The sequence below is a fragment of the Pistacia vera genome, unplaced genomic scaffold (assembly GCF_008641045.1).
Source record: "Pistacia vera cultivar Batoury unplaced genomic scaffold, PisVer_v2 Contig1083, whole genome shotgun sequence".
Lineage (NCBI taxonomy): Eukaryota > Viridiplantae > Streptophyta > Magnoliopsida > Sapindales > Anacardiaceae > Pistacia > Pistacia vera.
The window spans coordinates 131,455-203,543 of record NW_022195119.1 but is presented as its reverse complement, the minus strand read 5'-3'; the positions used below and the strand labels follow the sequence as shown (position 1 = coordinate 203,543).

The 72,089-nt window shown below is 34.0% G+C and overlaps 3 protein-coding genes, 3 long non-coding RNA genes and 1 pseudogene across 16 annotated transcripts; all 7 read right to left on the bottom strand.

The window, feature by feature from the left end:
* Nucleotides 1-25,675: 25,675 nt before the first annotated feature.
* Nucleotides 25,676-31,837, bottom strand: LOC116134716 (annotated as a pseudogene).
* A 6,055-nt stretch (nucleotides 31,838-37,892) lies between these two features.
* Nucleotides 37,893-44,618, bottom strand: LOC116134754 (protein ROOT HAIR DEFECTIVE 3-like). Its single transcript, XM_031420411.1, has 22 exons — nucleotides 44,454-44,618; nucleotides 43,992-44,058; nucleotides 43,794-43,896; nucleotides 43,529-43,599; nucleotides 43,336-43,399; nucleotides 43,181-43,246; nucleotides 42,987-43,034; nucleotides 42,829-42,891; nucleotides 42,676-42,732; nucleotides 42,065-42,223; nucleotides 41,905-41,973; nucleotides 41,708-41,799; nucleotides 41,412-41,490; nucleotides 41,085-41,250; nucleotides 40,676-40,800; nucleotides 40,075-40,337; nucleotides 39,892-39,988; nucleotides 39,637-39,801; nucleotides 39,203-39,307; nucleotides 38,935-39,029; nucleotides 38,760-38,856; nucleotides 37,893-38,537 (listed from the first exon to the last, which is right to left on the bottom strand). The coding sequence occupies exons 1-22, from the start codon at nucleotides 44,470-44,472 to the stop codon at nucleotides 38,298-38,300; spliced, it is 2,310 nt and encodes a 769-aa protein (XP_031276271.1). The 5' UTR covers nucleotides 44,473-44,618; the 3' UTR covers nucleotides 37,893-38,297.
* Nucleotides 44,619-48,946: 4,328 nt separating this feature from the next.
* On the bottom strand, nucleotides 48,947-49,337 carry LOC116134671. Its single transcript, XR_004128788.1, has 3 exons — nucleotides 49,285-49,337; nucleotides 49,092-49,139; nucleotides 48,947-49,006 (listed from the first exon to the last, which is right to left on the bottom strand). It is a non-coding gene; the product is annotated as an uncharacterized LOC116134671 (long non-coding RNA).
* A 777-nt stretch (nucleotides 49,338-50,114) lies between these two features.
* Nucleotides 50,115-53,118, bottom strand: LOC116134797. Of its 9 annotated transcripts, none has more exons than XR_004128802.1 (9): nucleotides 53,080-53,118; nucleotides 52,315-52,985; nucleotides 51,988-52,127; nucleotides 51,705-51,901; nucleotides 51,502-51,577; nucleotides 51,252-51,360; nucleotides 50,942-51,035; nucleotides 50,699-50,850; nucleotides 50,115-50,401 (listed from the first exon to the last, which is right to left on the bottom strand). It is a non-coding gene; the product is annotated as an uncharacterized LOC116134797 (long non-coding RNA). The 9 variants fall into 9 exon arrangements; XR_004128801.1 differs by having other exon boundaries at nucleotides 51,988-52,506; nucleotides 52,650-52,985; XR_004128804.1 differs by having other exon boundaries at nucleotides 52,650-52,985.
* On the bottom strand, nucleotides 53,119-55,453 carry LOC116134827. Of its 3 annotated transcripts, none has more exons than XR_004128811.1 (4): nucleotides 54,652-55,453; nucleotides 54,305-54,447; nucleotides 53,912-54,180; nucleotides 53,119-53,333 (listed from the first exon to the last, which is right to left on the bottom strand). It is a non-coding gene; the product is annotated as an uncharacterized LOC116134827 (long non-coding RNA). The 3 variants fall into 3 exon arrangements; XR_004128813.1 differs by having other exon boundaries at nucleotides 53,119-53,284; XR_004128814.1 differs by having other exon boundaries at nucleotides 53,119-53,276.
* Nucleotides 55,454-55,671: 218 nt separating this feature from the next.
* On the bottom strand, nucleotides 55,672-57,539 carry LOC116134704 (putative disease resistance protein RGA3). The gene is made up of 2 exons (XM_031420371.1): nucleotides 55,776-57,539; nucleotides 55,672-55,692 (listed from the first exon to the last, which is right to left on the bottom strand). Exons 1-2 carry the CDS (start codon nucleotides 57,537-57,539, stop codon nucleotides 55,672-55,674), a joined length of 1,785 nt encoding a protein of 594 aa, XP_031276231.1.
* Nucleotides 57,540-61,059: 3,520 nt separating this feature from the next.
* Nucleotides 61,060-63,708, bottom strand: LOC116134695 (putative disease resistance protein RGA3). Its single transcript, XM_031420367.1, has one exon. It carries the CDS (start codon nucleotides 63,706-63,708, stop codon nucleotides 61,060-61,062), a length of 2,649 nt encoding a protein of 882 aa, XP_031276227.1.
* Between the last annotated feature and the right edge of the window lie 8,381 nt (nucleotides 63,709-72,089).

The following is a 72,089-nucleotide window of genomic DNA, read 5'->3' as shown; positions in this document are numbered from 1 at the left end:
AAATTTTTGTGGTTGGAGGGTTTTAGCTAATTTCTCAAATGTATGAGGGTTGGGTAATTGTTATTTGGTGACATTGAGGGCAATCGATCCAAAATGGTTTTTAATTAAGGGCAAAGGGTAGAAAAATCAGATTACCAGTAATGTTTTAATAACACCCCTTAACAAGGAAATAGATTACCCCCACATTACCAATCCTATTCTCCAAATAATGTTTGATACATTATTCCAATATACCCTATTTTTATATTTAACACCCTAAGGTTATAATTTCATTAAATCCCCCTGAAAAAAAATTAAAATTACAAAAAACACCCCGTGACCCATACTTGCAGATTCGGCAACCACCGTTGATGGTAGTCGGAATCTGCCACAACATTGAATTACCGCCGGAACTGGTCGTAATTCACCATCTACTTTCGCCTCTAATTGCCACAACAACACGATGGCGAAAAGGCCAGATCTGGCCGGAAAGGCCAATCGCGGTAGTGTGGTTATGCAATTTTCTGGCCAGATTCGATTGGTGGTGGCAGAAATCTGGCACTGCAGGTGGGTGGAGTCTCTTTGTCATTTTACATATTTTTATATATGGGGTATTATTAAATTAGCAAACTTAGGAGGTTTTTTATAATTTTTAAATTTTACCTTGTATACTCCCATATTCAATTATCCAATACCATCTCCAAATCCTATCCAAAATAATCAACAAACGCACCCTAATTAGTTACCAGTATCGATGGTTTTTTTATCATATAACAGTTTTTTTTTTTTTTTTTTTTTTTTTTTACAGGTAACGATGTTTTGATATCATATAATAAACTTTTGGTATACAAAATAGCATCTATAGAGATACTGTATACTGGTTTCAATGGAAGCCTCGTCAATATTGAACAATTTTCCCAAGGTACCATTATCACCTTAACTATATAGCCGAATCGTACCTTTTAGTTTAATAATAACATTTTATATATATAAAAAAGAAAAACAGAAAAATTTAGAATTGAAGTATCTGGGCAAACTTAGGCGCACAACAACCCCCGTCATGACCCTTCAGGTCAATCATGAGCAAATGTAATATATTTACGTCCATTGTGGAATCGTTCTTGGAATTGCAGGTTCTACCCATTTGCAACCCCCTTGTTTTGCTCTTACCATTAGACTACCTATGAATAGGTACTAGTGATATTTTAGGGTGCTTTTGACTCCTTATTTCTACCCATATTCTCAATCTTATTCTCCAAATTTTGTTTGGCATATTATTCCAGAGATATTACTATATTTTTTTAATTACTTTTAAACCCCTTAAGTTTATTAATTTTATAATACCCCTAAAAAAGTTTAAAAATTAACAAAAACACCCCCATCAACCCATACTTGCCAGATTCCGGCAACCACCATTAGTGATAGCCCGAATCTGTACAACGGTCTATACCACGACCAAAACTGGCTGGTAGTTCACCAAAGAAATGACTGTCATTGACGGTCAACGACGACCAAATCTTGGCCATCATTGACCGAAAATGACGACCATATCTTTGGCCTTTTCCGACCTTCGACGGCCACATCTGACCATAGATCTGGCCTTTTCCAGCTAGATCCGTGGTGGACCTAGCCGAAAAAGGCCATATCGATGTGTTACGACGCAGATCCGACCGGTTTATGTCATAACACAATTTTCCAACTAGATTCCGGTGGTGGTGGCCGGAATCTGGCACTGCGGGTGGTGGGAGTATTTTTGTCATTTTATATATTGGGGTGTTTAATTAAATTAGCAAACCTAGGGGTTTTTTTATAAATTTTTAAATTTTACCTCGTAATACTCCACTATTCAACTACCTAATATTATTCCCAAAATCCTATCCAAAATAATAAACCAAACGCACCCCATAATATTCTAATTCTTGCAGCATTTTTCACGGCCAAATCACATCACGGATTAGGATACCATTTAATTATCCAGCGATGCTACAGACACGGGAAATGGAACCGAAAAATTGCACCGAAATACGTGACCTCTGACTCGGACGTCGTCATATAGGACATGATAAAAGACTTTCGTAACTGGATGGCCGTCCAACATTTCCGAACGGTCATCCATACTTTGTGGACGGCCGTTCATAGTGGAATAGACGAGGGTCCATAAAAAATATTTAAAAATAAAAAACAATGGACTCCCGTCCAAATTCTATGGACGGACGTCCTGTTAACATGGACAGCCATCCAAAAGCACAGTAGATGGACGCCTGTTCATCTAATGTGGACGGTCGTCCCTATAAAATGGATGGCCATCGTCCATTTAGTGTTAAAATATTTTTTATAAAAAATAAAAACAAAACATTGGATGGACGCCAGTCTATCTAGTAAAAGGGACGGCCGTCCATAATAGATGGACTGGCGTCCATAAGCAATACAAAATTATTTTAAAAAATAAAATCAAAAAATTAGATGGACGCCAGTCCATCTTATGTGAACGGCCGTCCATTTTATATGGACAACCGTCCACATGAGATGGACTGGTGTCCATATCGCTGCAAAAATTTTAAAATTTCAACTTCTTCCCATTTTGTTTAGGCATTTCAGAATTTGCGTAAGAAACGCCGAACAAAGAAATACCAGATCTACTGCCATTGAAGCCACATTATTTGCCGCCGTTGAAGCCACATTATATGTCGCCGTTATTCACTTCTTCATCGTGATCGTCTGGACTCTGGCTATGAGTATTTTTTTGTTTGTTTATTGAACAAAGTTGAAAATTGTCATTACTTTCATTTGTTCGATAGAAATTTAGAGATTTACAAAATGTGTAATTGTTTGTTCATAGATGGACAGTTGATAGTAGAGGTTAAGGGAACCAGTATAGGTGTAAATTTGTGAAGGGTAATACCACATTTGCATCCGCTATTTAGATAAGTGATCTGGTGTCCATAGATGGAGAGGTTTATGCATTGAAAAATTGTAGTGGGATTGTTGAGTTGAAAAAATGTATTGGGATTGTTGAGGAAGCCACTGAAGAGGAGTTGATGGATGCAATGGCTGAAGCTGATTCCACTAGGATGTTTAATGTCATTGATTTTGGCATCTTTTTCACATTTCTTGCTGTAATTCTTTTCTTTGAGAAGGGATTGCTTGCTCTAAGGAATGTAATAGGGAATGTAAGGCACTGTCTCTCTAACTACGAATTGTAGTAATTTAGATCATTGGAAAAGCCTATAAAACTAACTAACTATAAATCTATAATCAGATATTTTGGCTAACAGGGGTGGCCTTTTTGCTTGGTTGGTAGTCTACTTGGAAGCTCTTTACTAGTAACTACAGTGTATCACATTAGCAGTTTTCATTCTAAATCCATTGGTATAGTTAATTATTTTCCTTTTCTTTTTTACTTTTCCTTTCAAGGTAGAAACTAATTTAAGTTAGATCTGTTGATATGAGCTGTTGGTTGTTGTTTTTCTGTTTGAAGTTGGTTTGTTGATATGAGCTACTGGTTTGAAGATGGTTTATTGATATAAGCTGCAAAGTTAGAATGCATAACTGAAGTTGTTTGCTTTTCCAATTATTTGCTACTGAGTTAGTATGCATAATTGAAGTTGAGGTTGGTTTGAAGATAATCTACTGATATGAGGTGCAAAGTCAGTATGCATAATTGAAGTTGTTTGCTTTGCTAATTTTTTAGTGCTGAGTTAGTATGCATAATTGAACTTGAGGTTGGGTTCTCAATTTTCTGATTTGTTTGAAGGCGTTGAAGAGAATATGAGAAAAATTGTGGAGTTCTTTGGGGATGTAAGTAAAGGAAAGAAAGAAATTGACGATTGAATTCTGAGTCTATGCTTATGATTATGTTCTAATGTCTTAAGTCTATATGCCTCACTAGGTTTTTTTTCCCTCTCGCATGTGTTATTGTACTCCTTTGTTCTATGATGATATAATTGAGTTTCACAGCAGCATCATAACTCTTTTCACAACAGCATCACCCCTTATCCTAGAGTTTCACAACAGCATCATAACTCTTTTCATCAACTTACCAGTGTGCCTCAATCTGCCATTCCTTCCTTGACAAACATGATTTTTCATGATGTCTTTTTCCAATATCTGCAGAATTACTTATGGATATGTTTTTTTTTCCAGGAAGTTGCTGGTTTTAGAAGAAAGCAGAACGTGGTAAGAGCAAAAAACACAACCATTCCTCATGGAGGCACATTGTCATCTGGAGTCCAATTTCGAGACGTGCAACATAAAAAGCAATACAAAGAGATGACGAAAAGAGATATTTGTCTTAGAAGAAGTTTAGATTTAGGATTTATAGCAAGTTTGGGTTTAGGTGATGAGATTAATGGTTGGATCTGTAATTTGAAATGGGACCAGTTGGTGAGTATTAGATATGACATATATAAGCATTTGATTTTTGAGTTTTTTAATAGTTTGAAAGTTGTGGGGATAGGTACTGATGATTTTCTAGTGTATACAATGTTTTTTAGATTAAAAAATCAGAATTGTGTAGTGAGGCCACAGGATTTAGCAAACTGGATAGGGATTGATTTTGAAGGTTTGGATAACATATTCAGAACGTGGGATTCCAAACAAGCTTGGAGGGATGTTTCTAGAATAGGGGTTTATCATCCACATAGGTGTAAATCTACAAAGTTAAAGAATCTTGCCATGAGAGTTTTTCACAGATTTTTGACATTCACATTTAATGGCAGGAAAGAGACAAATGGAAATGTGACAATCAAGGATTTATTGTTGATGGAAGCAACAATAACAGGGAAGCAAGTAAATTTAGCAAAGTTATTGATTAAGAAGTTGAGAGAGATTAAAGCATAAAAATGAGAAATTGATTGGGGGATGCTTGTTATGCTAATACGTCAGAAGTAGGGTTTAGAGATCACCCCTTCAGATGAAGCTAATAAGATAACATTTTCTACAAATAATTTGTTGGGGGATGTCACATTGTGGAAAACGGGTTTGATTAAAAAGAATGTGTCAGGAGAATGGTTTCTGATTAGGGATGAAATGGAGGAAGAGGCAACGGTTCAGGAAGGTGTCCCTATTCCAGAAGTGGAAAATGAATGACGAGTCTAGTGCGCAAAAAAAGAAGAACGAGTATTGAACCTGGATCTTCTCAGAATGTAGAAGAAATGTCTTCTCGTACCTTAGACGAAATAGTAAGCAAAATTGATAGGATCGAAAGGTTTCAAGAAGAGAGTTTTTCATGTATTGAGAGGAAAATGCAGGAACAACAAGATCAGTTGCAAAGTGATTTCAACTCATTCGCATCAAGAATAGAAGAAAAGGTTGACATCCTTGCGGAACGCATGACAGAAATATCCAACATGATGAAGAAATTGTCACCAGCCTCTTCCTCCTCCTCCAGTCAGCCTCCACCCCTTACACTAGGATGAAGAACTTCTGAACAACATCCACCTTCTCAACATCCTTGGCGAACGCACTATGAATGTTAATTGTCATTATGTGTAGTTCAAATACTAAACTGTATGTACGCAAATATGTTAATTAATAAAGTTTGATTTCACAAGATGTTCTCAATTAGCTAAACTTCTCCAATATCATATGAATATTAATTCTCAGTATGAATGTTATGTATGAAGATTATATTTGCCACAGTATCATATCATTAATTATTGTTCAATACATATTTGAATGCTCATGTATATGTAATACTAAACATACCAAAAGACATATCAAAATTAAAATCTGAAATGAAATGTAGAATAATATATACTAAAATGTGAAGATAATATATACTGAAAACATTCAGAATAAGGATAATATATACATTTATGTTATTATTATAAATTCAGCACCCTACAACCAGCAACCTACTCTTACCCAACCAGCAACAAAAATAATAAAAACAAAACAACTGAATCAGCATACAGCTCAACTGTATTCGTCAGAAATTAACCACAACGTGAATAATTTTTACCGAATACAAATGTATATGCTTCAACTGGCCGTCCACACTAGATGGATTGGCGTCCATATTATGTCCATTATATTTTAAAATTATTTTTTAAAATAAAAATTTCCCGTCCATCTCATGCGGACGGTTGTCCCTATAAGATGGACGACTGTCCACAACAGATGGACTGGCGTCCATCTACTGTGCTTTTTGGACGGTCGTCTATATTAACGGGACGCTCGTCCATAGAATTCGGACGGGAGTCTATTATTTTTTTATTTTTTATTTTTAAATACTTTTTATGGACCCTCGTCCATTCCACTATGAACGGCCGTCCGAAACCGTTGGACGGCCGTCCATTTACGTTAGTGTTCTATCGTCCAACGTGGCGATGTCCACGTATTTCGGTGCAACTGTTCGGTACCAATCTTTCGATGGATATATCATTTTTGATGTTTATATTGTTAAGTATCGGATCAATTGTGGGCATCTGAATATGCAACTTACCCTTTATATATTCATGATTTACTAACAATTGGATCTGGAAATTTTTTCTTTTCATTTTCTGCTGGTGTCGATAATGAGAAACCCAGTATCTTCAACTACTAGTGGGTCAAATCCTTAAAAAGTAGTTAAAATGTATACCCTTTTGCACGAAAATTTGAAGTTTCGAAAAGAGTAAGGGGGCATTTATTAAAATGTTTTATTATAGGGGTATATTATATTAACAGAAAGAAAGATCACCTTGAAGATTACTAGGAATGTTTAGAAAATATATTTAGTTGGTTCGAATAAATTGGTGAATAATATGTTTGATTGGGAGAATAAATTGGTGGTTATGTTATATAAATTGCTAAATTACTTTCATTTTTAAATATTAATATAATAGCATCTTTTATTATTATTTTTTGAATCTTTCTTTTAACCCCCTACATTTAAAATTTTGCTAAAACACCCCAGTCATATAAAACTTTAATTTGTAGCAAAATCACTCCTACCTATCTCAAGCCATTGCTAGTAGCTAGCCACCACTGCCAGTCACTGTCGACAAAATGGCGCACGACTGGCCATATAGCCCGCAAAGCCAGAAATGGGAAAATGGTTAGATCTGACATTTTCACTGCCAGATCTGTGGCCGTGAAACGGCCATAGAAACGCTAGATCTCATTGTTTCGGACCATGGATCTATGATTCATGGCTGGAAAAGGCCTTATTGGAGCACGACTGACCAGATCTCGTCGATCGTGCACCATTATGACGACTAAAGCTGGTGGCCTGCAGTGGTGAGTCACGACCAGCGGTGATCTTGGATTGCTGGAGGTATTTTGTTAACTTTTAAAATTTTTTGTGGTTGGAGTGTTTTAGCTAATTTCTCAAATGTATGAGGGTTGGGTAATTGTTATTTGGTAGACATTTGAGGGCAATCGTATCCAAAATGGTTTTTAATTAAGGGCAAAATGGGTAGAAAAATCAGATTACCCCAGTAATGTTTTAATAACACCCCTTAACAAGGAAATAAGATTACCCCCCACATTACCAATCCTATTCTCCAAATAATGTTTGATACATTATTCCAGAAATATTACCCTATTTTTTAATTACTTTTAGACCCCATAAGGTTATTAATTTCATTAAATACCCCCTGAAAAAAAATTAAAAATTAACAAAAACACCCCCGTGACCCATACTTGCCAGATTCTGGCAACCACCGTTGATGGTAGTCGGAATCTGCCACAACATTGAATTACCGACCGGAACTGGTCGATAATTCACCAATCTAGCCTTTTCCAGCCAAATCCATAATGGATCTGGCCGGAAAAGGCCAGATCTGGCCGGAAAAGGCCAGATCTGGCCGGTATGTGTGGTTATGCAATTTTCTGGCCAGATTCCGATGGTGGTGGCAGAAATCTGGCACTGCAGGTGGTGAGAGTCTCTTTGTCATTTTACATATTTTTATATACTGGGGTATTTATTAAATTAGCAAACTTAGGAGGTTTTTTTATAAATTTTTAAATTTTACCTTGTAATACTCCCATATTCAATTATCCAATACCATCTCCAAAATCCTATCCAAAATAATAAACCAAACGCACCCTAATTAGTTACCAGTATCGATGGTTTTTTTATCATATAACAAGTTTTTTTTTTTTTTTTNCGGCCGTAGATCTGACCTTTTTTCGGCTAGATCCGTGGTGGATCTAGCCGGAAAAGACTATAGCGATGCACAACCGACCAAATTCGACTGGTCTACATCGTAACGCCATTTTCCTTGCCAGATTCCGATGATGGTGGTTGGAATCTGGCACTGTGGGTGGGTGAGGGTATTTTTGTCATTTTATAAAATTTATATATATTGGGGTGTTTAATTAAATTAGCAAACTTAGGGAATTTTTTTTGTTAATTTTTAAATTTTACCTCGTAATACTCACCCTATTCAATTATCCAATATTATTTTTAAAATTCTATCCAAAATAACAAAACAAACTGACCTAATTTTCCTATAGTGATTTATGTTATTTCTCATTGAACATAATGGTTAATACATGATTGTTAATTTTCAGATTGAATATCCAAGTACTATAAATTTATTAGCTTCTTATGTGGATGATGTGATATCTCCTTTTTGTAAAAAAAAAATTCTCTCGATTAATTAATAATGATAGAAATAAGCATATTATAATAAAAAAATGGATTGAAAAGTACTACACATAATTTATAAAGAGGGGGTTCAGTACCCTTCACTAGATAAGGCAGTTACCCTAAATATACAGTACCCTTCACTAGATAAGGCAGTTACCCTAAATATACGACACCACTCCCCCCTCAAACTGATGGCTAAACTTAATGTGACACGACTTAACATAAAATAGAGTAATGCTATATTTATACTATTTTTTTACACCATTTTTATTACATCATGATGTAGTATATGTCACAATTATATAAATTTTATTATAATATTAAAAATTTAAAATAATTAAAAATTTATGTGGTTGTAATCTATGTCATCTCATGATGTAATGAATATGATGTAAAAGAGTGGTATAAATATAGCATTACTCCATAAAATATGTGATAGAATTAGATAATTTATTGTTGAGCATTTTGTTTACGTCAAGCAATATCGATATGATAGCGTTACCGAAATTAATTGTTGTTGGTTTGATAATGTTATTGAATTAATTGGCTAACAGACATTGAAGGAATTAATATGGTTCTTTTCCTAAAAGGGAATAAGTAAATAAATTATATAATTTTTTGACCAATCAAAATTTGACATGTCAAATGGATTGGTGGGGATATAATAATTGAGTTTGGTAAGTGAATTTTGTGGTGTAAATGCCACTGGTTTCTGCTATGTTTTTAATAAATAAATGTACGAGCTACAGTGTCATTGTTTCAGAACTGAACCAGGAAAATCTAACCCTAAATTCAATAAACTATGCAAGTTATGTATAAAGTCAAATGTGTTAAAACCAAATACCAAACTTTATTTGACGTATATATTTACTTGGTTATTGATCCTATCTCGGCTCTGACCAAAGAAATGTACCTCTGAAGTCTTACAATTTTTACTCGGTCCAAATAATACTCGATCAAGATACATGTCCGCAAAATTTGACATCCCCAGATTTAGCATGTTTAAGGAGTATATAAGACACCATTTTCCAGGTAATTTTCTGAGCTACTATTTCTGACCACATCATAAATTCAAGAAGTAAATGTAAATTTATGATGAGGCAGACAGAGGCGAATTCAATAAAAAGTAATGTTTCATGGGGTATGAACCAAGAAAATTGAAGTTTTTGTACCACAAAATTAAAGGTGTATTATAGGTACAATTTCTTCTCAACTTCACATGAATCTTTATCCACCCTTTCATTCCAAGTGTAAATTCAGTTTGATTTTTCTTCTTTCCAATCAAATGAAATTATTTTCTAATAACTAATACTGGATTACCTGATACTAAAAGAGCAAAAAAAAGTTTTATGAACTCTTGAGTTCGAACTCCCACAAACCCTAATAGGGGTGGTCACTGAGGAGCTCATCTGATCATCAACTTCAAAGCCTCAGAGGATTGATTGAGACGTGCCACAAACTAGGTACTGGACACTCAGATCATAAAAAAAAAAAAAAATTGAAATTATTTCCTAATCCTTCAAATTTCATTTCATTTAAGTTTATTCCATTGATTATTTGATAACTATTTTGACATTTAGTTTCCATATAAAATACTTCAAAATATTCGTATCTAAGAATTCTTGGGTATACATATATAATTATTTTGTATTAAAACTATCAAAATTCTTAAAATTTTATTGGTGGGTAGAGATTTTTTGGGTGTAAATAATCATACCCTTGTAATTTTTTTTTTTTTAATATATGCCCAACAATTTCTGAGGCTCTATAATGTTATCAATATAATACAGCAATTAATTCCCACAATAATATGTACTAAAACAAAGAAAATTTCTGTTGTATTAATTAATTAGTACCAAAAAGTCATCGGAATTTTCTTATTGGGAGAACAACACTTTCCCACCCAAGGTTTGGCGAAACGACCCTTTCCCACTCGATAAGTTTCAAAATGACACTTTCCCACCCTTTGTCAAGTTTTGTTAGTATTTTCTATTAATATTTGACTGAAAAGATAAAAATACCCTTAAATAATTTATTATAAATTAAAATTTAGTTAAGTCAAAGTCTTTACTCAATTATTTATTAGTTCAAGTGTAAAGAAATATTTTTGTTTTTCCTTTGTTTATTTAATTAATTAGGAATACTGATTTTCTATGTTAATTAGTAAAAATGAAAAACATTATAAATTTAGTAGATTATTGAATAATAGTGATGGGATATGGATGACATTATAGACAAATAAATAAATATTAATGTGATTTAACTTTAAACAATTACATAACATTACCTCTAACTTTTTAGGTGGGAATTAACTATTTTTTCTTTTTGACTTTTTAATATTCGACTTTTTAGCTAAATAAAAAATTTATAAAGTCAAATATTTAAGGGTATTTTTATCTTTTTAGTAAAATATTAACGGAAAATATAACATAACCTAACAAAGGGTGGGAAAATGTCGTTTTGCCAAACCTTGGGTGGGAAAATGTCCTTTTCCCTTGTTTATTCCAACTGTTGACATTTTATCAGAGAAAATGAAATTACTGATTAATTAATGGCACCAACAATTTCGGTAAGATTTTCAAGTCCAAATAATTGACACATTAATTTTGCAAATTAATTCTCTTTGTACTTTACATTTTCTTTGTTAATTATTTATAAATTTTGTCCAACCACCAAGTTTTGAGGTCACCAAATGCAATAAATATTTGTCCTCTCATCTTTTTAATTTTTAATTTTTTTTTTTATTTTGGGGTAAATTTCATTTCATCATATTATAATAAGGTAAGATATTGAAGATAACATTATTCCTATAGTGTATGAAAAGTAATATTTGATCAATAATAAATAGTCTTAGGTAAAACTCATTCTAAAAACTAGTTTAAGTGAGAAGAGAGTCCAACCATATATATACATCATAATAGTTTATTAAATTGATTATGTGAGACAAATTAATACAACTTCTAACAATAACAATGTTAACAAATCGAAGGGATGAAAATAGTAATACTACGCGATGAGAATAGTAATATTTATAAATTTATATCTTAGTTATAAATTTAATTTTTACATATTATAAATAAGCTAGATTTTCCCATTATTATGAAATTGAAAAAAAAAAAAAAAAAAAAAAAAAAAAAAAAAAAAAAAAAAAAAAAAAAAAAAAAAAAGAGGTCAGCATCCTAGCAGATGCTGAGGTACAGAGATAATTAATACATATGAATAAAATCAGACAGGCACCTAAGTATTTATTACACATTGTCAGTCCGTATAATTTAAATGCAAATAAAAAAAAAATAAAAAAAAAAAAAAAAAAAAAAAAAATTATTCAATAATCTAGCTGTAAAAAAAAAAAAAAAAGATTCAATTAAATTATGGATCCAGCTGTTTTGCCAGTTGTTTCATTAAGTATCAATGCCCTAATTCCATTAATATTTATTATTAATTAGATAATACTTTTAAATATGAAATTATATTTAGACTTTTTCCTATGGTGGGTGATAATAATAATTATTGAATTAAAGAGGATAGTATTGTATGCCCATTAGGGATTAACCGAGCAATTAAGGTCGTCTTTTTTGTTGGTTGAAGAATGTAGAATTTGATGGAACCTCGTTGAATGATAATATTAGTAAGAATATGGACTAGATTTGTTAGTAATTGTAATAACAATTGTAATCTATTAATAGAATGGTTGAGATTGAATTTAAATATAATTTATCAAATTAAATATCATATTAGTTACGATATAAATTGTCATAAAAATGGTTATTTTGCAATTACATCGAACTTATGATGTAGTTTTTTAAAAGTAATATTAAAGGAACAATTGTTATCTTTCATATATATATCATTAAACTAGTGAAAAGATCCAAACCCGTAAAACAAATGGAATTTTAAGGTTACTCTTTGGAGTAAATATTTTTATGCGTACCTCTTCCGGTTGATCTACACCATACTCTATTCTTGTAAGATGATACATATTAGCTAATATTTTGTCCGATGCTACATCATAGGCATATTGGGAACCTAGATAATTATAACCATATACGTATAAGATGACAACAACGAAATGCCAATTCTCAGACTTTATTTATATAATATTGATATGAACGAATTGCGTTATGCTAGTGCTATATAGTTAATTCATGTCATGAAATGTTCCTCATTATTTTTCGATTGAGTGCACATCATATTTAATTTTGATTAAATTAAAGTCTTAATTCATAAACATTAAAATTACTTGTGAGAAAATGATATAAGAGTGTTTAGGCCTTATATCATCATTCTTGAACTAAGTGCTCAAGGAATGAAAGTGACTAATTATGAATGGATCAAGCATGAAAAGCACAAGCGCTGCAACCCTGAAGGGGGCATCCTTAAGGAGGAGTCGAGAAAATGGTGTAAATACCCTACAAGTCCAAAGAATCAGATAAGTCACAATATTATTATAGTAAATAATCCTAAAGTTTGAACATAAAAACTTAAGAAAATGATCGAATAAATCTTCTTAATTATCAAGTCAACTCTTTTGAGTTTCTGCTTCTATTATTGCTTCGTAGATACTAATACAAATACGCAGTTGTGAAAATAAGAGAGAAATTATGTAATAATTATTATAAATATAAATGATAGTATGAACCCTTATCCATAGAAACCATAATGAAGGTCATTAATTGAACACTGCCTGTGTCAGTTCATTAGTATTAGGATAAAGATGATGTTTCACCTTTACTTTCTTTAAGATAAAGATAATCAGTTATACTATATTTATCGACCCAAATACTGATTTTTATATACCGACTCACTATCCAACAACCCAAATCTGAAAATTTAACTCAAGTCAGTATGTCAAATCGGTCACTGAGTCGGTAAGCCTAGCATTACTGAAAGATAATTAACCAAGAAAATGAAGATATAAATTGTAATTAGGCATACAGTTTATCCTACTTGTTATGATAATAACATTTTTATTTAAAATAAATGTATTTAACATGAAACTTGATTTATAATATTGAATGAATGCTACCAAATTGCTGCATTCGATATTAATGTCTAAAATTCTGAATATAGATAATCTGCTATAAATGAAAGTTATCAAAGGTAGAAAATTGTATACTAGTACCATTAAGAAGGACATTATAAATTTGATAATATTATGGTGAAATTTATAATATGATGTCAGGTGCATTTATAATATGGTGTTAGGTACATTTATAATATGGTCTTAGGTACATTTATAAAGGGGAGAATAACATTTTCCCACCCAAGGTTTGGTGAAACGACACTTTCCCACCCATTAGGTTTCAAAATGACAATTTCCCACCCTTCATCAGGTTCTGTTAGTGTTTTAAGTTAATATTTGACTGAAAAGATAAAAATACCCTTAAATAGCTTATTATAAATTAAAATTTAGTTTAGTTAATGTCTTTATTTGATTATTTATAAGTTCAAATGTAAAAATATCTTTTTTTTCCTTTGTTTATTTAATTAATTAGGAATATTGGTTTTCTATGTTAATTAGTAAAAATAAAAAACATTATATTATGAAAAACATTATAAATTTAGTAGATTATTGAATAATAGCAAATGAGATATTGATAAGATTATAAATAAATAAATATTAAAGTCATAAAACTTTAAACAATTCAATAGCATTACTCCTAACTTTTTAGGTGGAGCTAACTATTTTTTTTTTTTTGATTTTTTGGCTAATTAAAAAAATAAAAAATTTATAAAATCAAGTATTTAAGGGTATTTTTCTCTTTTCAGAAAAATATTAACATAACCTAATGAAGGGTGGAAAAGTGTCATTTTGAAACTTGAAGGGTGGAAAAGTGTCGTTTCGCCAAACTTTGGGTGGGAATATGTTGTTCTCCCTTACTAAACAGTATAAAAACTTTAAGTAATGTAACAAAATTTTATATATAATATGGGAAAAAAAATTGTTATGTTTTAGAAGTTGTAAGTGTCCTACATCAGTAATTTGGTAAGTTATTATGGTGTACATTTGTGGTTGGCTCCCTCCCCGAGGGTTTGGACCTTGGCCATGCCCAGAAAGCATTGTTAAAAGCTGTATTTATCAGTTATGGTAAATAGGTGTGGTTGAGTTTCCTCCACTCCGTTTGTCCTAAGGCCATCCATGAAGTCCCTTTCTTTTAATGGTTGAGTTTCCTCCACTCCGTTTGTCCTAAGGCCATCCATGAAGTCCCTTTCTTTTAATTTCTTCAGTAATTCCCCACGAAAATGAACCAGTTATTAAAGCCATTGAGGAGCTTCAAGGCATGCAATATGTTACTGTCACCTGCTCGATCAAGGCAAGGCGGCATGCACATAGATCAGTACCTCTACTCAACTCATCACTTGGCTAGTTAAAAGACGTTTCTCTTTAATCTCGATTTAGACTGATTTTCATTATTTGTTTTATACGTTTGAACCCTGTTTAGTTGAGTATGATTTCACAGTCGCCTTAGATTCTCTACCAGCACCAGATGAGTAGTATAAGCTCAATGCATATGATCTCATCAAGTCCCTTTTCTTTTTCCTTATTGGCTTATTCTCCAGGAAACTGAACAAACTAGATATTAAAGCCTTGAAGGAGCTAAAAGGCAGTATATATTAAAACTGCAAGTTTTTTCTCGTGGCTGTCGGTTTACGGGCCATGAAAAATAATTTTGCAGTTAATGAACAGAACGGTTAGGCTCCCAATAAAAAACAAGGGCATTAACTCTAGAAGTGCGTTTGGTTGAAAGCCATAAGAGAGATTACATGGTAATATCATCTTATATTATTTGGTTACTAGTTGTCAAGTAATATAAGATTTTTGTAATTTTTTAAAACCAATAGTAGTTATTATTGATAATATTAGAGGTAATCTGATTACCTTTATTTTCTTAGGTATTTTTATTATAATTTTATTATTTATTAATAAAATTTATAGATAAAAATACCCTTGTTATCTAAATAATTTAGAATAAAATTTATAGACAATTTTAACTTCATACTTAAAAATTTTTAAGACAAAATTACCTTTGAACTTCAACAAAATTATCCAAGACCACAACCATCCCAGCTAGCCACGGGACCGTCGACCACCATCGACAGTCACTGGAACGGCGCACGACTACCAAATTTGGCAGGCTGTGCATCGGATATAGCCAAATCTGGCCGTTTCAAGGCCAAAGATATGGCCTTGAAACGCCAGACATTTCATGGCCGCTAGATTTGGCCTTTTCACAGCCAGATCTATGGCCATTTTACGACCACATCTTTGGTTGTGAAACAGCCAGATTTGGTTGTTTTCGGCCATGGATCTATGGAAACAACCTTACAAGAGCAGTGTCGGCCAACTCCGGAAGCCGTGCGTTGTTATGGCGACTGTCGACGGTGGAGGCCAGCAGTTCCTTGGGTAGCTGGGAGTGGTTTTGTTACAAATTAAAGTTTTATATGGTTGGGATGTTTTAGCAAAATTTCAAATGTGGGTGGGTGGTTAGAAGAAATGATTTAAAAAAATAATATTATATTAATTTTTAAAAAGAAGGGTAATTTAGTAATCTATATAATTTACCTACCAATTTATCCTCACAACCAAACATATCAATATAACATATCCACTAGTTTATTCCAACCTAACCAAACATATTTTTCTAAACATTTATTGTAATCTTGAAGGTAATCTATCTTTCCATATAACATTCTTTTAACCAAATGCACCCTAACGTTTAACGTTATTCCTTAACACCGTTAACTAACGGACTTAAACCTCACCGTCAATTACCGAATGCTTTTGTTTGGGTTGACAAATAAAATTATGATACATAGGTAAACAATTCAATGCTATTTATAATTGTAAACATTAGATGCTAAATCAAGCTAGAGGAATACATACTTCTACAAAGCGAACAATTTGGCCGAAACTCCATGAGAGCTGCATATATGTTTCAAATACAAATTAACTCAATTATTATGACCATGTGTAATATCCACAGAACCAAGAGATTTACAATTTGAAGGGTTAAACTTTAGAGAAATTACAATGTACCTTAAAAAAAAATGGATTGCAACTGTATATTAATGCTTAACATGCAAAGAAGAAGTAAAATGTATGATTCCTCCTGTCAATTAGAAGGATTAGAGTATAAAATACATATATTTCAATTGAAATTGAATTTTATGTATGCTTGAAAACTTGCCAGCCTTTCTTTTATTCCATTCAAGCTTCTCCTTGTACATACAAATGCAATAAAGTTAACGAAAGGAAGGAGAAACTATGAATAAATTGGGTTTTTAGCAGTTCAATACTTTCATTTTTGAAATTCATATAAAGAAATTAGATTGTTAATTGAAGGTTTAACTTGAACCAAATAAGTATTTCGTGTCAAATTTTCCTAATAATTAATCGAAGAAGAAGAGAGAGATGGATTACTAATCACCATTTGGTGGCCCAGCGATCAACTAGGACTCTTAGATGTATTACTTAAAAGGTCATGAGTTCGATCTACTGGGGTTACTAATCCCTCGAGGGATTAACCTACCTGTCTCCCCTCCCCTCCCCTCCGCCCCCCAAAAAAAAAACATATATATATATAGAAGGTGAGCCTTAGGGATAATGAGGTCTTGGTGGTTGTCTTCCCCTTCTGTTACCATGCTCAAATGAAGATTAAAGTTTTCACAATCATACAATATCAATTTCTCTAATGAGTTTAGGTATTTTATACCATGTGATAATGAGATTAGATTCGGACAACTTCCAATATATAACGATCTAAGGACTTTTAGATAACCAATATCTTCAAATAAATATTCTAACAACCAAACTCCATTCTTTGATAGAAACCTCTGTTTTGTGGTAAACACAAACATTTGGAGGTTAATTAGGTACCTAATGTCTTCCGGCAACTGTTCTAATTCTTCACAATCAGCAAGCACTAGCATCTGCAAATGTTGAAGCTTGCAAATGGAATCAGGGAGTTTTCTTATTTTATTATTTGATATATTGAGATATCTTAAATGTCTCAGATCACCAATTTCTTAGGGTAATACATCAATTCCAAGACAATCTAATTTAATCACCCGCAAGAACTTGAACCTTGAAATGCAAAGAATTCTAGGCTAGCTTAATCTTAAAGCAGGTAAAATGTCATCTTTCTGTTGATCTAAATTCCAAATCTCATTATCCCTCACATATGTCCAATCATGTTCATCAATTAAGGAATATAGTAGGCTTCCTAATGTTGTCACTGCTAAAGGAATTCCCCCACAATTTTCTCACAATTTCTTCTCCAATTTTAATCAGGTTAAGATGTTGTTTCTCTTGCCCTTCCTTAAATGCACATTTCAATAACAAAGACAAGCAGCTTTCATTGGAAAGACCTTCTAATTTGTACCCATTAACATCTCCCATTGTGCCCATAATTGAGGCAACACGATCGCTACGTATGGTTACTAACACTAGACTCCCATTAGCACTTTCTGACAAAATATTTTTCAATTCAATCCATGATATATGATCTTCATTGCGAACATCATCCGTAACCAGTAAGTATCTCTTACCATTCAAAGTCTCCTCAGCATCCAAAAGCACAGCTTTCACAGCCGACAATGTCTCCTAGAGTTTTTTCAGCTCATCCTTCACATGCCATACAGTTGATATTTCTTGATAAACAGATCTCCCTAACTTTTTTCGACGAGGCCAGAATAAATCGATTCAGCCATGCTATATTCCGAAATTAAAGACAATGTCTTCTGGGTTGCTGGATTGCATGTGGTTTTTTACCATACTTTTAGATTAGTGTTAAAGACACCAAAGAGTACCTTCCCTCATCCACTGTAACGAAGAAGATCATATCATAAACCAAGAAGACGGACTAAAGTTGTGCACACCATAAAAGGATAATATACAGTTTTATGTGAGTTTCAAGGGTAATTGAGAAGTGGCCCCAAAAGAAAACGATTTGAAACTAAAGTTGGGGGGATAATGTTATATTCTTCAAACCTTGTTATGAAAGTGTCCTGAGAATAATAATATCATACTAAAGATTTCTTGCCTTGCATGCAGTTACAGGGAGTGTGCAATCCAGTGAAGATTAGTATTATATTCTTTGTCCCTTTGTTGTTTTTGAGTTTACTAATGTTAGGTCTGCAACCTTCGACGTGACAGTTCATCATTGATTAACTCGCAAATGAGTGTAAATGACCTGTACAAACAGGCATGACCCATTTTGTGAGTTGACCAATGATTGAGCTGTCACATCGGAGGTTGTGAGATTGGCTTGTAAATCTAACATTATTTGTTTGGGTTTTGTATAACCAAAATTAATTTTAGGGAGAAGTAAAAAAATGTGTAAGTTTAATAATTATCACTTTTGTTGATGTTATTTGGAAATTGTGTTAGACATTACTATCAACTGGAATTAATTTTTATTCTTACTTGGGTTTCACTATAATTTGTTTATAGAGTCAATGTTGTTATCAAGAATCCCAATAAAAAACAAGGGCATTAACTCTAGAAGTGCGTTTGGTTGAAAGCCATAAGAGAGATTACATGGTAATATCATCTTATATTATTTGGTTACTAGTTGTCAAGTAATATAAGATTTTTGTAATTTTTTAAAACCAATAGTAGTTATTATTGATAATATTAGAGGTAATCTGATTACCTTTATTTTCTTAGGTATTTTTATTATAATTTTATTATTTATTAATAAAATTTATAGATAAAAATACCCTTGTTATCTAAATAATTTAGAATAAAATTTATAGACAATTTTAACTTCATACTTAAAAATTTTTAAGACAAAATTACCTTTGAACTTCAACAAAATTATCCAAGACCACAACCATCCCAGCTAGCCACGGGACCGTCGACCACCATCGACAGTCACTGGAACGGCGCACGACTACCAAATTTGGCAGGCTGTGCATCGGATATAGCCAAATCTGGCCGTTTCAAGGCCAAAGATATGGCCTTGAAACGCCAGACATTTCATGGCCGCTAGATTTGGCCTTTTCACAGCCAGATCTATGGCCATTTTACGACCACATCTTTGGTTGTGAAACAGCCAGATTTGGTTGTTTTCGGCCATGGATCTATGGAAACAACCTTACAAGAGCAGTGTCGGCCAACTCCGGAAGCCGTGCGTTGTTATGGCGACTGTCGACGGTGGAGGCCAGCAGTTCCTTGGGTAGCTGGGAGTGGTTTTGTTACAAATTAAAGTTTTATATGGTTGGGATGTTTTAGCAAAATTTCAAATGTGGGTGGGTGGTTAGAAGAAATGATTTAAAAAAATAATATTATATTAATTTTTAAAAAGAAGGGTAATTTAGTAATCTATATAATTTACCTACCAATTTATCCTCACAACCAAACATATCAATATAACATATCCACTAGTTTATTCCAACCTAACCAAACATATTTTTCTAAACATTTATTGTAATCTTGAAGGTAATCTATCTTTCCATATAACATTCTTTTAACCAAATGCACCCTAACGTTTAACGTTATTCCTTAACACCGTTAACTAACGGACTTAAACCTCACCGTCAATTACCGAATGCTTTTGTTTGGGTTGACAAATAAAATTATGATACATAGGTAAACAATTCAATGCTATTTATAATTGTAAACATTAGATGCTAAATCAAGCTAGAGGAATACATACTTCTACAAAGCGAACAATTTGGCCGAAACTCCATGAGAGCTGCATATATGTTTCAAATACAAATTAACTCAATTATTATGNTTTCTCGTGGCTGTCGGTTTACGGGCCATGAAAAATAATTTTGCAGTTAATGAACAGAACGGTTAGGCTCCCAATAAAAAACAAGGGCATTAACTCTATATGTGTGTTTGGTTGCGAATAATAAGAGATTATAGGTAATATCATCTGATATTACTAAATTAACATGCTTAGTTATTGAGTAATGTAAGATTTTGATAATCTTTTAAAACCAATACTAGTTACCGTTGATAATATTGGAGGCAATGTTCTAAAAATCGGATCGGACCATCCGGTTGGATCGGTTCGACCGATAACCGATGGCATTTCTGATCCAGAATACTTCAAAACCCGTTAATTGCATTTAAACCGGATTAGATCGCGGTTGGACCGTTGGAATAGTGCTGAATCGCGGTCTAATCGCAACTGAATCCTGCCAGATTCTGGCACCGATCGAGGGAGAAAACACCGCCATTAGACTTGACGACATCTCCACTACAAAACCCTGCCATTTTTAGTGGCCATCGTCGCTCGCCGTCCACCTGAACTTCACGCAACCGTCGGACTTGTTTTGTTGATTCTGGCGATTTCCGGCGCCGATGGAACTCCCTAGCACCACCATCAGATTCGTCGGCACGTATACTTCAAAAGCCCCATGATTGCAAACCTCGATTGGCCGTCGATCGTCGTTGCCGCCACCATCACCAGTCTCTTTGCGCGATAGGGGTGTTTTGGATAGATTTCAAACCTTAAGGGAGTTTTGTAGGGGTGTTTTTGATGAATTTCAAATATTTAGGGACTAAAAATAATTTTATAGAAAACGGTCCAACTGGTCAAACCGAAAATCGAACCCTTGAATAGGTCGTAATCCAGTCTGGTTTTCGAAACATTGATTGGAGGTAATCTGATTACCTTAATTTTCTTAGGTATTTTTTGTTACAATTTTATTCTTTATTAATAAAATTTATGGACAAAAATACCCTTGTTATCTAAATAATTTACAATAAAATTTATAGACAATTTTAACCTTATACTTAAAATTTTTAAGACAAAATTACCCAAGACCACAACCAGTCCCAGCCATCCAAGGGACCGCCAGCCACTACCAGTAGTCACTGGAACGGCTCACGGCTACTAGATTTGGCCGACCGTGCATCGAAAACCACCAGATTTGGCAGTTTCATGGCCAAAGATGTGGCCGTGAAATGATCTTTAGCCATGAAATGCTGGCCATTTCACGACCACATCTTTGGCCGTGAAACGGCCAGATTCGGCCATGGATCATAGATCCATGGTTGGAAACAACCTTACAGGCGTAGGGTCGGCCAACTCTGGCAATCGTGTTCATTACGGCGACTGTCGACGGTGGTGGCTAGCAGTTTCTTGGGTGGTTGGGGGTGATTTTGTTACAAATTAAAGTTTTATTTGGCTATGATTTTTTAGCAAAATTTCAAATGTAGGGGGTTAAAAGAACGATTCAAAAAATAATAATATATTAATATTTAAAAAGAATGATAATTTAGTAATCTATATAATTTATACACCTATTTATCCTTACAATCAAACATATCAATACAATATACTCACCAATTTATTCCAACCTGATCAAACACATTTCCCTAAATATTCTCAGTAATCTTCAAAGTAATCTATCTTTCCATATAACATTCCTTGAACTAAATGCACCCTAACATTAACGTTATTCCTCAACACCGTTAACTAACGGACTTAAACCTCACCGTCAATTAACGAACGATTTTGTTTGGGTTAACAAATAAAATTATGATACATAGGTAAACAATTCAATGCTATTTATAATTGTAAACATAAGATGCTGAATCAAGCTAGAGAAATACATACTTCTACAAATCGAACAATTTGGCCGAAACTCCATGAGAGCTGCATATATGTTTCAAATACAAATTAACTCAATTATTATGACCATGTGTAATATCCACAGAACCANGGAGACGAAATGTCATTATAGGGCTAAAAAACTGCTAATCAAACTACTTTCATTGATATTGGTGAGAATGTCCCATTAAATCTTATCATATATTATGCATATAATGCCAAAAATGTGGTTTTTTTTTTTTTTAATAATGAAATATTGTAAGAAGATTTAGTTGATAGGTCTTGTAGTAATGTGCTTAGAGTTTTTACTCGAGGCTTGTATTTTGTTGATGCGTGATTTTAGACACCAACTAATCGACACGTGCACAACGTTGATTGATCAAGAGGCACACGTGATTATGAGTAAAAAGAGAAATAAATACAAGGAAAGCCTTTTAAAGTGGTTCGGATGCTAAGGTAGCAAGTCCTACATTCACTGATTTTGTATTAATAAAGTGGGTCAGGTCGCAACAGCGGACTGACTTACAAAATAATTGACAAGAAAAGTAAATACAAAGTTGACAGAGAGAGAGAGCTAATTTCAAGTAAAAATAGCCGAATCCCTTTAATGAAGGGGTCCTCCTCTTTTTATAGTGAGGTTAATGCAAATAATCATCAGTAAACCCATGGGTTGGTGTGAATGTCAGGAGTAAATCCAACTTTATGTCACATTTCCCACCTTCCAAACTGATTTTACGCGATTTAGAGCAGACAAACGGACACGTGAGAGCTCCATAGCTATTGGCAGGCCTGACGTGGGTTTATCATTCTGACAGGAGCAGCTCACCATCACGTGATCTCTTACGTCAGCCCTTGATTTTCCAGTAGTAACATATTTCATTAAATTTATGGGTTAATAGATTTCTAATGCATGATAAAATAATAAAAATTCTCCTACAGTATTTGAAGTATCAAAAATTCCTTTGAAATATCGAAAATTCCTTTAACGTTAACGTACTGTTAATGAGTTATTAAAGTTTACAAAGTTAAAAGTTCATAAATATTACCGAAATACTCTCTTGTGTTTTATTATAATATTTAAAACTTTTTTGTTATTCCGAAATCTCACACCTTAGGAGAGTTAATGTCATTAACTCTAAATTATTCAATATCACATCGCATTTACTATATGATGACATTACTATCAACTGGAATTAATTTTTATTCTTACTGGGGTCACTATAATTTGTTTATAGAGTCAATGTTGTATGTTTTGAACTAGAGCATATATTATCCCTTTTTTCCTGCTTTATTTTTTGCCAGAAAAATCACCTCTGCTTGTTTCGCGAGAAATACGTGAAGCTTTCGTTTAAGAAGTCTGCAATTTTATTAGAAACTGTGTATCTCAATTCTTCTTTTACTTTATTTTTGTCCCAAGTAAAATTTCAGTTTAGTTTGTTTTTCGAGAAGCTGAATATTCATGGAGAAACTGTGCTTCTTTCTCTTTTGGGGAGAAATTTTCACTTTCTGTTGTTTTCCGGGAAAACTGAAAATTGGCACAATATGAAGAGATAACCCTTTCATTTCAGTGAAGCTGAAGAAGAATGCCTTGCCGCTGCTGCAGGTTGTTGCATTTGCCGCAATCTTCAATAACCATCGGCCGCTGCAAGTTCAATGTGAAAATTTATTGTTGTTTTAGTAGTTCTTGTTGAAGTGGGAAAAACTCAAAATAAGAATGGGATTTTGGTTCTAATTATATTTCGTCAGTCGCCCCCATGGTTGATCCTGTAGAAGTTTTGAGCTGAAAGGAAATATCTTTCTACTGACAGAATATTTGAAGGTTTTGGAAATTGGTTAGGCTTGTCACTGTGTTTCTTTATTATATCTAATGAGTGTAGATTCGATCCACAAACCGAATCAGTTGTGCAATTGAATTGGCCAGATCAAACTCAAGGAAGAAAACACAAGCCAGGTACATGAGTTTCAAAATTCCCTGCAAATCACAGCAAGAAATTCCAGTTTAATTATTTGGGGTCTGGAAATGTGCAGTGAGACAGCACTTGTTCCTGAACACTCTGCAGCATTTGCAAATTTAAGTGAAATCACTATCGGTCTGGAAAAAATGTTTTTTCATCTAGGAATGTTTTTAAAAGCTAAATGAATAAACTAGTGAATGTTATAAGAATGAGGCAAAATATCTGTTGTTGGTTGCTTTGAATGGTAATATAGGAAAAACCCGTTTCTTGTCCATTAAGCATTTACGATTTAAGTGGAGGGCGGTGGTAGTGGTTATTGTGCTAGTCTCCTCCAAAGATTAGTCGAGATACGCGTAAACTAGTCGGACATCTTGGTTGAAAAAAAAAAAAAAAAAAAAAAAAAGGCGGTTTCTTTTATTTTATAAACTTGAGTGAGAATCTCTTGGTATAACATAATTCTCTAGTGAGTACTTAGACAGTATTACTATTATCCAATGGTAAAAGATACTATTAGAAGTTGATATATATTAAACAAAGATCTCCAAAACTTCAGACCCTTCAGGATTGGGATCTCAAATCTCAGTGGACAATGAAGGCAACAAACAAAGTTGTCAGCAAAATCTGAAATGAGCATTGGACAAATATAAGGAAGAAATAAAAAGAAGAAAGGAATACAAAATGGACCAAACACATATCAATAAGTTTTGATTTTCATCAATGAAGTGGCGCAAGATGAACACGGTACTATCCCTGCCATTGGATTAGAGGAGATTTGTGCAGTAAACCACTGTTACAACCTCCCACTTAGATCGTGATTGCTCAATAAAAAATCAAATTTAAAACTGTATAACTATTACACATCTCCAATTCACCCAGACTATGAGGCTACCGCGGAGGAGTTTTCTAAGTTTTACTTCTTAGAAATTCTTCTGTGCTGTATACTTAACAATGCAGATTATTACCAGGGGCACTGCTTTAACAGTTTTCATTCTCCTAAGTCCCAACTTTCCCTCCTATTTTCAGTTTATGAAAAATGAAAATTGCCCACATAGAGAATAAGATGTTAGCTTAATGTTTTAGTTAGAATGAATGATATAACTCCACCACAGGTTTTGTCATACCAACTTGTTTTGTGAAATATACCATTTTACAAGATGCTCCTGCTCTTTACTCTAAATGTTCTCAGTCCAGTCTATAATGACAATAAATCAAACCTGGTTTCTAATTCAAAAGAGTTAACAGGCATCGTTTGATGAATGAGTAAGAAAGAAGAAAAAGGACATCACAGGTTTCAGTTACATACAATCAAACACAAGTGGTCATTACTCACGAGACAAAATTGGGTGGAAATAAGACTTACAATAAGGAAAATCAAATACCTATTAATGGGGGATTTTTTCACAAACAATCTTAGACTCCCCCTGTATGGGCACTTCCACAAAAAAATAATGCCTCGAGGATAAATAACACTACATGTTGAAAGTGAGTCGAATTCGAATTCGTGAACCATACACAGTGCCACGCACACAAGGGTGGGCAGAACACTTGCATCTTTGAACACAATAGAGCTACTTTGTTTTAAGAATTTTCATCTAGTCTTCTTTTGACAAACTTGATTGCTCAGTTCCGTTTCCGGATGAAGTTACTTCAGATGAGGCACTTGATGACAAATCACACTTGTGCTTACGCATTTCGGTAGTTCTTCGATGGAATGACAGGGTTTCTTGGAGGATCATTAGTTGCAGGTACTTGCCCCTCCTTGCTAGTTTCCTGAGAAGGTTCATGACTGTGGGAAGGAGCTTGGTAGACAAGGACAGAAGACCGGGAAGCTGAAAGAATTTCACACATCACGACCCATAACTATTTTTATTAGGAAAAACATGAAGAGTTAAATATTTATTTTCAGAAGGGATTTTTTAACATGGAATTATAACTATCCGTTTACATACAGTGTTTGGTATGAATTAGGATTTCATCTCAAACTTCAAATTCCAATGCTCATAAGATGGCGTTCTAGAAAACATAAAAGAAAAATCTGGACACTTACAGCGCCATTGCGGAATTCACCAGAATGTCCAATTGCACCCAAAGGCTTTATGAGTAAATAGCCAACAAGATGACGCCTAGATAAAGGGGATTTCTGCCATGAGAAGATACACATGTAAGATATGTAATGCTCAAACACCATATCTTGATACCACAATTGCAAGATAGATACCTTAGAAGAGTCATAAATTCATTAAATCCAAGGACAACCATGGCAGCAATTGCCCATGGAGGTGGTAACCAGTTGTTGTTGCGTTTGTTAGCTTCTGAAAACATTTTTCAGAAAAAAGGACAAACCAATAAGGCCCCATCAACAACAATGCTAAAGCACTAGTGACCTTGATCAGAACCAAATGCCGGAATATTGTTTAGCACATCATCAGATATGCGAATATAAGAAGAGAGGTAAAATGAACTAATATGTAGATATCATGCCTGAGCAGAAATGGCCTGAGTAACAAAATATCTGTCTCTGACTTGAATTGCCTCCACAAAGATTTGACTGAACAGGTGTGATCAACGTTTTGAGGATGGAACCTGTATTAAAACATAGGAGGAACAACCACTATTCAAAAGAAGAAGATGCTCCATACATAAATGTCCCCAATAAAGAGTCTATGGTTTGAAATTCCGGGGAATTTCCATTAACCACACAAACATTAAACAAGTATGAAGCCAGAATATTCCTCAATCAAGCAGTTTGCAAATGTTTAAAAAATTTTTGATATCCAAACATCAGGCATCATATGGAAGTTTGATACTACCATTCTTTAATGTTTTACTCACATTTATTTTGGCTTTTCAATCAAGTATTCAAGTTTAGATTTCAGAAAAAGGAATGCCAGCAATAAAAAGTAACCTGTTCCCAAGTGCTTGAGGCCAGTGGATCATATTTTGAAATCTCCCTATTGGTAGAAGCAGACTGTTTGTAGAATCCACCAAAGCACGGGAAGTGTACTCTCAAATTATCAGTCTCATCATCCAAACGGATCGCGGCCATAACAGAAAGCAATTTTAAGGACTGGATAGCAACATAAATATATATGAGTAACAGGGAGCTAAAAATATACAACAATAAGATTCAACACTTGATTTTCATAGATAGTCATACAGCAGAGCGAGAGGTTTTGGTAATTGCTCGAATGTCTTCTTTCCAGTCCAAATCCGTGGCATTGAATCAGAGTCATGGCTAAACAACGTTGTAAACCTGTTTGCAACATTACGTTATCCCCATAGGTTAGAAACTTACAGAAATCAAACAATTCAAATCAATTAATGGTAGAGATGACTGTCCTTCATCGATTCAACCACCTGCCAGCTTTTCCCGTGCTTTTGCTTCAACCACACCCTTCGCATAGTTCTCTAGATTTGCAAGCATTTTCTCCTTGGCAACTCACCATGTCAAAACCCGAAAAGTGCACTAGATAGCCAGAGACAGCAGATTTAGTCTCTTTTGTAGAAGTTTCTTTATTGCAGGCCAGGTATCATTATTAGCTCCATAAGAGAGCTTCCACAGGTCCTGCTAATGCTTCATTTAGTTTGACTGCAAACAAAGTATAACCATCAGAAACAGAGACATCTTTTCTGGCCAATCATAAATTTTTAAGCAGAGTACTAGTAAGACAAATTGTGACGTCACGTAGAAGAACCAACAATGGCAATACCAAAATAGAAAAGGGTATTAGTCATAAATACATTTAAATTATTATAAAATCAAAATAAAACTTCTATTTTGATAATTTAGCCCAAATCAAACAGAAACAATATTATCATCATACAGAAGCTACAGTATTACTCCAATTCTTCTCAGTGAATTAAAAGGCACTCAGCTGAAGAAGTAAAAGTCCAAAAAAATGAAATATATAATTATACCTCAAACTGAGTAGTAATTTCAGCCAGCTTGCAGCACGAACAGATGCAATATGTGCATCTATGTCACGTTGGAGTTTATCCTGTGCTTTAGAAGGTCCCAGTTTGCTTGTACAATTACAACATCTGCAATCAATCAATCACAAATTGTACTTGGGTAAGCACATCAGCTCCATACCAATTGCCTTAAGCCCAATCACTAACCTAGCATGTCAAGTTTCACCTTCCACAAATTAATGTAACAATGAACTAAATGTCAGATTGAACTGATGTCTTCTAAATTGTACAATGAGTTAAATTACACATTCCTTTGGTTTAGGAATTTGTCCTTCCCACTCCATTTTTCACTTTTTGTTTAATAGGCTTTAATTCAATTCTGCTAGAAGAACAAAATGTTACATACCTGCACATCCTTCATCAAATTGAGCCATATAAGACGTAGAGCAGCGAAGAGAAGCTGAGGAAAACCCTTCACCTCCACTCAAAGCCTATCAAATGCATCCTTGAATCTATCCAGTGTTCCAGACCTTATATGTCCCAACATGATTGGATGCCGGTTGGACAAGTAAAAAGGAAAAAGATGATTGAATAAGATTTAAGCAATAAAACACACATATCATGGGAAGGCATCATATTCAACACATCCTCTGTTTATTGCCATAGCACAGACATGTATGAGGAAAACAGAAAATAACAATTATTAAATCTGACAAAATGTATTACTTGCAGTATTTTTCTTCAAGCTGCTTTCGCTTCGAGATCTGACCCCTTCATCAAATACAGAACTTCGCATCATATGAAATAAAGAAGCAAATGATATTTGATAAATTAAAAGAAAATCAATGACTTTGAAATGCTTGTGAATTATATAGAGAAAAAAAAAAATAGCATATACCAAAGTAAATACTTGCAAGTGCACACACAGTGAATATGAAACTTCTATCTTAAGGTTAATTCATATACTGTAGCAACACCACTAGGAATTATAGATATGAAATGAAATAATCTTACCCGATAGACTAGTATCAAGGATTGAACGAGCTTCTTCCAAAACCAGAAACTGGACCAGATTGTACAGCCTCCTCCAACTCACACCACTCCTGTGACAAATTCAAACCAATTCAGCTGGTGCTAACATAGGACCATCAACTAATATTTAAAATAGCAAATAAAAAAAGATAGAAAATATAAAAAATCTGGTACCTCGTTTGCAGCAAAATTGGAATACTTTTCATTTGCAATTTCTTCGCAGCGAACAGTAGCTACATGACCTAGAAATAGAGTGTCATGTCAAACATAAACACATCATAAGGATATTAAAACTAAACCCAATGAAGAAAGGATATTAAAAAAATTACCTTGTGAGCAGGAAGGTCAAGGTCCTATTCTCCTAATATGACTTTCCAGATTTGCTGTGCACTAAAAGAAAAACCGGAAGCTGGAAAAACACCGCGTCGATCTCAGCAAGCCCTCCGGTGCAATAGAATGAAGAATCTTTGCCTCAAACTAGCAACTTAATTTATAACAAGTCAAATAACAAAACAAATATATATAAAGACTTTATTTAACAAAAAAAAAAAAAAAAAAAAAAAAAAAAATCCAATTCAGACTTTCACAGAGCCAAAACAAAAAAATTTATGATATAGACGTTCAATCAAACCAAAAAATAAAAAAAAATTTCCAAATTACAAGCCAAAATCTAGCTCATAGGTATTAATATTGCACATAATATCTCATAAATGGGCATCTTGATGAGGGAAAAAACACGTTGGTTTCAATGAAGGCAATCAATGATGCAAAATCAATACCCAAAAGAATAATAAAGTTACAAACAGCTCAAAGGTTCAAAATAGCCCACCATATGTATGGCAGGTTGCAATTCGAACAACAAAAACATAATTATTTCAATTTATAAGGAGTCAAATTACCCTTAGGGACATTAGATTGCATCAGGTACCTGCTCTTTGAATTGCTCTTCCTTTTCTTCATAACTTGAGAGAGCAACAACTTCGACCTGACCATTTTTAGTAAACAACACAATCGTTTAAAATATAATCATTCCTCCATCAAAGAAGAAGGCATGCCCCTGCATAGAGCATTACACTTACATTAAGAATTCACAAGAGAGTTTCCTTATGAGCTTGTGGCTTAGGAACAGAATCCCATATCTGCAGTTCAAGAGAAAAAGAAAATAAGGATTAAAAATCAAGATCAATAAAGTCAATTTTGAAAAACCAAAATGGGAGTAGCACTAAGCTTGTACCTTCTGAATATCTTCTTAGGACGGGTTTAAATTTTCCAATGGTGTCTCTAAAACAAAGAAGAACAGAAAAATAAAAACTACAGCTCATTGTGAAAAAAGGATCAACAAACAATCAAAAGTAAATTACCTAAATAAACAACTTGTGATATCTCAAGCTACTGAATAAAATTCAATGAAAAAGGAGCATACCCGTGTTTTATCACGTATGACAAACTCAAAGTTGTTTTACGTGGACTAAACAACGCATCATGACCTGGAAGCATATACCACCGATCATTTTATAAAACTTAAAATTTTTATGATTCGATACGGGCTGCATAGGGGTAGACAGATGTGGATTACTGGAATACAGTCTTTAAAAGTGGTTTATTTGCAGCTTGCTCACGCCATGTCATGACACACCTACATGAATATGCTTTAAGAAAAGTACAAATATACAATATACGGCCAACTGACCAATGACAAGAAAGAAACATAGAAAGCTATGCACTCATCTAATGCACCCTTCCATAGCCAGACAGTAACATACATGTTTATTAGCACTATATCGAAACAGCAAGGGCAAAGAGGGCACTTTGCTTCTCAAAAGCAGTATCATCCTGAGAGAAAAACCAGATAAATTCAGGAAGCAATATATATCTCAATATCTTTTCAAACCAAAAGTTCAATTCTATCCAAGAATCTGAGCTAAATAAATTCAGATTATATGTCCTGAAAATATGTGAATGATAATCACATTAATTAGCATATGGTGTAGTTAAAAAGAATATGGGCATGCAAAATTACCTCTCCCCTTTCCCTTCCGTCAGTACCCTCCAAGTCCATTACAAGAGTAAGGGCTCAATGCCTGCACATCTTGCTAACCATATACCTTTGGTCGTTTGAGACCTGAAGAGAACCACATTTTTATAAGTCATTTCATCTTCCATTAACAAAAAATTGAGTACCATGATAATATCAAGAGAGCATCAAGAGAACATGCCTTCCTTTAAATGCATCCATTTCCCTGAACTTAGTACCAAACAAATGATTTAACAGTGTGCTCTTCCTGTAATATCATGGAAAACAATGTGAAAACTCTTTAAATTTGCATACGCTGCAACTTATGCAAGCTATAATAAACAAATCAATAAATAACAAAATAACTAAACAGAAGGACAGGAAAGAATATTTAACAGTAAAAATAACCAAAAAATAAAAGAGATGGTGCCCAATATTATCGTTCCATTTTCATACTAACACAACAACTATGCTGTCAGGGACAAATGAGCTAATTATATCTCAGCATGAATCAACAATTTCTAATTCACAGGGTCATACTTTCTAATGTGCAATGCTCATTCAAATTGCATTTGGTTTGAGAATAAACCATTAAACCCTTGTTTCAAAATGCATGATTTGTAAAACATACATCATTAGCTCAAGGAGAACACATACCGTACTTTGTGGTCCCATGATGGAGACTACAGCATATGATAGCCCACAATCACCCAATTTTACATCTTAATAAAGTGATCAATTCCAGTAACATTGCAATACCATCCCCATCAATAAGCTGGGTTGAGCAAGATCTCATTCTATCACTGGAGAAGAAAGGTGTTCACAATTAGCGAGTAATCAAATCACAGCTTATAAACTTCAAATTGCCACCTAAATACAAAATTTTCTTTGATAAATCACAAACGCAAAGAATAATAGTAACTTATAACATTTATCTTTAATCAAACTGTAAATCACGCGAATCACACTTTATTCTAAATTCATTTCCATGCTCACCTTGTAAACTCCTCCATCAGCTGAGTTTAGAAATTAGATTCAAAAGCTCAATCTAAAATTTTATTTCTATTCTTAGCAACCAAAAAAATTAAAAAAAAAAAAAAAAAAAAAACAACAAACAAAAAAACATCACATATAGTTCCCAATCCAAAAAGCACAATGCTTCGGATTCACATTTAAGGAGCTCAAACCCTAGAATCAACATCAAATCGTTACAAACAAATGCATAACGTACATTAAATTCAATTAAGAACCATAAATTAACACATAAGTATTCTAACACAATCGAAATCAACGAAAACAAGATTAGAATATTCACATTAACGGATCAGCTAAAAACGGCGACGTTCCAAGCGGAAGAAAAAAACTTAATTAGAGATTAAGATAGCGCACAAATCCGGGCTTAGAAAAAAGAAGAAAGCGTAAAACGCACCCTTGGACTGTCGTTTTGAAAGACCGAGAGAAGAGACAGAGCGAGAGAGAAAGATGAATTGATCGACTGGTTCAACTTTTGTTCTTCGTTGCTATTGTTGTTGATGTCGTTTAAAAGTTGGCTTCACTGGTCACGAAAGAGAATTTTTGCTTAAAAAAATAAAAAATAAAAAATGTGTGTCGTGTTTTTTTATTAGTTTTCTTATTGAAAATTTAAAAGAGTGGGCGTGTCGATCAGATTTCAGAAGATGGGGGCTGGGAAATACTTGTACGAGTCCGGTGAGATTCCTCCGGTTGCGCATTGTGTCCAATTATTTTCTGCCACGTCCTGCAGGTTGGCTTCATAAATAAAAATTATTTAATATTTGTCTAGGTGGCCCTTAATTAAAAATATTAATAAAGCTAATCGGTTGATCACTCCCACCTTTTGCACGTAGCATTCTTTTAAAAATGCTTCATGACTAATTAAATATTATTATAATATTTAGAATTATATATACATAAAATATTTAAATAATATAATTAGTGTAATAAATAACTTAATATAAAGGGATTTGTAAAGATTTTTATCTGAATTATTGGAAAATATATATTAATGAAGCACGCATAAGATTTTATACTTCAAAGTCAGGGTGATGATGTGTCATGTGTTTATGGGAACTGTAAGTTACAGTTGGGGTGGTAAAGTCTGCGGTGGTGGAATGAAAGAGTGACGTGGAGTGGGGCAAAGATGGGTCCCAGCGTTGTGCTACGGCCACCGACTTATTGGGATCCACGGGCCGCCCATGATCTTTGGGAAAAGATGGACGGCCTGATAGCCGCCTTCTTTAGAGCGCGGGAAGCACGCATCACTTGATTACATCCAAAGTGCTGAAAAATTGATGCAGTGTGGACCAGTTAGGTAAAATCATTAAACCCCTCTGTGTCAAGACTACTGATGCACCCTTGTGTGTTGTAAACATATCAGAGTGACCCCTACTAAGAGGGAGAGAGAGATGGAACACTAACCACCACTTAGTGGTCTAGGGGTCAACTAGAACTCTTGGATGTATTATTCAAAAGGTCTTGAGTTTAATCTACCTGGGTTACTAATCCGCTAGGAGATTAACCTCCCGTCATCCAAAAAAAAAAAAAAAAAAAAACATGTATATATATATCAAAGGTGAGCCTTAGGGATAATGAGGTCTTGATGGTTGTCTTCCCCTTTTATTCCCATGCTCAAATGAAGATTAAGGTTTTCACAATCATACAATATCAATTTCTCTAATGAGGGTAGGCTAGAGGTTGGGTTCGCCCCTGTCTTGAGTATTACACCTAAAAATGGTTCATGACTATTAATTTTCCTATTAAAAAGTTATTCATAATTAACTTTTTAATAACAATATTTAATAAATTTCTCTTCACATCAAATTAAGTTATAAAATAATACAAATATAATAGTGAATATTCATATTTTTTTTTCTTTTTAGAACTTTACTCTTAAATTTTTCAGAAAAAGAAAATGTGTGAAGGGTTGAAATACGAAGGGAGAGCGACGGTGGCTACAATTATTTTAAGTAAATAAATAAATGGCCAACTTTACTATGCCGCCACAGGTTTTGCGGGGCTGTGCCATGACAAAGGGACCCAATGAGTCAATGACGGACGACCTCCGCTTTTGCGGCTCACTTTAGACTTAACTAAATCGCCTAACCATGTATATATATATATATGTTGAAATTTAATACAAATTAGCAGCAAAACAGTGGAAGAACAGCAACGAAACAGCAGAAGAACAATAGTGAAACAACAGGAAAATAGTAGGAGAACAGTAGGAAAAATAGTAGAGAGACAGCAGTAAAACAGTAACAACAGAATTCCGCCCCTACTGGAAGAATCTTTGTGTTGTAAAAAGGTTCAACAACGGACTGACCTTCAGGATACAATGACGAACTTCTAGTTAAAGTGCATTCTTTAACAGAAGCTTAGAACAGCATGAGGCAACGTAGAAGTGGTGAAGGAAAGCTGATAGAATAAAGATGCAGAAGCAAAAGGGAATTCTATTGAGTGTAAAGATTGCTCATCAAAAGAGAATAAACACCCCTTTTTATACTTGACAATCCATTCATAACAGCCCAAATAATTGCCACCATTACACTCCAAATTAATATAAGAAACTGGCATGCTTTGAATTGCAGAATCTTAAAGCAGGTAAAATGTCATCTTTCTGTTGATCTAAATTCCAAATCTCATTATCCCTCACATATGTCCAATCATGTTCATCAATTATGGAATATAGTAGGCTTCCTAATGTTGTCACTGCTAAAGGAATTCCCCCACAATTTTCTCACAATTTCTTCTCCAATTTTAATCAGGTTAGGATGTTGTTTCTCTTGCCCTTCCTTAAATGCACATTTCAATAACAAAGACAAGCAGCTTTCATTGGAGAGACCTTCTAATTTGTGCCCATTAACATCTCTCATTGTGCCCATAATTGAGGCAACACGATCGCTACGTGTGGTTACTAACACTAAACTCCCATTAGCACTTTCTGACAAAATATTTTTCAATTCAATCCATGATCTATGATCTTCATGGCGAACATCATCCATAACCAGTAAGTATCTCTTACCATTCAAAGTCTCCTCAGCATCCAAAAGCACAGCTTTCACAGAGGACAATGTCTCCTGGAGTTTTTTCAGCTCATCTTTCACACGCCATACAGATGATATTTCTTGATAAACAGATCTCCCTAACTTTTTTCGATGAGGCCAGAATAAATCGATTCAGCCATGCTATATTCCGAAATTAAAGACAATGTCTTCTGGGTTGCTGGATTGCATTTGGTTTTTTACCATACTTTTAGATTAGTGTTAAAGACACTAAAGAGTACCTTCCCTCATCCACTTTAACGAAGAAGATCATATCATAACCCAAGAAGACGGACTAAAGTTGTGCACACCATAAAAGGATAATATACAGTTTTATGTGAGCTTCAAGGGTAATTGAGAAGTGGCCCCAAAAGAAAACAATTTGAAACTAAAGTTGGGGGGATAATGTTATATTCTTCAAACCTTGTTATGAAAGTGTACTGAGAATAATAATTTCATACTACCTTGCATGCAGTTACAGGAAGTGTGCAATCCAGTGAAGATTAGTATATATTCTTTGTCCCTTTGTTGTTTTTGGGTTTAATAATGTTAGGTCTACAACCTTCGACGTGACAGTTCGTCATTGGTTAGCTCACAAATAAGTGTAAGGGACCTATACAAACATGCATGACCCATTTTATGAGTTGACCAATGATTAAGCTGTCACATCGGAGGCTGTGAGATTGGGTTGTGAATCTAGCATTATTTGTTTGGGTTTTGTATAACCAAAATTAATTTTAGAGAGAAGTAAAAAAATGTGTAAGTTTAATAATTATCACTTTTGTTGATGTTATTTGGAAATTGTGTTAGACATTACTATCAACTGGAATTAATTTTTATTCTTACTTGGGTTTCACTATAATTTGTTTATAGAGTCAATGTTGTTATGTTTTGAACTAGAGCATATATTATCCCTTTTTTCCTGCTTTATTTTTTGCCAGAAAAATTTCACCTTTCTGCTTGTTTCGCGAGAAATACGTGAAGCTTTCGTTTAAGAAGTCTGCAATTTTATTAGAAACTGTGTATCTCAATTTTTCTTTTATTTTTATTTTTGTCCCAAGTAAATTTTCAGTTTATGTTTGTTTTTCCGAGAAACTGAACTATTCATTAAAAACCAGTTAGCTTCGTTCCCTTTTGGGAGAAAATTTTCACTTTCTGTTGTTTTCCGGGAAAACTGAAAATTGGCGCAATATGAAGAGATAAACCTTTCATTTCATGTAAAAGCTGAAGTGAAGAATGCCTTGCCGCTGTTGCAGGTTGTTGCATTTGCCGCAATCTTCAATAATCCATCGGCCGCTGCATAAGTTCAATGTGAAAATTTATTGTTTGTTTTAGTAGTTCTTGTTGAAGTGGGAAAAACTCAAAATAAGAATGGGATTTTGGTTCTAATTATATTTCTTGTCAGTTCGCCTCCATGGTTGATCCTGTAGAAGTTTTGAGCTGAAAGGAAATATCTTTCTACTGACAGAATATTTGAAGGTTTTGGAAATTGGTTAGGCTTGTCACTGTGTTTCTTTTATTATTATCTAATGGAGTTAGATTCGATCCACAAACCGAATCAGTTGTGCATATTGAATTGGCCAGATCAAACTCAAGGAAGAAACACAAGCCAGGTACATGAGTTTCAAAATTCCCCTGCAAATCACAGCAAGAAATTCCAGTTTAATTATTTGGGGTCTGGAAATGTGCAGTGAGACAGCACTTGTTCCTGAACACTCTGCAGCATTTGCAAATTTAAGTGAAATCACTTATCGGTCTGGAAAAAATGTTTTTTTCATCTAGGAATGTTTTTAAAAGCATAAATGATAAAACTAGTGATATTGTTATAAGAATGAGGCAAAATATCTGTTGTTGGTTGCTTTGAATGTTAATATAGGAAAAACCCGTTTCTTGTCCATTAAAGCATTTACGATTTAAGTGGAGGGCCGTGGTAGTGGGTTATTGTGCTAGTCTCCTCCAAAGATTAGTCGAGATACGCGTAAACTAGTCGGACATCTTGGTTGAAAAAAAAAAAAAAAAAAAAAAAGGCGGTTTCTTTTATTTTATTAAACTTGAGTGAGAATCTCTTTGGTATAACATAATTCTCTAGTGAGTACTTAGACAGTATTACTATTATCCAATGGTAAAAGATACTATTAGAAGTTGATATATATTAAACAAAGATCTCCAAAACTTCAGACCCTTCAGGATTGGGATCTCAAATCTCAGTGGACAATGAAGGCAACAAACAAAGTTGTCAGCAAAATCTGAAATGAGCATTGGACAAATATAAGGAAGAAATAAAAAGAAGAAAGGAATACAAAATGGACCAAACACATATCAATAAGTTTTGATTTTTCATCAATGAAGTGGCGCAAGATGAACTACGGTACTATCCCTGCCATTGGATTAGAGGAGATTTGTGCAGTAAACCACTGTTACAACCTCCCACTTAGATCGTGAATGCTCAAATAAAAAATCAAACGTGAAACTGTATACCTATTTACACCATCTCCAATTTACCGATGAGTTTTCTAAGTTTTACTTCTTAGAAATTCTTCTGTGCTGTGTACTTAAACAAATAAAGATTATTACCAGGGGCACTGCTATTCTCCCAACTTTCCCTCCTATTTCAGTTTCATGAAAAATGAAAATTGCCCACATAGAGAATAAGATGTTAGCTTAATGTTTTAGTTAGAATGAATGATATATAACTCCACCACAGGTTTTGATCATACCACTTTGTTTTGTGAATCATATACCATTTTACAAGATGCTCATGCTCTTTACTCTAAATGCTCGCAGTCCAGTCTATAATGACAATAAATCAAACCTTGTTTCTAATTCAACAGAGTTAGAGGCATCGTTCGATGAATGAATAAGAAAGAAGAAAAAGGACATCACAGGTTTCAGTTACATACAATCAAAAACAAGTGGTCCATTACTCACGAGACAAAATTGGGTGGAAAAATAAGACTTACAATAAGGAAAATCAATAACCTATTAAATGGGGGATTTTTTCACAACAAATCTTAGTCTCCCCCTGTATGCGGCACTTCCACAAAAAAATAATGCCTCGAGGATAAATAACTCTCACATGTTGAAAGTGAGTCGAATTCGAATTTGTGGACCATACACAGTGCCACACCCCACCGAGGGTGGGCAGAACACTTGCATCTTTGAACACAGTAGAGCTACTTTTGTGTAAGAGCTTTTCATCTAGTCTTCTTTTGACAAACTTGATTGCTCAGTTCCGTTTCCGGATGAAGTTACTTCAGATGAGGCACTTGATGACAAATCACTACTTGTGCTTACGCCATTTCGGTAGTTCTTCGATGGAATGACAGGGTTTCTTGGAGGATCATTAGTTGCAGGTACTTGCCCCTCCTCTGCTAGTTTCCTGAGAAGGTTCATGACTGTGGGAAGGAGCTTGGTAGACAAGGACAGAAGACCGGGAAGCTGAAAGAATTATCACACATCACGACCCATAATTATTTTTATTAGGAAAAACATGAAGAGTTAAATATTTATTTTCAGAAGGGAATTTTATAACATGGAATTATAACTATCAGTTTTACATACAGTGTTTGGTATGAATTAGGATTTCATCTCAAACTTCAAATTCCAATGCTCATAAGATGGCGTTCTAGAAAACATAAAAGAAAAAATCTGGATACTTACAGCGCCATTGCGGAATTCACCAGAAATGTCCAATTGCACCCAAAGCGCTTTCATGAGTAAATAGCCAACAAAGATGACGCCTAGATAAAGGGGATTTCTGCCATGAGAAGATACACATGTAAGATATGTAATGCTCAAACACCATATCTTGATACCACAATTGCAAGATAGATACCTTAGAAGAGTCATAAATTCATTAAATCCAAGGACAACCATGGCAGCAATTGCCCATGGAGGTGGTAACCAGTTGTTGTTGCGTTTGTTAGCTTCCTGAAAACATTTTTCAGAAAAAAGGACAAACCAATAAGGCCCCATCAACAACAATGCTAAAGCACTAGTGACCTTGATCAGAACCAAAAGCCGGAATATTGTTTAGCACATTCATCAGATATGCGAATATAAAGCAAGAGAGGTAAAATGAACTAATATGTAAGATATCATGCCTGAGCAGAAATGGCCTGAGTAACAAAATATTCTGTCTCTGACTTGAATTGCCTCCACAAAGATTTGCACTGAACAGGTGTGATCAACGTTTTTGAGGATGGAACCTGTATTAAAACATAGGAGGAACAACCACTTATTCAAAAGAAGAAGATGCTCCATAGACAAATGTCCCCAATAAAGAGTCTATGGTTTGAAATTCCCTGGGGAATTTCCACTTAACCACACAAACATTACAAACAAGTATGAAGCCAGAATATTCCTCAATCAAGCAGTTTGCAAATGTTTAAAAAAATTTTTGATATCCAAACATCAGGCATCATATGGAAGTTTGATACTACCATTCTTTAATGTTTTACTCACATCTATTTTGGCTTTTCATTCAAGTATTCAAGTTGAGATTTCAGAAAAGAGAATGCCAGCAATAAAAAGTAACCTGTTCCCAAGTGCTTGAGGCCAGTGGATCATATTTTGAAATCTCCCTATTGGTAGAAGCAGCACTGTTTGTAGAATCCACCAAAGCACCGGTAAGTGTACTCTCAATATTATCAGTCTCATCATCCAAACGGATCGCAGCCATAACAGAAAGCAATTTTAAGGACTGGATAGCAACATAAATATATATGAGTACAGGGGAGCTAAAAATATACAACAATAAGATTCAACACTTGATTTTCATAGATAGTCATACAGCAGAGCGAGAGGTTTTGGTAATTGCTCGAATGTCTTCTTTCCCAGTCCAAATCCGTGGCATTGAATCAGAGTCATGGCTAAACAACGTTGTAAACCTGTTTGCAACATTACAGTTAATCCCCATAGGTTAGAAACTTACAGAAATCAAACAATTCAAATCAATTAATGGTAGAGATGCTACCTGTCCTTCATTCGATTCAAAACCCTTCCAGCTTCTTCCCGTGCTTTTGCTTCAACCACACCCTTCGCATAGTTCTCTAGATTTGCAAGCATTTTCTCCTTGGCAACTTCATCCATGTCAAAACCAGAAAGTGCACTAGATAGCCCAGAGACAGCAGATTTAGTCTCTTTCTGTAGAAGTTTCTTTATTGCAGGCCAGGTATCATTATTAGCTCCATCTAAGAGAGCTTCCACAGGTCCTGCTAATGCTTCATTTAGTTTTGACTGCAAACAAAGTATAACCATCAGAAACAGAGACATCTTTTTTGGCCAATCATAAATTTTTAAGCAGAGTACTAGTAAGACAAAATATTTGTGATGTCACGTAGAAGACCCACCAATGGCAATACCATTAATAGAAAAGGGCATTAGTCATAAATACATTTAAATTATTATAAAATCACAATATAAACTTCTATTTTGATAATTTAGCCCAAATCAAACAGAAACAATATTATCATCATACAGAAGCTCACACTATTACTCCATATTCTTCTCAGTGAATTAAAAGGCACTCTGCTGAAGAAGTAAAAAGTCCAAAAAAATGAAATATATAATTATACCTCAAACTGAGTAGTAATTTCAGCCAGCTTTGCAGCACGAACAGATGCAATATGTGCATCTATGTCACGTTGGAGTTTATCCTGTGCTTTAGAAGTGTCCCAGTTTGCTTGTACAATTACAACATCTGCAATCAATCAATCACAAATTGTACTTGCGTAAGCACATCAGCTCCATACCAATTGCCTTAAGCCCAATCACTAACCTAGCATGTCAAGTCTCACTCCTCCCACAAATTAATGTAACAATGAACTAAATGTCAGATTTGACTACTGATGTCTTCTAAATTGTACAATGACTTAAATTACACATATCCTTTGGTTTTAGGAATTTGTCCTTCCCACTCCATTTTTCACTTTTTGTTTAATAAGCTTTAATTCAATTCTGCTAGAAGAACAAAATGTTACATACCTGCACATCCTTCATCAAATTGAGCCATATAAGACGTAGAGCAGCGAAGAGAAGCTGAGGAAAACCCTTCACCTCCACTCAAAGCCTTATCAAATGCATCCTTGAATCTATCCAGTGTTCCAGACCTTATATGTCCCAACATAGATTGGAATGCCGGTTGGACAAGCTAAAAAAGAAAAAGATGATTGAATAAGATTTAAGCAATAAAACAAACATATCATGGGAAGGGCATCATATTCAACACATCCTCTGTTTATTGCCATAGCACAGACATGTATAGAGGAAAACAGAAAATAACAATTAATTAAATCTGACAAAATGTATTACTTGCAGTAATTTTTCTTCAAGCTGCTTTCGCTTGGAAGATCTGACACCTTCATCAAAATACAGAACTTCTGCATCATACCTGACATGAAGAAGCAAATGATATTTGATAAATTAAAAGAAAATCAATGACTTTTGAAATGCTTGTGAATTATGTATAGAAAAAAAAAATAGCATATACCAAAGTAAATACTTGCAAGTGCACACACAGTGAATATAAAGCTTCTTATCTTAAGGTTAATTCATATACTGTAGCAACACCACTAGGAAATTATAGATATGAAATGAAATAATCTTACCCTGATAGACTAGTATCAAGGATTGAACTGAGCTTCTTCCCAAAACCAGAAACTGGACCAGATTGTACAGCCTCCTCCAACTCACACCACTCCTGTGACAATTTCAAACCAATTCAGCCGGTGCTAACATATGGACCATCAACTAATATTTAAAAATAGCAAATAAAAAAAGATAGAAAATATAAAAAATCTGGTACCTCGTTTGCAGCAAAATTGGAATACTTTTCATTTGCAATTTCTTCACAGCGAACAGTAGCTACCATGACCTAGAAATAGATGTGTCATGTACAACATAAACAACATCATAAGGATATTTAAAACTAAACCCAATGAAGAAAGGATATTAAAAAAAATTACCTTGTGAGCAGGAAGGTCAAGGTCCTTATTTTCCTTAATGACTTTCCAGATTTGCTGTGAACTAAAAGAAAACCCAGAAGCTGGAACAACACCGCGTCGATCTCCAGCAAGCCCTCCCGGTGCAATAGAATGAAAGAATCTTTGCCTCAAACTAGCAACCTTAATTTATAACAAGTCAAATAAAACAAACAAATATATATTAAAGACTTCATTTAACCAAAAAAAGAAAAAAAATCCAATTACAGACTTTCACAGAGCCAAAACAAACAAATTTATGATATAGAAGTTCATTCAAGCAAAAAAAAAAAAAAAAATATTTCCAAATTACAAGCCAAGATCTAGCTTATAGGTATATAATATTGCACATAATACATCTCAATAACTGGGCATCTTGATGAGGGAAAAAACACATTTGGTTTCAATGATAAGGCAATCAATGATGCAAAATCAATACCCAAAAGGAATAATAAAAGTTACAAACAGCTCAAAGGTTCAAAATAGCCCACCATATGTATGGGCAGGTTTTGCAATCTGAACAAACAAAACATAATTATTTCAATTTATAAGAAGTCAAATTATCCCTTATGGGACATTAGATATGCATCAGGTACCTGCTCTTTGAATTGCTCTTCCTTTTCTTCATAACTTGAGAGAGCAACAACTTCGACCTGACCATTTTTAGTAAACAACACAATCAGTTTAAAATATAATCATTCCTCCATCAAAGAATGAAGGCATGCCCCTGCATAGAGCATTACACTTACATTAAAGAATTCACTAAGAGGAGTTTCCTTATGAGCTTGTGGCTTAGGAACAGAATCCCATATCTGCAGTTCAAGAGAAAAAGAAATAAGGATTAAAAATCAAGATCAATAAAGTCAGTTTTGAAAAACCAAAATGGGAGTAGCACTAAGCCTTGTACCTTCTGAATATCTTCTCTTAGAACGGGTTCTAAATTTTCCAATGGTGTCTATAAACAAAGAAGAACAGAAAAATAAAAACTACAGCTCATTGTGAAAAAAAAGGATCAACAAACAATCAAAAGTAAATTACCTAAATAAACAACTTGTGATATCTCAAGCTACTGAATAATATTCAATAGAAAAAGGAGCATACCCGTGTTTTATCACGTATGACAAACATCAAAGTTGTTTTACGTGGACTAAACAATCGCATCATGACCTGGAAGCATATACCACGATCATTTTATAAACTTAAAATTTTTATGATTCCGAATACGGGCTGCATAGGGGTAGACAGATGTGGATTACCTGGAATACAGTCTTTAAAAGTGGTTTATTTGCAGCTTGCTCACGGCCAATGTCATGACACCACCTACATGAATATGCTTTAAGAAAAGTACAAACATACAATATATGGCCAACTGACCAATGAAAAGAAAGAAACATAGAAAGCTATGCACTCATCTAATGCACCCTTCCATAGCCACACAGAATAACATACATGTTTATTAGCACTATATCTGAAACAGCAAGGGCAAAGAGGGCACTTTGCTTCTCAAAAGCAGTATCATCCTGAGAGAAAAACCAGATAAATTCAGGAAGCAATATATATCTCAATATCTTTTCAAACCAAAAGTTCAATTCTACATCCAAGAATCTGAGCTAAATAAATTCAGATTATATGTCTGAAAATATGTGAATGCAAATGATAATCACATTAATTAGCATATGGTGTAGTTAAAATGAATATGGGCATGCAAAATTACCTCTCCCCTTTCCCTTCCGTCAGTACCCTCCAAGTCCATTACAAGAGTACAGGGCTCAATGCCTGCACATCTTGCTAACCATATACCTTTGGTTGTTTGAGACCTGAAGAGAACCACATTTTTATAAGTCATTTCATCTTCCATTAACAAAAAATTGAAGTACCATGATAATATCAAGAGAGCATCAAGAGAACATGCCTTCCTTTAAATGCATCCATTTCCCTGAACTTAGTACCAAACAAATGATTTAACAGTGTGCTCTTCCCTGTAATTATCATGGAAAACAATGTGAAACTCTTTAAATTTGCATACGCTGCAACTTATGCAAGCTATAATAAACAAATCAATAAATAACAAACTAACTAAACAGAAGGACAGGAAAGAATATCTTAACTAGTAAAAATAACCAAAAAATAAAAGAGATGGTGCCCAAATATTATCGTTCCATTTTTCATATCAACACAACAACTATGCTGTCAGGGACAAATGAGCTGACTTATATCTCAGCATGCTTCAACAATTTCTAATTCACAGGGTAATACTCTTCTAATGTGCAATGCTCATTCAAATTGAATTTGGTTTGAGAATAAACCATTAAACCCTTGTTTCAAAATGCATGATTTGTAAAACATACATCATTAGCTCAAGGAGAACACATACCGCTACTTTGTGGTCCCATGATGGAGACTACAGCATATGATAGCCCACAATCACCCAATTTTACATCCTTAATAAAGTGATCAATTCCAGTAACATTGAATGCACCATCCCCATCAATAAGCTGAGTTGAGCAAGATTCTTCACTATTCACTGGAGAAGAAAAGGTGTTCACATATTAGCGAGTAATCAAATCCACAGCTTATAAAACTTCAAATTGCCACCTAAATACAATAATTTTCTTTGATAAATCACAAACCGCAAAGAATAATAGTAACTTATAACTATTTATCTTTAATCCAAACTGTAAATCACGCGAATCACACTTTATTCTAAATTCACTTCCATGCTCACCTTGTAAACTCCTCCATCAGCTGAGTTTAGAAATTAGATTCAAAAGTTCCATCTAAAATTTTATTTTCTATTCTTAGCAACCAAAAAAATTAAAAAAAAAAAAAAAAAAAAACAAACAAACAAACAAACATCACATATAGTTCCCAATCCAAAAAGCACAAATGCTTCGGATTCACATTTTAAGGAGCTCAAAACCCTAGAATCAACATCAAATCGTTACAAACAAATCGCATAACGTCACATTAAATTCAATTAAGAACCATAAATTAACACATAACGTATTCTAACACAATCGAAATCAACGAAAACAAGATTAATGACTATTCACATTAACGGATCAGCTAAAAACGGCGACGTTTCCAAGCGGAAGAAAAACTTAATTAGCAGATTAAGATAGCGCACAAATCAGGGCTTAGAAATAAAGAAGAAAGCGTAAAACGCACCCATTGGACTGTCGTTTTGAAAGACCGAGAGAGAGAGACAGAGCGAGAGAGAAAGATGAATTGATCGATCTGAGTTCAACTTTTGTTCTTCGTTGCTATTGTTGTTGATGTCGTTTAAAAGTTGGCTTCACTGGTCACGAAAGAGAATTTTTGCTTAAAAAAATAAAAAATAAAAAATGTGTGTCGTCTTTTTTTATTAGTTTTCTTATTGAAAATTTTAAAAGAGTGGGCGTGTCGATCAGATTTCAGAAGATGGGGGCTGGGAAATACTTGTGTACGAGTCCGGTGAGATTCCTCCGGTTGCGCATTGTGTTCCAATTATTTGCCACGTCCCTGCAGGTTGGCTTCATAAATAAAAATTTATTAATATTGTCTAGGTGGCCCTAATTAAAATATTAATTAAACTAATCGGTTGATCACTCCCACCTTTTGCACGTAGCATTCTTTAAAAATGCTTCATGACTAATTAAATATTATTATAATATTTAGAATTATATATACATAAAATATTTAAATAATATAATTAGTGTAATAAATAACTTAATATAAGGGATTTTGTAAAGATTTTTATCGAATTATTGGTAAAATATATATTAATGAAGCACGCATAAGATTTTATATCTTCAAAGTCAGGGTGATGATGTGTCATGATGTTATTGGAACTGTAAGTTACAGTTTGAGGGTGGTAAAGTCTGCGGTTGGGTGAATGAAAGGAGTGAGTGGAGTGGTGCAAAGATGGGTCCCAGCGTTGTGCTACGGCCACCGACTTATGGGATCCACGGGCCGCCCCATGTATCTTTTGGGAAAAGTGGACGGCCTGATAGCCGCCTTCTTTAGAGCGCGTGGAAGCACGCATCACTTGATTACATCCAAAGTGCTGAAAAATTGATGCAGGTGGGACCCAGTTAGGAAAATCATTAAACCCCTCTTGTGTCAAGACTACTGATGCACCTTGTTGTTTGTAAACATATCAGAGTGACCCCTACTAAGAGGGGACGAAATGTCATTATAGGGCTAAAAAAGTTTATTCAAACCACTTTGATTGAAATTGATAGAATGTCCCATTAAATCTTATCATATTTATGCATATAATGCCAAAAATGTGGTTTTTTTTTTTTTTTTTTTTAATAATGAAATATTGTAAGAAGATTTAGTTGATAGGTCTTGTAGTAAGTGCTTAGAGTTTTTACTCGGGCTTGTATTTTGTTGATGCGTGATTTTAGACACCAACTAATCGACACGTGCACACGTTGATTGATCAAGAGGCACACGTGATTATGAGTAAAAAGAGAAATAAATACAAGGAAAGCCTTTTAAAGTGGTTCGGATGCTAAGGTAGCAAGTCCTACATTCACTGATTTTGTATTAATAAAGTGGGTAGGTCGCAACAGCGGACTGACTTACAAAATAATTGACAAGAAAAGTAAATACAAAGTTGACAGAGAGAGAGGCTAATTTCAAGTAAAAATAGCCGAATCCCTTTAATGAAGGGGTCCTCCTCTTTTTATAGTGAGGTTAATGCAAATAATCATCAGTAAACCCATGGGTTGGTGTGAATGTCAGGAGTAAATCCAACTTTATGTCACATTTCCCACCTTCCAAACTGATTTTACGCGATTTAGAGCAGACAAACGGACACGTGAGAGCTCCATAGCTATTGGCAGGCCTGACGTGGGTTTATCATTCTGACAGGAGCAGCTCACCATCACGTGATCCTTACGTCAGCCCTTGATTTTCCAGTAGTAACATATTTCATTAAATTTATGGGTTAATAGATTCTAATGCATGATAAAATAATAAAAATCTCCTACAGTATTTGAAGTATCAAAAATTCCTTTGAAATATCGAAAACCTTTAAAGTTAAGCTGTTAAAGAGTTTTAAAGTTTACAAAGTTAAAAGTTCATAATATTACCGAAATACTCTCTTGTGTTTTATTATATATTAAAACTTTTTTGTTATTCCGAAATCTCACACCTTAGGAGAGTTAATGTCATTAACTCTAAATTATTCAATATCACTAGCATTTACTATATGAAATTACCCGAAGTTTATTAAGCCCATATTATTATTGTTAGTCCAACCATAAAATGTATTGGGCCTGTGGGCTTCCTCATCAAATGGATGAGTCGAAGTCCACTTGATTTGATGGCTGCCTCTTTTGAAGAGATTTTTTTTTAATAAGTAAACATGTTTTGGTGAAACTCAAAAGAATAAATTTGTGCTAGTTGGACTATGATGGAGTTAAAACCATTAGATGGTGAGATGCAAAATTAATAGAAAAAATTACTTTAATTAATGGTGATATGAAGTTTAAAATAATTTTTTCCAGACCAGGATGTGAAAGGGTTAAAACCACCTAAATTGGATTGTAAGCGGTGAATAATTAATAATAAATAAATAAAATCAATCACACAAAAACACCAGATTTACGTGGTTCGGCAAAATTTGCCTACATCCAGGGACGTGATCAACCCATTAGAAATATCACAAACACAATACAATATTAATCACTCACAAATAACCCTAACCTGACCTTAAAACCCTTTAATACCTTTCTCAATTAAAGAACACTCAAATACCTAATTTTTCTTGTCACTCGATATTAACATTCTCTCTCTCTCTCTCTCAAAAAAAAAAAAAAAAAAAAAAGCATTAAACTCTCACATACAATTACAAGTAAATAAATATATTTACAAATAAGTGTGGTAGGTAATAACCAAATACCTATCCAACAACTGTGATGGTCAGAGCTGGACTTCATCACTTCAAAGACTTCTCTGCCATCCAGTGTAAAAAAAAAACTATTCCATCTAAACAAAAGACTTATATAAGACTAGAGTTAATCTTACCTTTCGCTTTCAATAATGGAAATGACAGTGTAGATGGAAAATGCAAAACGAACCTCATTACTTTGACAAGATTGTGTTTTGGCAACCTGATGGTTCAACCAACACCTGAAATTCAGAATTAATTATGTCTGTTCATGAGCACAATTTCCAAAACAAATAACTGAATACATACTAAATCATTTATAGCAATGTTTATGCAGCAGAACTTGGTGATAACACTAACATGAAATTCCTTGATTGCATATATAGTAGCTCAAAACATGCCGGATTGATGCTTCAATAACCTTAAGAACAATGTCCACAGCAAGACATAAAATTTGTACTGTAGAGGAGGCTGCAACATTAACAGATGAGAAAGATTAGCCAAAACTTATAAAATCAACTCTAAAATGTATAATTATTGGTTGAGTTTAAAACCATTTGAGTGTGAATCACGTCCAAAGCAGTGAAAGCTGCAGACCGATTTTCAACTTCATAGAATCAAGAATAACACAGTCCAATCCATAAATCACCATAATAACTTCCCCACATTAGGCCTCCTCAATTCTGCACCGCTTCATTGCATAGGAAATATGTTTTTCAAGCATTCCGTCTGTCCCACTTGACAAGAAAAAGAACAAATTTAATCCCAGATGCCTCGTTTTCTCCTCAAGAAAGATACTCTTCTCTGCTGTATCAGCAAACACACGAGGATTCAACAAAAGCCTACTACTCTACAAGACATCCTATGTTTATTTAGGGCCTGCAACATTAAGAAATGAGAAAGACTTAGCACACACATACAAAATCAACTCCACATTTTTAATATAAAGCATAATTGGTGAGGTAGGATGTTAGATGTAAAATGAACCTCATGACTTTCGACGAAATTGTGTAATTTTCTTGTGGCTTAGGAACAGAATCCCATATCTGCAGTTCAAGAGAAATAAGGATTAAAAATCAACTGATTAAAGTCAATTTTAAAAACTAAAATGGAATGAGCACCAAGCCTTACCTTCTGAATATCTTTTCTTAGAACAGGTTCTAAATTTTCTAATGGTGTCTATAAACAAAGAAGAACAGACAAATAAAAATGGCAGCTCATTGTGAAAGAAAATGATCAACAAACAATCCAAAGTAAATTACGTAAATAAACAACTTGTGATATCTCAAGCTACTGAATAAAATTCAATAGAAAAGGAGCATACCTGTGTTTTATCAAGTATGACAAACATCAAATTGTTTTACGCTGATTAAACAATCGCACATGACCTGGAAGCATGTTCCACAATCAAATTATAAACTTAAAAATTTTATGATGCTGAATAAGGGTTGCATAGGGGTGGAAGTGGATTACCAGGAATACAGTCTTTAAAAGTGCTTTATTTGCAGCTTGCTTGCTCACGGCCAATGTCATGACAACACCTACATGAATATGCTTTAAGAAAAGTATGGAAATACAATATAGGCCAACTGACCAATGAAGAAAGTAACATAGAAAGCTATGCACTCAAACTATGCACCCTTCTATAGCCAGATAGAATAACATACTGTTTATTAGCTCTGTAGTGAAACAGCAAGGGCAAACAGGGCACCTGCTTCTCAAAAGAAGAGTATCATCTAAGAGGAAAACCAGATAAAATTCAGCAAGCAATATATCTCCATATCTTCCCAAACCAAAAGTTCATTTCTACATCCCTGAACCTGAGCTATTTAAATTCATATCATAGTCTGAAAACATGTGCATGCAAGATAATGACATTAAGTAACATAGGTGAAGTTAAAAAGAATATGGGCATGCAAAATTACCTCTCCCTTTCCCTTTTTCGATGAATTTATCGATCTGAGTTCATTTTTTCGTTGATGTCGTTTAAAAGTTGGCTTGACTGGTCATGAAAGAGAATTTTCGCTTAAAAAAAATTAAAAAAAAAAAAAGTGTTTGGTTGTTTTTATTACTTTTCTTATTGAAAATTAAAAAGAGTGGTGCGTGTCTATATCAACAATTTTACAAGTAATTTAACATATTTACAGGTGCTAGCAGAGCTGGGACTTCATCACTTCAAAAGATTTGCTTCTGCCATCCACCGTAAATACAAAAACTATTCCATCTTAAACAAAAGACTTTATCAAAACTAGAGTTAATCCTATCTTTCGCTTGCAACAATGGAACTAGCAGTGAAAATGTTTACTCAATAAAGCCAAAAGATAAACCAAACAACTTAATGTGAGGTAGTATGTGTAGATGTAAAATGCAAAATGAACCTCATTACTTTGACAAGATTATGTAATTTTCTTTTTTGGCAACCTCGATGGTTCGATCAACACCTGAAATTCAGAATTAATTGAGTGTCCATGAGCACAAGTTTGCAAAACAAATAATTGGACAAAAAAACACAACAAATTTAATCCCAAGATGCCTCGTTTTCTCCTCTAGAAACATACTCTTCCTTGCTGTCCTCAGCAAACACACATGAGGATTCAATAAAAGCCTACTACACTACAGGACATCCTATGTTTATTTAAGAGCCAGCAACATTAAGAAATGAGAGAGACATAGCCAACACATACAAAATCAATTCCTACAGTATATAATATAAAACAATAATTGGTGAAGTTTATTACCTTTTGTAGTGAAATAATACCACTTGATACCAGCCAAGAAGAACACAAACTCATCCAAAACATTCACTGGAAAAGACTATCCCACCTTTTCAAAGACGTAATATCTAGCCAAAAATGCTTCATCAGTTTCAAAGAATTTCTTCTGCCATTCGCTGTAAATACAAAAATATTCCATCTTAAACATAATACGACATGCATATATTTAGGAGGAATGACTTGTGTCAAAGCTAGAGTTAGTCTTACCCTGGCAACAGATCATAGTTAAGCCGTGCTTGCTTTTATATATACTTTCAATAATGTATCTGATGGATTAAATGTTCACAACCCGCTGTAGTGCCTGAAGAATCAAGAAAGCTGCAATTATTATCATTCAACCAAAAGCTAGAGTAGTTATTTTCCTACCCGAATGTTACATTTTGATATTGCTAAACTTAGTTATTCCAACAGATTATTGTGATGAACAAAAGAATTTATGAATTGAAACAAACTTTTTTATATGTTTTAAAATAAGAATCATCAGTGCATATTATAGAACTGATGAAAGATATACTACCTTGCTTGAGGCTAACCACTTGAAGTTTTTAACATCCATGGGAACAACTGATTCTATTGAATTATTTGCCATCATATCACCTTTGCTGTATCATCCCCTGTTAAGTCCACTAGATGACAATGAAAATGGATCCAAATGAACATATCAGGAGAAAAAATTTACAACTTATAATTCTATAATTCAAGCACAAAAATGGAAAAAGAAAGGTTGTATCCAATTATCCATAGAAATTTGACTGATATAAATATACCTTCAACCAATCCTTCACTTCATTTATTTCCAATTTTGATCCTCTTTTAATTCCCCTGCCTTTAGCAAAGATACTGCTATAGGAAATTAAGATTTTTATCACAAACAGTAGAACGATAACACAAATTAATGTACTTGCTTCACAAAACGATACAACCTTTAAACTCATAAATAACTTTCTTGCAAAAAAAAAAAAATTATTACCTGAATTCCAAGTGATTGAGGGGAATGAAAAATAAGGTGAAAATATATAAATCCATGCAATTAGCAAGCACAGAACACTGTAGCCAATGAGCTTGGTAACAAGCAAGAATGTATCAAATGTTCATCATTTTCCTTACACTGGCTTTCTGAATCTTGACAATCCAACTAAAACATCTTCAATAGATGGAATTTGATGCCTGTTTTACATAAGGCCAGCATATTGATAAACAATATATCTTAAAATGTTGCAGCTGAGTAGATAGAAAAGGGAAAAAGCACCTACCTCATTATTGAATGTGCCACACGTGTAGAACACTAACTCCTGACATTAATTGATTCTCAAGCAATTCATCAAAATTTATGACTTGCTTTACAGTGGAGAGCTCTCGTGGAGGGGGCAAGATTGCATAACAACTAGAGTGCCTGTATCGTGAAGAAATGTCAAATTAACAGTTTAAGCAAAGAATCACAGAAGCTGAAGAAAGTAATTTGAATAATTGCTCTCACAAATTAATAGACACTTAGAGAAATTTCACTAAATAATGTACCAAAGTGTTGAATGGAACTGCTAGAAGATTGTACAAGCCTTAATTCATTCAATCATGCTCACCTTAAAGTTTAGTGGTAATTGGTAAACATGAGTTTCTTAATCCTGATGGTCCAGCATGAAACACTTTCTTTAGATGGAATTTGACGCTTGTTTATTAAATGAAGCCGAAAGATAAACCAAACATCTTAATATCAACTCCTGAAAATGTCTTTTGACAACCTCAATGGTACGACCAACGCCTAGAGTTTGATTCTTCAAGAAATTTATCAAATAACTAACTTGCAGCATTGATGGAATGGAAATATCAAAATCAAATTTTCTTAACTTAAAAAAATGGCATTCGAAACTGATAATAGACAAAAGAAATATCAAAAACAAATTAGCAAGGAAATTACCTCCGGAATTCTATATGATTAGCTTCACCAACATCTCTCATCAATTGCAACCCCAAGAAAACAGAATCATTTTTAATAGAAAATTCAGATGTGCTTTGTCTATTAGCACACATTTCTAACATGAATACCTAAACTTATACTGGAATCATTGATAGTAATTGTTTATGGAGCCAAAACTTGTTGATGATATTGAAATTAAATTCAATGGCTAAGATGCTTGGAAAAGTCCTTGATTGCATCCATTTATAGCAGCTCAAAACACGTCAGGCGTGATGCCTTAAGTAACTATAATCAAAACGTCTAGAACAAGACATCAAATTTGTACTGTAGAAGAGGCTGCAACATGAAAAGATGAGAAACATTAGCCAATACTTACAAAAGCAACTCCAACGAGATATAATATAGAAATTGCTGAGTGAAGTTTAAATACCATTGAGTGTGAAACAATGGTCAAAGCACTGAATGCCACTTCATAGAAGCCATATTAGGCCTCCTCCATTGTACACCACACATCATTGCATAAGAAATAATGTTTCTCCAGCATTCAGTCTGTCCCGCTTGAGAAAAAAATCAGCACAAATTCTATCCCAAGATGCCTTGTTTTCTCCTCAAGAAACGTACTCTTCCCTGTTGTCCTTAGAAAACACACATGAGGATTCAACAAAAGCCTATTTTATTAAGAGTCTGCAGCATTCAGAGATGAGAAAGACTTAGCCAACACCATTAACAAAATAAACACTTTCAGTATATATGATATAAAGCAGCATTAAACCATGCTGTCTCCATGTTAATTTCATCTAGTGAAAAAATGGACTATTGTGATAAAAAAATATACAGATGTTAAACAATCTTATTTAGGTTGTACAACTACTAAGTGTGTAAAAGTTAGTAAATGAGCATTTGTGTCCGGTGTTTCTTACTTGTATCTTGAAAAAGAAAACCTACAACAGGAAATGCAAAATAAATATTGGTTAATGAACGAAAAATTGCAAAGCTAAATACTAGACTACTAAGTGGAATCATTCATAGTTATTGGCAACACAGCCAGCACTTGTTGACGATAACGACATGAAATTTATCTCTAAGATGCTTGGAGAAATGTTTGATAGTGTTTATAGTAGCCCAATAGACATGAGGATTCAATTAAGGCCTACAATAGGGTATCCTATGTTTATTTAAGAGATGAGCATGACTTAGCCAGCATTAAAAAAATCAACTCCTACATTATACAATTCAAAGCAATAGTTGGTGAAGATTAATACCTTTGGTTGTGAAATAATGGCCAAAGCATTGAAAGCCGTAGGAGGAAGATGCCACCTTATAACAGCAAAGAATAACACAAATTCATCCAAAACATTCACAGGGAAAACTTTCCCACAATAGCCATCAACCAGTCTGTCCATTGCTCTTTTCATCAATCATTTTAAAAGGTCATTCTGAGTGAAAGCTAGAATGCAATATCCATAAGGTCCCCTGAAACGCAAGCCTTGGTTCATCCATTTCATCTTTCAAACACCTTGCCTGCATAAACCTGATAACTAAAATCAGAACTAATATATAGTAATTCAATATTTGCAATATAAAATAAATGTAATAGAAAAAACTGTAAAGGTGAGTTAATGAGCATATGTACAAAGAGAGAGAGAAGAAATTACTGGCGACAGTGAGTGGATGGCGATTGTAGCTCTTGTAATCATATTTCAACAAGCCAGTCTTCACCTATCTCCTCCTTGTAATGCGGACGTAGAATTGTTTTCATGTTGGCGATTGAAGAGTGTAATCTATAGAGAGACTATAACTAACCCAAAATTTAGAATAAAGTCAATAAGTATATTTGGTATTTATATTATAAATTCAATAAAATAAAGCACACCAAACATTAGAAAATAGTTGAAGCATCAAACATGAATATGATTTCATTGACAATTAACAAAACAGCATCATACATCAGACAAATTTTAATTGTAGATAACAACATACTTTAAAATGGAGAAGAAATTACCTGTCTTCGTCACTTTCCTCGTCTTCGTCTTGTGTCAGGAATCTAACATTATTAGGGAAGATGGTGACATCAGGAATGTGAGAGATCTTGTGCCAATCTTCACCTGTCTCCTTCTTGTAACGCTGACTTAGAATAATGCAATACTCTATCTCCAATTGTTTTAGTGTTGGTGATTGAAGAATGTAATTGGGGAGCGTTTTTAATTTGTGGGCTCCAGAAATCTTCAAGTAATGTAGAGATGGCATGATTGTGATAGCTAATTCATCTCCTTTAAAAGTAATATCATCCCATTCTTCCCATCCATTCATTCGATCAAACACAAGCCTTTTTAATTTGGGAAAGACAATACAAGATCTGGCATTGCCATCACTTTCTATTCCCAAAAATTCATTACCCACCTTTTTTACACTCAAAGGCCAATCTATAAAGAGTGATTCAAGAGATGATAACTTTCCGAAAGGAGGCAAATACTCACAGTTGTAGCAATGAATAAGTGTTAACTCCCTCAACTGAGTTAATGATGCTATCCAATTTAGCCTTATAGTTTTACCTCCACAATCCTTTATACATAATTTCACTAAATTTGGAGGTGGTTCAAAGGCCTCAACAACCATTTCATCTCTCTCACGCTCAACCCTTTGCATTAATGTAGATTCAATTCCAAAATCTAAAACTAAAGAGAGGAGGTTTGTGTTATTCCTAAGGTTTGCTCGCTTAACTTCACCCACATCTCCCACATTTTCTAACCTCGAAATACCAAGATGCTGAAGATTTGTCAAGTTTTTCAAACTTTCAATAGTAAATGCTTTACCACCATGGCTACTACAACTCCATGCAAAATATTCCAAAGTTCGAAGACAAGTTAATCCTTCGATTCCTTTTGGCATGTATTTTAATATATGACCATCAACGATTAAATGCCTCAAGTTGATTAACTTTCCCATCTCTTGAGGTAATTTTGTTAGATTAACACACCAGGCCATGTTTAACGTTTGTAGATTATATAAATCACACAATTCCTTAGGCAATTCTCTTAAATCGCTATTATAAGATAAATCAAGATACCTCAAATGTATCATCTTTTTTATTTCTTTGGGAATTTCTTGAGTATCCTCAATGTATACATGCTCATTTCGACTAAATTGTAATGCTCGTAGACTTAAGTTATCAAATAATTTGGACAGAGTCTGTCGGCTTCTTGAATCTTGACTCTTAACCAAAAGACTATGCAATTTTTTATTATTATCAACGCCTACAGGAAATAAGTCTGGTTTTCCAAGTATTAGCATTGAGTGTCGAGCATTTTTTAAAGAAGACTTTAATTGAGACTCAACATAATTATCAGTCTCTATTCTTAAACATTCATTTTTGGTAAGAAATTGAGCAAAATCATGCACTATATCATGCATCTTACAGCTTTCTATTCTACCGTCATATATATTTTTCTTAAAGTCTTGAAAAAAAGAGCGCATTGCTAAATTTTCAAAATACTCTTCCCCAATTAACTCCATATCTTTGTTTCGCTTTTCCTTAAGATAACTTTGCGCCATCCATAACTTAATTAATTCATCTTTCTTTATCTCATGATCTTGCGGGAAAATAGCACAATATGAGAAGCATTTTTTTAATGGAAAAGGCAAATCATAATAGCTCAATAGTAAAGGTGGAAATATCCCTTGTTCTACCTCTTCTATTTCCCACATTTCACTATCTAGAACATTTTGCCATTCTCTAGTATTTGTTTTGAAACTCAAGAGGCTTCCTAAGGTTTTTATAGCAAGAGGTAAGCCCTTGCATTTGGCTACAATTTTTCTACCAATATCTACTAAGTTTTCACTGGCTTCACGGGAAAATGCCATTTGACTAAATAACAACCAAGACTCATTTTCTGATAATGTCCCTAACAAGATCATGTTGGTGGCTCCTATAGTTTTGGCAACATTTTGCTTACGTGTGGTAACTAGAATTCTACTTCCTTGAGAACCACACTTTAAACAATCTTTTAATTGTTCCCAATTTTTGAAATCTTCAGTCCATACATCATCTAGGACAAGAAAAAACTTATTCTTATCAAGATCTTGACTTAGATGTTGCAATATAGTTTCTAGTTCACCTAGTTTTGATGGATCACCTCCAAGAGATTCAAGGATTGCTTTTGCAATCCTAATCTCATCAAAAGGTTTCGAGACACAGACCCATATTTTTTTGTCAAAATGGGTTTTCACCTTATCACTATCAAAAACTAATCGAGCAAGAGTAGTTTTACCGATTCCACCCATCCCTACAATAGAAACAATAGAGATGGCTGGCTCTTGACTACTCTCATTCAATAACTTGTTTAATAACTCCTCCTTATCAGCTTCTCTTCCATGAACCATTGATATATCACCAAAAGATGCAGTCATTGGTGGTTTTATATCTATAGTGCGCGCTTCCGAACTGAAACGAAACCTATCTTTTTCCGTAGCAATATCATCTATTGTTTTACTTAAACTTTTTATCTTGCGAGCAATGGCACAAGGCAGGATAACTTTTCTAAAACAAAATGTATAACAAGGGATGAGTGAACATACCTTTTTGATCATAGGCTTGGAAGCATTTTCAACTTCATTGACTTGTAATTTCCCAATAGAAGTGTTCCACTCATCCAACACATCATCGATGTCATAGGATGCCTCTTTAAGCTTATCCAACCAAACCCTCACAGCACTCTCCTTGAATTGTCTGTTCTCTGCATCTTCAAGGACAGCTTGAATGGACCGAAAATTGCGGGTGAGATTTTGGACATCATCATCAACACCCACCACTAGCCTCAACCGTTCTTCAACTAGTTGACGAGCTATTGAAGCCAACTGCTCCAAGACAACAGAAACGAGTGCTTCAGCCATACTGAAAAGATGATAAATAATTGAAGAAAGATGAGAAATTGATATTTTGTGTTGTGTGTAGACAATGCTACGGCACAATCAATATATAGAGTGCATGGAACAGAGAAAGCAATTATTTACTTTATATATATTAAACTAAAAAAAGTAAAGTAAATTGTCTTATGGCACTCACCGTTATCATGCGAGAAAAAAAAAAATTCCCTGTAATTTAAAATATCTTTTAAATAAAATTTTAGATTTTTGTTTTCCATTTCATTTTATTTTAATTAAACTGTCACATGGCTTTGAATAATTGGGTGCATGTAACACATCAGCATTCTATCGTGGTACAATTACTCCATGAGAATAATAATTGATTCGTTTTTTAAAGTATCAATTTGGACTAAGGAAAAGTTTAATTAAGCAAAGAGGGAGCACAGTGCAGTTGCTACAGTAAGAGTTCACTGTAGGTGATAAAACGCACCGTTCTGTTAATGATGTTATTAATATTAACAGCTTAAATATCCTTTGAAAAACTTAATAGTAAACTAACTCTCCGTTTAAAAAATTAAATTAAATTTTGTTTGTAGCAGATACAATATCTTGCCTTTGCATTATTATTTGGCACTACTTCGTTTGTCGAAAAGGTGAGTTTGTCTTAAAAGTTGTCTTTTGAATAACCTTATTAATTAAATCAAAGGATGATGTATAATAGTATCTTCAAAAAAACTCATGATTTAAATTTTTTATTATAAAGAATTTATCTATAAAAATAAGAGTTTAAAATAGATTCTTTATCTTTAAAATATAAATTAGAACGTGAGTTTGACTTTTCACATTTAAAGAGTCAAATGTTACTCTCTATTCTAATTTTAATTAATAAATTACAAGTTTTTATATATTTTATTTATTAATTCTCTCTTATTAAGTCTTTTTCTTAAAAATAAAGAATAATTTTATTAAATTTAAAGAATTTATTAGATTTAAATAAAAATTATATTCTTCATATTTTAAAATTAACAAGATACTTTCAAAATAAAAAGAACAATCGGATATTCTCATAAACTTTTAAATGACCCATTAAACCTGGAGTATAATAAACAGATATTATTATATTCTTTGACATTAACATGTGTTCACACTTCACATTGGAAAGCTAAAACCTAACCCTCTAAAAATGTATAATCTTTGCCTAGAGATTGGCGTTATATTTATTCGACTTGGTTAAACTTTAATAAATTTACAAAGACAACTTGTCTGGTCACCGGCAATGTTTTAAAACCTGCCTCGTTTGATCGGTTGAATCGATTTAACTAGGACCCAAAAGCTTCAACAGGCTAAGTTTATACTTTTCTTATTCACCCAAAACCTTAGAATTTAGAAAGATGATTAGAGAATAATCGATAGCCAGAATCTTGGGGCTTTTGAAGATAAAGTGTCGGTGAATGTAATGCTGATGACGGCGTTGATTTCCAGTGAGTAAATCGATCGAAAATCGAATAAATCTGGCAGCGGCAACAATGGGATTTTACTGGCGATTGGCACAGCTAACGAGGGTGCTGTGAGTTGGGTTTTGGTCGAGAGGAAGAGAGGAGTAATTCCTGGGTGATGGGGAGGGTTATCGACGCTGGCGTATATGAGATCTGGCTTGGAATGCCAACGTCGGTGTCGGTGAGATACGGTCGAAATCGAACCTATTTCAGCCAGCTCCTGGGTAGATTTTAATGGAAATGAGCTCAAGAGACAATTGAGGTTGCATCTGGGATGTCATCACCGCCAATCAGTCGTCGATTAATTTGTATTTGGGGTGTGTTTGATAAAGTTTAAACATATAAAGACTTAAAAAAATTTTAAGAGTGTATTTGATGAATTTTAAAAGTTTTTATGACTGATGAAACCGGTTAAACTAGTCAATGTAAGACCTAGAAACTTTGGCGGGTTTCACCTTGGGTTTTAAAACATTGGTCACTAGTGTTTAGATATCTTGAAAGCTGTGTAAAAGACCTCTCACCTGCCTTGTGTTTGCTGCAACATGCGTTCACATGGGAATAATTTGACTTGATAAAACTTTAATAATTTTACAAAGAGAACTTTTCCCGTGTTTGGACTTTAGGTGTCTTGGAAAGCGCCGCGTAAAGACCCCTCACTTTTTTAATTATTGCATACCTAACTTTGTGTTTGCTGCAACCTGCGTTCACATAGGAAAGCTAAAACCTAACCCTCTAAAAATTTGACTACTAGTATAATCTTTTGCCCAGAAAGACGACTTCTCGAGTGTTTAGATGTCTTAGAGCATCTTTAATTATGTTATTTATTTGAATGAGCATCTTTCATAGCATCTTTAATAGTATTTCTTATTTTAAAGAGTATCTTTCATATATAAAGAGCATCCTTATTAATTTTAAAACATAAAAAATATAATTTTTATTCAAATCAATAGATTCTTTAAATTTAACGAAAATGTTCTTTATTTTTGAGTAAGAGACTTAATAAGAGAGAGAATTAATAAATAAAATACATAGAAACTTATAGTTTATTAATTAAAATTAGGATAGAGAGTGAAATTTAACTCTCTAAATGTGGAGAGTCAAACTCACTCTCTAATTTATTTTTTAAAGATAAAGTGTTTGTTGGACTCTTATTTTTATGAATAGACTCTTTAAAATAAAAGTTTGGGTCATATAAAGAGTCTCTTGAAGATGCTCTAAGAGCATCTCCAATTGTGCTCTTTTCTTTTAAGAGCATATTTTATATAAATAAAGAGCATCTTCATTACTTTTAAAATATAAAGAACATAATTTTTATTCAAATCCAATAGACTCTTTAAATTTAATGAAAATGTTCTTTATTTTTAAGAGGGAGAATTAATAAATAAAATACATAGAAACTTGTAATTTATTAATTAAAATTAGGATAGAGAGTGAAATTTGACTCTCTAAATGTGGAGAATCAAACACTCTCTAATCAGGACAGCTTGAATGGACCGAAAATTGCGGGTGAGATTTTGGACATCATCATCAACACCCACCACTAGCCTCAACCGTTCTTCAACTAGTTGACGAGCTATTGAAGCCAACTGCTCCAAGACAACAGAAACGAGTGCTTCGCCATACTGAAAGATGATAAATAATTGAAGAAAGATGAGAAATTGATATTTTGTGTTGGTGTAGACAATGCTACGGCACAATCAATATATAGAGTGCATGGAACAGAGAAAGCAATTATTTACTTTATATATATTAAACTAAAAAAGTAAAGTAAATTGTCTATGGCACTCACGTTATCATGCGAGAAAAAAAAAAATTCCTGTAATTTAAAATATCTTTTAAATAAAATTTTAGATTTTTGTTTTCCATTTCTTTTATTTTAATTAAACTGTCACTGGCTTTGAATAATTGGGTGCATGTAACACATCAGCATTCTATCGTGGTACAATTACTCCTGAGAATAATAATTGATTCGTTTTTTAAAGTATCAATTTGGACTAAGGAAAAGTTTAATTAAGCAAAGAGGGAGCACAGGCAGTTGCTACAGTAAGAGTTCACTGTAGTGATATAGCTAATTCATCTCCTTTAAAAGTAATATCATCCCATTCTTCCCATCCATTCATTCGATCAAACACAAGCCTTTTTAATTTGGGAAAGACAATACAAGATCTGGCATTGCCATCACTTTCTATTCCCAAAAATTCATTACCCACCTTTTTTACACTCAAAGGCCAATCTATAAAGAGTGATTCAAGAGATGATAACTTTCCGAAAGGAGGCAAATACTCACAGTTGTAGCAATGAATAAGTGTTAACTCCCTCAACTGAGTTAATGATGCTATCCAATTTAGCCTTATAGTTTTACCTCCACAATCCTTTATACATAATTTCACTAAATTTGGAGGTGGTTCAAAGGCCTCAACAACCATTTCATCTCTCTCACGCTCAACCCTTTGCATTAATGTAGATTCAATTCCAAAATCTAAAACTAAAGAGAGGAGGTTTGTGTTATTCCTAAGGTTTGCTCGCTTAACTTCACCCACATCTCCCACATTTTCTAACCTCGAAATACCAAGATGCTGAAGATTTGTCAAGTTTTTCAAACTTTCAATAGTAAATGCTTTACCACCATGGCTACTACTACTCCATGCAAAATATTCCAAAGTTCGAAGACAAGTTAATCCTTCGATTCCTTTTGGCATGTATTTTAATATATGACCATCAACTATTAAATGCCTCAAGTTGATTAACTTTCCCATCTCTTGAGGTAATTTTGTTAGATTAACACACCAGGCCATGTTTAACATTTGTAGATTATATAAATCACACAATTCCTTAGGCAATTCTCTTAAATCACTATTATAAGATAAATCAAGATACCTCAAATGTATCATCTTTTTTATTTCTTTGGAGATTTCTTGAGTATCCTCAATGTATACATGCTCATTTCGACTAAATTGTAATGCTCGTAGACTTAAGTTATCAAATAATTTGGACAGAGTCTGTCGGCTTCTTGAATCTTGACTCTTAACCAAAAGACTATGCAATTTTTTATTATTATCAACGCCTACAGGAAATAAGTCTGGTTTTCCAAGTATTAGCATTGAGTGTCGAGCATTTTTTAAAGAAGACTTTAATTGAGACTCAACATAATTATCAGTCTCTATACTTAAACATTCATTTTTGGTAAGAAATTGAGCAAAATCATGCACTATATCATGCATCTTACAGCTTTCTATTCTACCGTCATATATATTTTTCTTAAAGTCTTGAAAAAAAGAGCGCATTGCTAAATTTTCAAAATACTCTTCCCCAATTAACTCCATATCTTTGTTTCGCTTTTCCTTAAGATAACTTTGCGCCATCCATAACTTAATTAATTCATCTTTCTTTATCTCATGATCTTGCGGGAAAATAGCACAATATGAGAAGCATTTTTTTAATGGAAAAGGCAAATCATAATAGCTCAATAGTAAAGGTGGAAATATCCCTTGTTCTACCTCTTCTATTTCCCACATTTCACTATCTAGAACATTTTGCCATTCTCTAGTATTTGTTTTGAAACTCAAGAGGCTTCCTAAGGTTTTTATAGCAAGAGGTAAGCCCTTGCATTTGGCTACAATTTTTCTACCAATATCTACTAAGTTTTCACTGGCTTCACGGGAAAATGCCATTTGACTAAATAACAACCAAGACTCATTTTCTGATAATGTCCCTAACAAGATCATGTTGGTGGCTCCTATAGTTTTGGCAACATTTTGCTTACGTGTGGTAACTAGAATTCTACTTCCTTGAGAACCACACTTTAAACAATCTTTTAATTGTTCCCAATTTTTGAAATCTTCAGTCCATACATCATCTAGGACAAGAAAAAACTTATTCTTATCAAGATCTTGACTTAGATGTTGCAATATAGTTTCTAGTTCACCTAGTTTTGATGGATCACCTCCAAGAGATTCAAGGATTGCTTTTGCAATCCTAATCTCATCAAAAGGTTTCGAGACACAGACCCATATTTTTTTGTCAAAATGGGTTTTCACCTTATCACTATCAAAAACTAATCGAGCAAGAGTAGTTTTACCGATGCCACCCATCCCTACAATAGAAACAATAGAGATGGCTGGCTCTTGACTACTCTCATTCAATAACTTGTTTAATAACTCCTCCTTATCAGCTTCTCTTCCATGAACCATTGATATATCACCAAAAGATGCAGTCATTGGTGGTTTTATATCTATAGTGCGCGCTTCCGAACTGAAACGAAACCTATCTTTTTCCGTAGCAATATCATCTATTGTTTTACTTAAACTTTTTATCTTGCGAGCAATGGCACAAGGCAGGATAACTTTTCTAAAACAAAATGTATAACAAGGGATGAGTGAACATACCTTTTTGATCATAGGCTTGGAAGCATTTTCAACTTCCTTGACTTGTAATTTCCCAATAGAAGTGTTCCACTCATCCAACACATCATCGATGTCATAGGATGCCTCTTTAAGCTTATCCAACCAAACCCTCACAGCACTCTCCTTGAATTGTCTGTTCTCTGCATCTTCAAGGACAGCTTGAATGGACCGAAAATTGCGGGTGAGATTTTGGACATCATCATCAACACCCACCACTAGCCTCAACCGTTCTTCAACTAGTTGACGAGCTATTGAAGCCAACTGCTCCAAGACAACAGAAACGAGTGCTTCAGCCATACTGAGAAGATGATAAATAATTGAAGAAAGATGAGAAATTGATATTTTGTGTTGTGTAGACAATGCTACGGCACAATCAATATATAGAGTGCATGGAACAGAGAAAGCAATTATTTACTTTATATATATTAAACTAAAAAAAGTAAAGTAAATTGTCTTATGGCACTGACCGTTATCATGCGAGAAAAAAAAAAAATTCCCTGTAATTTAAAATATCTTTTAAATAAAATTTTAGATTTTTGTTTTCCATTTCTTTTTATTTTAATTAAACTGTCACGTGGCTTTGAATAATTGGGTGCATGTAACACATCAGCATTCTATCGTGGTACAATTACTCTGTGAGAATAATAATTGATTCGTTTTTTAAAGTATCAATTTGGAATAAGGAAAAGTTTAATTAAGCAAAGGGTGAGCACAGTGTAGTTGTTATAGTAACAGAGTTTACTGTAGGTGATAAAACGCATCGTTCTGTTAATGATGTTATTAACAGCTTAAATATCCTTTGAAAAACTTAATAGTAAACTAACTCTTTATTAATCCAGGTTTAGAAACTAACCAACAGCCTAACGAAACTTAATAGTAAACTAACTCTTTGTTTAAAAAATTAAATTAAATTTTGTTTGTAGCAGACCCAATATCTTGCCTTTGCATTATTATTTTTGCACTACTTCGTTTGTCGAAAAGGTGAGTTTGCCTTAAAACGTGTCTTTTGAATAACCTTATTAATTAAATCAAAGCATAATGTATTAGAAGATCTTCAAATGGCTCTTTATATGACTTAAATTTTTTATTATAAAGAGTTTATCCATAAAAGTAAAAGTCTAAAAATATAAATTTCACTCTCTATCTTAATTTTAATTTAGAGAGTCAGTTTTACTTTTTACATTTAAAAAGTTAAATTTCACTCTCTCTCCTAATTTTAATTAATAAATTATAAATTTTTATATATTTTATTTATTAATCCTCTCTCATTAAGTCTCTTTCTTAAAAATTAAAAATAATTTTATTAAATTTAAAAAAACTATTAGATTTGAATAAAAATTATATTTTTTATATTTTAAAATTAAAGAAGATTCTTTCAAAACAACAAGAACAATCGGAGATTCTCGTAAACTTTTAAATGACCCAATAAACCTGAAATATAATAAACAGATATTATTATATTCTTTGACATTAACATGTATTCACACTTCACATTGGAAAGCTAAAACCTAACCCTCTAAAAAAGTATAATCTTTGCCTAGAGATTGATGTTATATTTATTCGACTTGGTTAAACTTTAATAAATTTACAAAAACAACTTGTTTGGTAACTGGCAATGTTTTAAGAGTAATACTAGCCTTACAAAGAGGCATACAAAGAGTCATACAAAGAATCAAATCTAGCCCTTGAAAGAAGGAAAAAAGAGAGAGAGAAAGAGGCAATCATAAATTTCAAGGGCTAGATTTGACTCTTTGTATGACTCTTTGTATGCCTCTTTGTAAGGCTAGTATTACTCATGTTTTAAAACCCAACCCGTCTGATTGATTGAATCGGTTTAACTAAAATCTAAAAATTTCAACAGGTCAGGTTTATAGTATTCCTATTTACCCAAAACCCTAGGATTTAGAAAAATAATTAGCGAATAATTGACAGCCAAAATCTTGCGGCTTTTGAAGATAAAGTGTCGATGAATGCAATGGTGGTGACGACATTGATTTCTAGTGAGTAAATCAACCAAAAATAGAATAAATCTGGCAGCGGCAACAATGAGATTTTGCTGGCGATTGACAAGGCTAACAGAGATGTGGTGAGTTGGGTTTTGATCGAGAGGAAAAGGAGAGTAATTCTTAGATGATGAGGAGGGTTGTCGACGCCGACGTATATGAGACCTGGCCTGGAATGCTAACACCGACATCGGTGAGATATGGTCAAAATCGAACCTATTTCAGCCAACTCTTGGATAGATTTTAATAGAAATGAGCTCAATGAATAATTAGGGTTACATCTGGGATGTTGCCGTCACCAATCAATCGCTAATTGATTTGTATTTAGAGTGTGTGTGATAAAGTTTAAACATATAGGAATTTAAAAAGCTTTTAAGAGTGTATTTACTTAATTTTAAAAGTTTTTATTACAGTGAAACCGGTTAAATTAGTCAACCTGGCACCTAGAGACTTTGGCGGGATTCACCCCGGCTTTTAAAACATTGGTCACTGGTGTTTAGATATCTCGAAAGCTGTGTAAAAGACCTCTCACCTGCCTTGTGTTTGCTGCAACATGCGTTCACATGGGAATAATTTGACTTGATAAAACTTTAATAATTTTACAAAGAGAACTTTTCTCGTGCTTGGACTTTAGGTGTCTTGGAAAGCTCCGCGTAAAGACCCCTCACTTTTTTAATTATTGCACACCTACCTTTGTGTTTGCTGCAACCAACGTTCACATAGGAAAGCTAAACCTAAACCTCTACAAATTTGACTACAAGTATAATCTTTTGCCCAGAAAGACGACTTCTCTAGTGTTTAGATGTCTAGAGCATCTTTAATTATGTTATTTATTTGAATCAGCATCTTTCATAGCATCTTTAACAGTATTTTTTATTTGGTAGAATATCTTTCATATATATATATATCTATATATTAATAATAATTATATATCATATATATAAAGGAGCATCTTCATTAATTTTAAAATATAAAGAATATAATTTTTATTCAAATCAATCTATTCTTTAAATTTAACGAAGATATTCTTTATTTTTAAGTAAGAGACTTAATAGGAGAGAGAATTAATAAATAAAATACATAGAAACTTATAGTTTATTAATTAAAATTAAGATAGAGAGTGAAATTTAACTCTCTAAATGTGGAGAGTCAAACTCACTCTCTAATTTATTTTTTAAATATAAAGTGTTTGTTGGACTCTTGTTTTTATGGATAAACTCTTTATAATAAAAGTTTGGGTCATATAAAGAGTCTTTTGAAGATGCTCTAAGAGCATCTCCAATGGTGTTTTTTTATTTTGAAAAGCATATTTTATATAAATAAAGAGCATCTTCATTACTTTTAAAATATAAAGAACATAATTTTTATTCAAATCCAATAGACTCTTTAAATTTAATGAAGATACTCTTTATTTTTAAGAAATAGACTTAATGGGAGAGTGAATTAATGAATAAAATACATAGAAACTTGTAATTTATTAATTAAAATTAGGATAGAGAGTGAAATTTGACTCTCTAAATGTGGAGAGTCAAACCCACTCTCTAATTTATTTTTTAAAGGCAAAGAGTTTGTTGGACTCTTGTTTTTATAGATAAAATCTTTATAATAAAGAGTTTAGTCATATAAAGAGTCTTTTGGAGATGCTCTTAGAAGACTGTTCAGAGCTCGCATGCGATAATTAAAAGTGGAATAATATTATGTTTACAACTTAGTCATATAATTAGATAAAAATTATATAAATTTATATACAATAATTATTTTGGTTATATATCTAGTTGTATGACTCAATTGTAAAGTATAACACTAGAATAGCACTACATTTTACAACTTTAATATGACAGCTCGTGATTGGTTAGCTTGCAGTAGATTCTATCTACTCAAATGCAAACTGATCAATCCCGAGCTGCCATCTCAAGGTTATATAAAAAAGTTGTTAGACATACAATCAGATAAAAATTACAGAAAATTGATATAAAATGACTACTCTGTCTTATTTATTTATTTATTTATTTTGTCTGGTTGTATAATTAAATTATAAAGTATAACATTAGAGCAGCACTACACTCATAACTTTTTCATACAACCTTGATGTGACAGCGCATGATTAATCAACTCACAATGGATCTCATTTGCCCAAATGCAAACCGGCCAATCTCGAGTTGCCATCTCAAAGTTATATAAAAAAATTGTATACAAATGTTGTAGTGCATTTTTATTGATACCATTATCCTTAAAAGTTTATTAAGTAAATATTTATCCCTATATCTTAGCATCAATTCTTTATTACACCTCACTTCACCAACCCTAAATCTTTTTATGCTTATTCAAATATACTACGTTAAAGTAAAAATAGTACTGATGAATCATATGTGAGGGAGAATTTAAATTCGGATGAGTTAAAAGAATGTGGTGCAGGATTATCCTTATATGTTTTTGTTCATATTTGGCCATGCACAAGAATGTTTTAAGCAAAGTTAAAGACTGTACTGTTGAAGTAACGAGTAATCTGCTGCTCTGTATTTGTTCTGTTTGATGTTTAATTAATCTAATTAACTTCAAAGATAATGCCAGAGTTACCTTTATTTAATCAACTGTGTTGATGCATGATTTTGACACCAACGAAACGCACATGTGAAATGCTGAACTGACCTAGAAGACACACGTAAATATAAAGGAAAAGGGTAGTAAATGCAAAAGGGACAGTTTTTAAAGTGGTTCTGATGCTAAGGTAGCAAGTCCTATGTCCACTGATGTTTGTATTAATGATAGGGGTCAGGTCGCGTTAGCGGACTAACTTACAAATGATTTACAAATGACTCACAAAATGATAGTACAAGAGAGAGAATGATATATATTCTTGAGAGAATAGCTAATCAAGAGTAAAAATGAGCGAATCCTTTTAATGACAGAGAAGCTCTCAATTTATAGTGGGATGCATTGAGGTAATGATAACTGACTCTGTAAGTTGGTGGGTTTATCCGTGCAAATCCTTCTTTATGTCACATTGCCCATCTTCCAGAGTGATTTGCGCGATTTAGAGTAGGTATTGGACACGTGGGATCATCACAGCTTCTGGCTGGCTCGGTGTGCACCCATTATTCTAACAGAAGCAGGCTGCGGGTGTACCCATGATCTGACTCTTGCATTGTCACGACCTAGATCTCACCCGTGGGCTGGGCTGGTACACCTGGGCTCGCCCCAGGCCCACTCTGGGCTTGCCCCAGCATGACTCACTAGGTACTGTCCCGCCCCTTAAGGTATTTCTTTCGCCTCCCTCACCACTCGAACCCAAGACCAAGGGGCTATAGTCAATTGGGGAGCATGGTGAGTACCATCAGGCTACCCCACTTGAGGTACGTAGTTAAATTATTGTTGCATTACTTGAATGTTTATTGATTTATTCTCAATTGAGCTTGCATGTTGTTATTTTTGGTTAGTTGGCCGTTAGTTGAATTTTGTTGAAGTTATTTTGAGAAAAATGTGAAGAAAATCCCTTAAACTTGCATTAAGGGTAAAATGGTCTTTTCACTCAAAATTAGTTGAAATTATGGGGAGTGAAAAGAGATAGAATTTCATGGAGAATGTGCACTAAAAATGAAGGCATTATGGTAATTGATTAAGGGACATAGATGGAATTTTAGCGAAGTGCAAGGGCAAAATGGGAAAGTGTGGTTATAAATTAAGTGTAAGGGTTTGAAACCCTTATTTTTATTATTCCACCCCCCCACATCCTCCTCCTTTTTTCTCTCAAATTTTCATTCTTCTCCAAGGAATTGAGGGCTTTTGAGTAGATTTTCATAGGGTCTTGATTCAAGGCATCAAAAGGTAAGGATTCAAGTCTATCTATGATTTATTGTGTAAAGGTTGAATTCTTATAAAGTTTATGATTAGGGTTAAGAGAAGATTAGAATCCAACAAGAGTAGAGAGCTTAGGAGAGACTACTCAAGCACAAGGTAAGTAAATCCAACCAAGTGAGATTGAGAAATCTTTTGGTAGAGATTTATATATGTATGAGTATGTTATACTTACTGAAAAATTGAGATGAGATGTGTGCTAGTCATAGTTGTTGGATATGCTTAAATTATGAGAAGTGTTTTTGATGTGTAATGAGAGAGTGAAATTGAGTTGAAGTTGGAGGGTTTTGTATGAATATTTTGGGAGTGTTTTCCTTTGCAGGAATTATGACTATATGAGGGATTTTTCCTCCCATTTGGTGGATTAAAGAGAAGAGTAGAGTTATAGATAAGTAGAGCTTTAGTATGCATATGAGGTGTTAATGAAATGCCTAAGTGAGAAACTGTCCTGTCACAGCCTGACTTTCTGAGTAATTTTTGGGCATTTTTGGATTGAAATGGGTTGAGACCAAAACATAAAAGTTATAGCTCTATCTCTAAGCTTAAAACGAGACCAAAATCGTAGCAATCCGAGGTATATAACTCAAGTTATGCCTTTAAGTGTGACCTGCGCAGAATGACTGTTTTGATGCAATATTGCATTTGGCTTCATAAGTGCATTAATGAGTATGAACCATCCATATGCATTAATTGTGCATTGAGAAGTAGTTTGAGAAAGAATAGAGAATGTTGAGTATGAGCTACCTTATGAGTACTAGCTTAAGAGTAGAGAATTTTGAGTATAAGCTATACTATGAGTAATAGTTTGAGTGAGAAAGAGTAGAGAATGATGAGAATATCAACTCTTAAGAGTAAAGAGAATGAGAATACTTTGATAGTAAAGAGAAAGAGAGATTGAGCACTAGCGAATAAAAGACCGAAAAGTGCCAAAGAAGAGAATGGAGTAAGTTGTGCGATGGGGAACCTGTGAGTGGCGAGTAGAGTCACGAGAGTGGGTGCTTTGTGATCCCCAGCCGTGCCTCCGGTCAGATGAGGCCGTGACCGTCACGCAGAGTGGAAAATGAGGTTCCAGCCGTGCCTCCGGTAAGATGGGGCCGTGACATTCAGAGAGAGAGAGAATACACTCACATGGCCAAAGGTTCCGAATCCATGCATGACTAAATCCGATCGGTAGCGAAATGAGCAAAAGTAACGTAGAGTGGTAGCGCCCAGCCATGCCTCCGGTCAGATGAGGTCATGACATTCCAATGAGTAAGAATGAGAAAGAACAGAAATAGAAAGAACAGAGATGAGAAAAGCTAAGAGTTAAGCTATATTATGAGTACTAGCTTGAGAAAGAGATGAGCAAACATGAGAAGAATAAGAGAGAGATAAGAGCATAGAGTAGGTTATGCGATGGGGAACCCGTGAGTAATGGGTAGAGTATTCCCGCATGTACGCTGCATTGAGAGAGCGACATGAGTATGAGAAAGAGAAGTGGTGTAGCCCGTGAGAGTGCATGCGGATGAGGGCTATACCCGAGTACCTGAGAGAGAGATTATACACTCACATGGCCAAAGGTTCCGAATCCATGCATAACCAAGTCCGATCGTCTAGAATGAGGAGAAGTCATGTAGAACGGGAGTGAGTCCCGGTCGTGCCTCCGGTAAGATGAGGCTGTGACTACTAAAGAGAGTTAACAGAAAAGAATTATGAGAAAGAGAAACATAAATGAGAATGAGATAATAGAAAGAATTAAAGAATGAGAAAGCTTAAGAAAGAATGAGATAGAAAGAGAGAGAGAGTATGAGAAAGAATGCGGAAGTTTGAGCTAATAAGAATAGAGAGTAGAAGAAGAAACATGCAATTCTTTTGTATTAATTGCATGTAGAGCTTATACAGGCGAGAACCATGATTTTCCTTCATGGTGAGTATAATGAGAATAAGAGAGAACCATGATTGTCCTTCATGGTGAGTAAGAATAAGAGAAAAAGAACAGAGAGAAAGAAAGAAAAAAGAGCATAACAGAGTTAAAGGAGAATAACAGTATTAGAAAGAAAGAGGAAAACAGTGAGAAATAAAAATAGAAGAACAGCAGAGTAAGGAAAGAACCAAATAGTGAGTTGTGGTGATAGGTAGTAGAGGATTTACTTACTGAGCATTGTTGTGCTCACCCCACTATTCTTCCTTGTTTTGCAGGAATTAGGAGCAGCGGTCGGATGGACGTCGAGTAGCTGAGAGTATTGGCACTACTGTCCACCAGTTATGATATTTTGTATTAATTAGAAAGTTTTTAAATACATAGTCTTTTGTATTTGTAAAGAATTATATTTTATGAGTAAAGAAAAGTTTGAGCCCACTATCTTCCATACGCTATGTATGTCTATAATTTGCATAGTATGCATTATCTGAACAGTAGTAGAGAGTAGGTGTTACATGCATGCTGACTGGACCTTACGTCAGCCCTTATATTTTTTAGGCATAATAGAAGTCCCATAGTTTTTAAGGTAGATTCAAGTCGAAGAGTCAAAGACTGAATCTGAGGGCAATCAACCCGAGAGGTCGCGACCAGACATCAGAAGGAGGGCGGGTAAGGAACCGATGGGCGACACGGCCCTTGCAGAAGGCGCGAAGAAGGAGACCCTAGTGCTAGACTCGCTGGAGAACCTGCTGGAGTACCTGCAGCCGATGGTCTACACTTTGCTAGAGTGCGGACTTTCGAAAGCATTCAAGCAGTTCGTAGGCTCGAGCGACGTGGATCTGATGTCCACATCGCTCCAACACTTAAGCAAGGTAAACGAACTGTCCTCGGCGAGGACTTTCTTTAGCTTTTGATAAGCT

Coding starts and splice junctions, on each gene's coding strand:
- LOC116134754 (XM_031420411.1), bottom strand. Junction 40,801..41,084: donor ATTTGATGAAGGATGTGCAG/GTATGTAACATT, acceptor GATTGATTGCAG/ATGTTGTAATTGTACAAGCA. Junction 38,857..38,934: donor GAATTTATGACTCTTCTAAG/GTATCTATCTTG, acceptor TTCTCATGGCAG/AAATCCCCTTTATCTAGGCG.
- LOC116134704 (XM_031420371.1), bottom strand. CDS start 57,539: ATGGCTGAAGCACTCGTTTCTGTTGTCTTGGAGCAGTTGGCTTCAATA. Junction 55,693..55,775: donor AATTTAGTCGAAATGAGCAT/GTATACATTGAG, acceptor ATCTTATAATAG/CGATTTAAGAGAATTGCCTA.
- LOC116134695 (XM_031420367.1), bottom strand. CDS start 63,708: ATGGCTGAAGCACTCGTTTCTGTTGTCTTGGAGCAGTTGGCTTCAATA.